Here is a 72089-nt window from a genome sequence, read left to right as displayed (position 1 = left end):
ACTTTTTCAAAAGGATCATGATGCTGAAACATTTATAAGGACGCTTTTTTCTCCTATCTTAAGTGCCACCAGTTTGACACGGTTTGCTCCCCTTCTCCATTTATATCCTGCACATAAGCAAAAAAAAAAAAAAAAAATGACAGTGGAGTCAGGAAAACTGTTCTCAGGTTGCTTCGGTGATGATGTTTCATTGAGTCTTTAAAGAGAATGGTAGGCACAAACTTGGAGACTTGAAGGTGGGGAAAGTAGGACAACTTTTAACAAGAGTTTTTTTTTAGGCAGAGGACAATAATTACCATACCCACAGACACACTACAGTCACATTCCATATGGTTAAAGAGGTTGTTCAGCCCCCTCCCCCCCCAAATAAATTAACTCAGCTACAAATACTGCCTCTGTTGACTTCTAATAAAAGGATACTTACCTGTTCAGAGATCCGCTGGCATCTTCACCTACGCCAGTTCTTTTCCGGTCTTACGGTCCCCGGCTGCACAATTCTAATTGTGGGAAGCCAGCTGTAGGAGGGTCCTTGCGGTTGGCTAATTTTGGCACCCAAGCACAAGGCACTACCCCTGCTCCAGCCTTGCTAGAACACAATACCATCTGCTGAGGCCAACCCTCTCTCCCTATTGTGCCCTGCTTCCTACCATAAGCCTCATCATGTCATTCCTGGCCATAGACTTTTATATCTGAAAAAAAGGAATGTCCGCACAATAAATAACTTCACTGCACTTTACTGGTGTTGTTCAGGGCAAGACAATCACATCACAAGGACATCCCTTCAGTCTCTTCTCTGCCCAAGGTCATTGGTATTCTCCGGACTGTGCTCCCTGTAGACAACTCCTACCTGGGTACAACCCTCCAGAGAAGCAGCCTCATACAGGGATCTTCAGCCTGGCCTAAAATACCCTTTGCAATCCACCCCAGCCTCCACCTCATTAAGGGACAGAATATCTACTGCTGTCTCCTATGTACAGGTCCATACCATTCGGCCTCCTGCCTTGTTCAGGCCCCATGTGTGTAGATTACATGCTCATCGGTTTGGGATATATGGCTCCCATGCCCCAAGACTTAGTGTGTACCTCCCCACCTAGCTTATATGTGGGTGCTGACTCGCCCCTGACATCACTGTGGGAGGGCTCTACCTAAAAGCGGCCTAAAACCTAGTGTCACTACCTCTTGCGGCTTCCCAGCTGGCTCCCCACTGCACATGTGCATCTGCAACCCCTATGAATGGTCCTGCAGCCTCCAGGGACCTGTGATGTGTCCCAAGAGGCAAGAGTGGCGGGTCGAACTTCTGATTAGATCACCTTAGTGATCTGGGCAGAGGTGGGAGTGGGTACCTGTAAAAACCAGGTACTCACTCACCCCCTTAAAAAAAAATTGTCCAAGAGGTGAAGAGGAGGAGAAAAATGAAACTTCCCTTTAGGGGTGAAATTTTTCTTTAAAGATAAATTCCAGGTATTAGAATTGTATACATGGTTACACTGGCCCAGCCACGCAATCGCTTTATATGACCCTGGAACTGTGGCACCCACCACCACAACTCCCCACCATGCTGACAGGGCTCCCCTGTAAAATCAGGTGTCACCATGTGGAGGAGAGGGAGACTAGCGAACAGCCATTCATTGATCTCCCCTAGCTGTAAAAGAACTCAGAAGCAATGTGTATAACATCACTTTGGGTGTCTGTTGTTACTTTTCTTGGTGATCTGCTCTCCATTGGCTTTAATGGAAGGCAGGTAAGACATCTGGGGTCCTTTAGACACCTTATGACTTTATATAGGGAACCTGTCAGAAAAAGTTCATGTTTCATAGGGGGCGTTGTGTTCCCTAAGTGATAAACATCAAGTTGTATTGAAAAAAAAAGTGTAAAAAATAAAGTTGCACCTAAGCACTTGGAAACCCCCAAGGAATACTTTGAGTCCTCTCTCTCCCCACGTATGTGCACACAATGAAGTAAATACATCCTTCAGGGATCATTATTCAAGCTTAACTCTAAACTCATACCCTGTAGGGGCCTTTAAAGCATAGCCTATGGAAAAAATAGGGTACCAAATTCATTGTCATTTTCGAGGCACGCGTTGCGTTATGCCCTGTACACACGGTTCCAACGGAAACGGTCCGATTGGATTACGTTGTTGGAAAATCTGATCGTGTGTGGGCTCTATCAGACTTTTTCCGTCAGAAATTCAGATGGAAAAAGTTTGAGAGCTGGATCTAAAATTTTTCGACAACAAAATCCGATCTGACTTTTTCCAACCGTTTGTAGAGAATTCCGACGGAAAAAGTGCCACGCATGCTCAGAAAAAATTACGAGACGAAAGCTATTGGCTACAGGCCTCTACGTAGTCCCGTTGTACGCAACGATCGTCATCGCGTTCAGAACGATCGGATTTTCCGACAACTTTGTATGTAACACAAGTTTCGGCCAAAATCCGTCGGAAAAGATCCGACGGATTTTGTGGTCAGAATGTCCGACTGTGTGTACAGGGCTTACGAGTCTTACATGTTGGGTATCTATTTACTCAGCACAACCGCATCTTTTGTATTTTACCAAAATGTGGTAATATAGTGTGTTCATGTACCCTAAAATTAACTTGTGTATTTTTTACTGAAGTTTTCCGTTTGATAAACCATTGCGCAAATATTGCATGAAAAAAGTGTTGCATAAAACATCTCATTGTAATGTAGCATTGCAACATCAGCCTCTTGGTTTTATCTCATCGTGTTTTTGTGAAACAATTTTGTACAATAAAATCTGTAACATATTTTTATAGTGTATCTTATGAGTGCATGTTTGCTTATTGTTTGTGTCTATAAAGTCCCTCCCACAAGTGGTTTTACAGCATTGAGTATTTTGGGGGTGTGGCACTGCAATGAATATTTTGCTATTAGCCACTTCAATACCGGACACTTTTACCCCCTCATGTCCAGGCCAATGTTCAGCTTTCAGCTCTGTCGCAATTTGAATTGCGTGGTCATGCAACGCCATATGAAATTGTTATAATTTTTTTGAGACAGATAGCGCTTTCTTTTGGTGGTATTTAATCACCACTGATTTTTTGCTAAATAAATGAAAAAAAAATACCAAAAATGTGGAAAATAAATTGTTTTTCTTATGTTCTCTTATAAAATTTAGCAAATAAGTAATTTTTCTTCTTTACGGATGTGCGCTGAAGAGGCTTCACTTATGTGCACTAATGAGGCTGCACTGATGTGCACTAATGGGGCTGCACTGATGGGCACTGATGAGACTGCACTGGTGTACAATGATGATGATAAAATGATGTGCATTGATGGGCACTGATGAGGCTGCACTGAAGTGCACTGATGAGGCTGCACTGGTGTATACTGATGGGGCTGCACTGATGTGCACTGATAAGGCTTATCTGATGTGCACTGATGAGGCTGCACTGGTGTATACTGATGGGGCTGCACTGATGTGCACTGATAAGGCTTATCTGATGTGCACTGATGAGGCTGCACTGGTGTGCACTGATGAGGCTGATCTGATGGGCAGTGATGAGGCTGCACTGGTGTACACTGATGAGGCTGCACTGGTGTACACTGATGAGGCTGAACTGATGTGCACTGATAAGGCTTATCTGATGTGCACTGATGAGGTTGCACTGGTGTATACTGATGGGGCTGCACTAATAAGCACTGATAATGTGTATCTGATGTGCACTGATGAGGCTGCACTGGTGTACACTGATGAGGCTAATCTGATGGGCACCGATGAGGCTGCTCTGATGTGCACTGATGAGGCTGCCCTGGTGTACACTGATGAGGCTGAACTGATGTGCACTGATGGGCACTGATGAGGTTGCACTAATAAGGCTGCACTGATGAGCACTGGTGAGGTAGCACTGATGAGCATTGATGAGGCTGCACTAATGAGCACTGGTGAGGTGGCACTGAGGAGGAGGCACCAATGGGCAATAATAGGTGGTGCTGATGGGCACTGATAGTTGGCACTGATAACCTGCACGGATGGGCACTGATAAGCTGCTCAGTGCCCTGATTATCAGTGTAAACAATGTACTCACTGTGCCCTGCAAGACTTGCCGGTTATGAGCTCTCCTTTCCTCACGCAGAGAGCACGTGAGAAAAGGAGAGCCGATAACCGGCAAGTCTGTTTACATGTGACCAGCTGTGATTGGACACAGCTGGTCATATGGTAAAGGGCCGCTGTGATTAGCCCTTTACCCCGATCACGACGAGTTATGTCCAAACAACACAGGTGTCACAGAGCGTGCCTAATATGTACCCCAGGGGGGCACGTGGAAGGCACACACGAGGGAGGAAGCCCATGGCCGTCCTCCCAGAACTGGAGGCCTGCACTGTAGCCATGTGTTGGCTATAGCACAGGCAGAAACTGGTTAATATGTATCAGAAAAAAAATGAATCTATCGCTATTTTATTCTCCAGGGTGTCAGCTTTCAGAAAATATATAATATTTGGGGAAGTTAACTAATCTTCAGGCCTAAAATGATTTTGGATTTTAACGTGTGCAGAAAAATGCAAAAACGACTCTGGCAGTCAATAATCTGATGATCTGAGCCAAGTCATGACAGGTTCTCTTTAAAACTGGCGTTTGCATCTCTAGAAAGACTCCTCAGCCAAAGGCCAAGAGGGCAATAGAAAAAAAAAAAATATTAAAAATTAACATGGTGTGTTCATTGCGAAAATGTACTTTCAGGGGATGATTCGGAGGTCTCTATATCAATGTAAATGATTTAACAGTAATTTGTGAATCTTGCCGCACAAAATGGGATCGACGGCGTCACGCCGGGATATCAGAGTTGACAGCAAAGGGCATTTTCATTCATATTTGGAAAAATAGCAATTTCTGGAGCCTGATACAATACGTAGCTGATAATTACATTTTCAGAGGGCTAACGCTTATTTAACAAAAAGATTTCTACAAGTTTATGACAAGTTTTTTTTTCTTCTATAACAGCAAATAATCTACAATTTGTATCACTTTTAAAGATTTCCTATTAAGAGGGTGGACTGTGGCCAGTGGGAGTAGAAAAATGACACAGTGGCTCCAGGAGGAGGAATAGTGCTCCATAAAGGATATAAGTGCTAGGAATACTCATCGGTGTCAGTGGGAGGAATAGTGCCCCATTGTTGGTGTCAGTGGATGGAATAGTGCTCTATTGTTGGTGTCAGTGGAAGAAATAGTGCCCCATTGTTGGTGTCAGTGGAAGGATTAGTGCCCCATTTTTTGTGTCAGTGGAAGGAATAGGGCCTGATTGTTGGTTTCATAGTTTCATAGTTAGTAAGGTTGAATAAAGACACCAGTCCATCCAGTTCAACCTGAGTGAGTGTCTACAATTGTCCCTATCCCTGTACATTGCACACTCATGTCGATCCCTACCCTCAAGGAGCCCACAATCCAAGTCCCCATTCATATACTAGGGCCAATTTTGGGCTGAAGTGAATTAACCTACCGGCATGTCTTTGGATTGTGGGAGGAAACCCACACAGGCACAGGGAGAACATGCAAACTGCAGGCAGGTAGTGTCGTGGTTGGGTTTTGAACCAGTGACCCTTCTTACTGCTAGGTGAGAGTGCTAACCACTACACCACTGTGCTGCCTAAATCAGTGGGAGGAATAGTGCCCCATTTTTTGTGTCAGTGGAAGGAATAGTGGCCAATTGTTGGTGTCAGTGGGAGGAATAGTGCCCCATCATTGGTGTCAGTGGGAGGAACAGTGCCCTATTGTTGGCATCAGTGGGAGGTATAGTGCCCCATCATTGGCATCAGTGGAAGGAACAGTTCTCCACTGTTGGTGTCAGTGGAAGGAATAGTGCCCCATGTTTTGTGTCAGTGGAAGGAATAGTGCCCCATTGATGGTGTCAGTGGGAGAAGTGGCAGCACCTGCTATACTGGTCCAAGGGTCACCAATGGCCGTGTGGAGCAGGGGAAACATGATGGGGGAACCAGCAGTTATAGGGATATATGGAAACAGCCGCTGGATCACTTCCATCTGACCGTCAACTGTCGGTTGGTCAGATTTACACGCATGCTGCAGTTTCCAGAAGTGTGTGTGAAGTCTCCAGCCACCATCAACATATGGCATACCACAGTGGTGGTAAATGGGTAAATGTAGGCAGTGCCAGTACCTGAATTTGTCCTTGTACAGCAGAGCTCAGACTTGGAGAGAGAGAAGCAGTACAAGGAAACAATCAGTTGTGTTGAAGTGCAAGAATCATGCTGGCAGGAGGAGAGAGCAGCGTGACAAAGAGATAAGTCCATCAGCATGTCACTTCTTCTTTTACTGCCCAGGCACAGGCTGGGGGAAGGGCAAAACCTGTAAGTATTACTTATCTACAGCAGAGAAAAATCAGCTCACTTTCCCTGCCAGATAGAGCTGTGCTGTGTGGCAGAGCAGTGTAAATCTCAGGACTGGATTGGCAAAAAACAGATATCTTTTGGTGTATTTACTTATTTGTGCAGAGTTCTGCTTTAAGCCTGCAAAGCAATAGATGAGGATTTTGCCATTTGCTACATATATGCATAAATAAATCCATACCGTACCTCTCCGGGGAAATGACAGATTTCAGATTGTGCACGCACACATTTATCGGCTCTGACAAGCAGTCATCTAAGGTGTTGGTTATTTTTCCATTGTGTTTGTGAAATAAATTATGCTGCATTTTGAGGAGTAATAAAATAAATATGTGTTGTGCTGTGTCAAGCTCATTTTTCCTGCGCACGCAATAGCGGTGATCGCTAATTACTTACTTTGCATTTTTATTATGTATTAAAGCAGCATAATGCTGAAAAAAAAATGCTTACCGATACAGACGGAAACATAGAAAAAAATATTCCTGCAGTTCAGATTCCTTATTAGAGTTCTCAAGCCTTCTAGTAAACGGTTGCATATAAAGCAACGGTGTTGACTTATCCAGCACTACTCCGCAGGAGCCGCCTGGTAATTTGGGTTCTCTGTTCTTCACCTTGACTCCAAGAACAACCTTAACCCTTCTGACACACCAGGTTGAGTGGAAGTTACAGGAACACCAGTGTAGATACCGTTAATTGGTTGTGGATTAGTAAAATGAAATTCTGTAGAAGCAAGACCCTTTAGTAGGAAATGAAATCAATGTATTGGTACAAGTTCGAAAGAATGGTGGTTTGAGCATAAATGAACACACAGAAGGTAGGTTCAAACACAGTCCGCTAGACAGTATAATCGCAATACTAAGGTAACTGTCAAGACCTGGGACACCTGTTGGTGGCACTGTGCTTTACAGAGTGGAAGGTTGTAGTTTTGGTGTCCACCAGCTAGGGTTGCCACCTGTCCAGGATTCACCTGGACAGTTCGGGTTTGGAATCATGTGTCCGGGTTTCAGACAGCCTGAAACCCGGACACATTATTTAGACTGGACTATGGCCTCCAAGCAGGGTTGCTGGCTGCAGTTGTCTAAGCTGAGAGTGTCTGTTACACATTTTCACTATGCCCAAAGCCAGCCCTGCCACCCCCCCCCCCCAAACACACACAGAAGGGAGAGGAGAGAGGGCTAGATCTGCACATCTTTCCCCCACCCCCACCCCTCTGCATCTGCCCACACTCCAATCCCTGGCGCTATGCCTCAGAAAAGGAAAGTTGGGGCCTGAAAGTCCAGCAGCCTCAAATACATCTGGATGAGAAGAGCTGACTGCCAAGGGGTGAGTGAGCTCACCATCCATCCATGTCTGTAACTGAAGTCTCCCCCCTTCTCTCTCCTGCCTCTAAGTGAGTACACTAAGGTAAATCAGAGTTCTCAGAGCACCCCTTACATCAGAGTTCCCCTTTACACCAGAGGCCACAGTGTTCCCCTACATCAAAGTCCTCTCCGTACATTAGAGTTCTCAGTGTTCCCCCATAAATCAGGGTTCCCAGAGCATCCCTGATGTTAGAGGCCCCAGAGTTCTCCCTTACATCAGAGTCTGCAGTAACCCCCTTACAGTGAAAGGGAACTCTGCAAGTTCAAATGTAAAAGGGGAACTCTGTGGACCCTGATGTAAAGGGGGACTCTTGTTATTAACGTCATATGATTATGATTCAATAGCAAAATATATGTATCGTTTATACTATTAAAAAAAATTGCTGTGCGCCGCTAAAGTGTTCGGGTTTGATTTGAAGAAAAGGTGGCAACCCTACCACCAGCAGGTGTCTCCAGTAGTGAGCTGGTCCTAGTAACCAGTTTCCACCTGATGCTGGCTACTGGGAGGGTATTTAGGTCCTTCCCTCTGGCTGCAGTGTTTTGCTGCTGCCAGATTCTGTTTGTCATTGCTCCTGCCCTGTACCCATTAGACTACTGCCTTGTACCTGCTCTCCCTTGTTCCTGATCCTGGATTTGGTTCCCCCATCCCATATGCTCCCTGTACCTCCAGTTTCCCCCTGCTTTTCTGTGTTCCCCATTTTGTATACCGTATTTATCGGTGTATAACACGTGCCGGCGTATAACACGCACCCCAGATTTAGGAGGAAACTTTAAGGACAAAAATGTTTAGGAGGGAAGTTTAAGGAAAAAAACTTACATTTAAATGCCCATCAATGCAGCCTTGTCAGTGTCCATCTGTAGCCTTGTTAGTGTCATTTGTAGCCTTGTTATTCAGCTTTGTCAGTGTCATTTTCGGCTTAAGATTTTAAAAATGGTGCTGCCGAGATACAGAGCCGGATGTCCTGTGTATTTTGGCGGCGCTCGGTAGCTCTCGGCTGTTCTCTGCGGCTTTCGGCAGCTCTTGGGCGTTCTCGGCAGCTTTCGGCCACTCTCGGCAAGTTTTGGCCGTTTTTGGCCGCACTTGGCTGCCGAAAACAGGCGAAAGCAACCGAGAATGGCCGAAAGCAGCCGGAAGCCGCCGAGAAAGGCAGAAAGCCGCAGAGAACAGCCGAAAACCACAGAGAACAGCCAAAAGCTGCAGAGAACGGCTGAAAGCGGTCTATATTGTATATTTTTAGTCTTTATTTTTGTTAGGTTTCTAGTTAGGTTGCTAGTTATATCTTTGGGGCATGGTTCACTCAAATATTTATGTTTGCTCTGTGCTGGTGTTTGGCTGGTTTTTGTTTCACTGTAAATAAATCTCACTTAAATCATAAACAGTCTGTTCCATTTTTCCTAATGCCCCGTATACACAAGCGGAATTTCCGTCGGAATAATCTTGGGTGGTTTCCCGACGGAATTCCACTCAAGCTTGTCTTACATACACACGGTCACACAAAAGTTCTCGGAACTTTCGACCGTCAAGACTGCAGTGACTTACAACACTACGATGAGCCGAGAAAATGAAGTTCAATGCTTCCGAGCATGCACCGAATTGTTTCCGAGCATGCGCAGGAATTTTGCTTGTCGGAATTGCTACAGACGATCAGGACTTTTTAAAAATAGAGAACCTGCTCTCAGTCTTTTGCTGGCAGAAATTCCGCCAGCAAAAGTCCAATGGAGCATACACACGGTCGGAATTTCCGACCAAAAGCTCACATCGCCCTTTTGTTGACGGAATTTCCGATCGTGTGTACAGGGCATTAGTGTTGCCACGCAGATCTGGCCATACCTGCTTCTGATTCCTGACAGTAACTTAGAATAGAGTACTTGATGACTAAGGCACTTCAGATGTAACCGTCACCCTTGTAAAAATAACTGCTTACCAACCCCAACCCTTTTATCCAAATTAAACTGTAAAAAATACGCGACACAATTGTTGGAGTAAAATTGGCCATCAAGGCCGTTTATTAAACCAATAGTAAAACATAACAAACATTCCTTAAAACAGAAAACATAAATAATTAATACAATAACCCAAAAAAAGTTACAGATCTTTGGAGGCACCAAGTATCAATAATCCACTTTGTATCTGCGTAACTACTTACACGGACCCCAGCTGCACCACACCGGCTGGAGGACTACCTTCACATACAGCAGATACCTCACAATTTTAACTTACGAGTTAACCCACCATTAAATGGCATTCCACCGGGGTCTCCATACCTTAGCATGCAGAATCCGCTGGTAATGGCACACTAGCTGAAGCTAGTTGCTTCAGTGTGCATGTGCCAATGATGTCAGCACATACTGATACAAGGGATATCTCTTAAACCGTGCAGGTTAAGGAGATATCCGGGGTAGCTACAGGTAAGCCTTATTATAGGCTTACCTCTAGGGAAAAGTGTTTGTAAAGGGTTTACAACCTCTTTAATTCAGGAATCAGCAAAGTCAGCAATAAACAGTACATATAAGCATTAACTACAATGTGACAAATAATACTATAACTTGTCTAGAGTGCACTCTAAGAGGATGGTTAGGATGTGGTGCAATGTCCCCTGGAAGGTAACACTTAGCATAAGCAATAGGTAAAGGTCTCAGTGTACCAGCTGTAATGGGGCAGACTTTAGTCCTAACTCTTTATTTGGCTAGTGTTGGGGCCAAATTGTACTGTTGGTGTATCTGAGAATAGTCCCAGTCAAGCCTGTAGGCAGCAATAAGGCTACTAGATGGCTGTATGGTTAATTTCTAAAGGGATTAGTCTATTTTGCAGAAGATAGTAAATACCTACAGCAGCAGCTCACCAGTCCCAGCAATATTGCAGCTCGCCATCTGGTCACACAAAACAATTAGTCCACTCTCCGAGTCCAGATTTGCCTCTGGCTGTCAGCACATCTGGACTCAGCACTCTAGATCCTGGTGAGGCCACTGATATGAAAAACTGTTTCCCCTCCTCCTGGCAACCTTCCTCTGGGAAGAGCAGTTCATAGGCTCTTGATTACAGTAGAGTATATCTTCTGGACTACAGTTCCCACAGTGCAGTGCTGCCTTACTCTACCTGCTCAGCAGTTCCCTCTTCTTGCTGGTATAGCTATTAACCATCTCAGCACTACAGGGCAGCAGCTACAGAAAGCAGCTGCAGCCAGTGTTTCTCTCACTCTCGATTCTTAGCCAAGCACCTGGCTACACATATAATAGGAATTACCGTATTTATCGGGGTATAACACGCACCGGCGTATAACACGCACCCCAAGTTTAGGAGGGCATTTTAAGGAAAAAAGTTTTAGGAGGGAAGTTTAATGGGAAAAAAACTTATATTTAAATGCCCATCAATGCAGCCTTATCAGTGTGTATCTGCAGCCTTGTCCATCATTGCAGAATGATCAGCGTAATTTGCAGCTTGCCCCACGCTGTTTGAAGCTTTGCAGTGTCATTTGCAGCTTTGCAGTGTCATTTGCAGCTTGGCCATGTTTAAATTTCCCGCCGCCGAGACAGACCGAGCGAGCGCCGCCAAAAAAGACCGAGCCGACTTGCTCGGCTCCGCTCGTAGTCCCGCCTCCCTGCTGTTTCTCTAGCGAGCGCTGCCGAAAAAGACCGAGCCGTCTGTACTATGTATTCGGCTGGACTCCGCTCGCAGTCCCGCCCAGTATGGGCGGGACTGCAAGCCGAGTCGAGCCGAGTACACAGTACAGACGTCTCGGTCTTTTTCAGCAGCGCTCTCTATCGAAACAGCAGGGAGGCAGGACTACGAGCGGAGCCGAGCAATCGGCTCAGTATTTTCCGGCCGTGCTCTGTATTTTTTGGCGGCGCTCAGTATTTTTTTGGCGGCGCTCGGTATTTTTCGGCGGCGCTCTGTATTTTTGACTCGCAGACAGTGGGGATCGGCGTATAACACGCACCCACGACTTTCCCCCGATTTTAAGGGGGAAAAAGTGCGTGTTATACGCCGATAAATACGGTACTCTTAATTGTACACTTTCAGCAATGGAAATTCAGCAATTAGGGTTCCTTAAATTCAGATTTCTGACTCTTTGATGGTATGGCAATGTTTACATAATTTCACTGGTCCAGCTTGGCCCAATATAAGTATATATGTGCCATATCTGTGGTATGCATGTAGAAGGAACTGCTACTAGAACATGGTTTCTCAAACAGGGTTCCTCCAGAGTTTTCTAGAGGTTCATTGAGCAATGAGCAATTTCTGTCTCTTAGATAAGGTCCCACTGACACCATTGATCTTTTTAGGTATCTGTAAAGGGGTCATTTTTTCCAATGACCACAAATGTAAACAGCATTCTTCCCACTAACCATCACACTAATGTATCATGAGTTTTAGATATAGTCATTTATAGCAGGGTTCACTGAAACAGTTAAGAAAAGCTGTACTAGAGTGACTGCCACTTGCTTCTGGGTCATGTGCCAATCAACTGCCCTGCTGCTCATTGAATACCGGAGATCACTCGGCAACATTCAGGGAACACTTTGCATTAACTTAATGAATGGAAAGCATTCTCTAAATGCATATGGTGACGATTGTGACATCACCACTCTGACTCTCCACTTCCCAATCAGGGGGCACTTTGCATTCATAGAAAAAATGCAATGCTGTCAATGCTGATTGGTCTGCAGGATGTTCCTTGCTTCCTGACTTGTGTTCTGCATGTCTTTTCTGTTATCAACCAGGCTTCCACCTGGCCTGACTTTTGGATTCTGCTCTGTACATTTGGCTCAACCCGCTTCTGACCTTGGCTTCACCTCTTACCATGATCCAACTTCTGATTTGGTACTGCACTCATTACTGACCTCAGCTTGAACTGTGACTTCCCTTCTGCCTCATATTCTGCCACATGCAACTGTCAAGTGCCTGCTTGCCTTATGCGCTGATGCAGTTGCTTTTTTCTAGGGATCATCCTGCTACATTCCTGCTAGCACCATCAATGAGCTCTGCCAACTTGAACTTTCAAACAAGTCAGAGTTCCTCCTTAGATTTTGCTGGTTCTCCTGTTGACGTCTTGCCTGACACGTCTGCTTGCACGTCCTGCTGGATCTTAGAGGTCAGCATCTCCAGTTCAGAGTTCTGCAAGCTACATCCTTTGGCAGTTGTGTTATTCCTGTCCCCTTGCACCCTCAATCTCATCCTCATGGGTGCTTGGCAGGAGATACAAGTGAGGCTGCCCTTGTCATCTCAGTCTCCTATCAGATACGTGATAAGCGTCCGTGGCAACCTCCCATGTTCACAATTCAACAGGACAACCACTTAGCACGTGACCTAGAAGCTAGTGGTTATCACAGGAGTAGGGGTATCTACTACAGTGATTTCTACAGAGATTCCACAGGTATGATATATACATACATTGGTCCAAGTTAGAACAATGCAACTATGTAAAAATATCCATACCTGGAATTCAGCTTCAAAGCCAAGAATTACTTTTAATTAGTGGATTCATCCAGCCTATGGATCCCCAACCTAACTGCAGAAAATGCCAAAACTATAATGCCGCATACACACGATTGGAATTTTGGTCAGAAAAAGCTCTGACGGTTTTCCCAACGGAATTCCGATGGAATTTCGCTCAAGCTGTCTTGCATACACACGGTCACACCAAATTCCGACTGCCAAGAACGCGGTGACGTACAACACGACTAGAAAAAGGAAGTTCAATACCCAGTAGCCAATAGCTTCCATCTCGTAGTTGAATCTGAGCATGCGTGAGTTTTTGCACATCGGAAATTGCATACATATGATCGGAATTTCTGATAGAAAGTTTTTCCATCAGAAAAATTGAGAACAAGCTATCAATTTTTTGCTGGCGGGAATTCAGCCAGCTAAATTCCGATGGAGCATACACACGGTCACATTTTCCGATGAAAACCTCTCATCGGTCTGTGGCTGGCCGAAATTTCGGCCGCGTGTATAGTAATATAATAGTTTTGGCATTTTACAAAGCTGCAACAGACATTGCAATGCCCCTTCCCTCACTGTTACACGAAGGATGAGTACAATTGTTGGGCTGATTTACAAAAGAAATTGAGAATCAAATTCCAAATAAATGAAAAAGCTGGAGTCCGAATGCAATCCTTATCAAAGCTGTCTTAGTTTAAAAGCCAAGGGTGACCAACATCAACAAGAACACTAATGCATTTCAGCTATACAGCCTTGGATTAAAGCTGTATAGCCGAAACATGTTAGAGTTTTTGTAGATGTACATATGGATGATGGCAGACAGGGGTGCTCTGGTGTGTTTGAGGGATGTGAACCCACGTGGGCATGCCCATCAGTAACCTATCACCTGAATAGGTAATTTATCTGCAGCCGGGTCTAAACCTGCTGATACTTTCATGAATTGGACAGAAAAATCGTTTTGTCTAGATTTCCACTTTACAGAAAACTTTCTGTTCTATGACTGAGTGATTGGAGGGAGGTGAAATAAAAAAAAAAATGACTGCAAAACCTGGAGAGAGAGTATTGCCACTTTTATCCTGATAACAAACTATGGCATTTTAGCCTATTGATCCCATGGCTCCCCCAAAACTCCGGATGAAGGGGGAATCCCTATATATTTATTTATTTATGCTATATTACCAAAAGTATTGGGACACCTGACTTTACACGCACATGAACTTTAATGACATCCCAGTCTTAGTCCGTAGGGTTCAATATTGCATTGGCCCACCTTTTGCAGCTACTGTATAACAGCTTCAATTCTTCAAATTTTCTTCTGGAAGAATGGTCAAACCAGGGCTGGTGCAAGGATTTTTGACACCGTAGGCGAAAGCTCATTTTGCCGTCCCCCCCTTGGCTCCACCCCTGACTTCACCCCCTTTGTCCTGTCCATGTATACCCCACCTTTTTAATGAAGCACCCATCAATTGCAGCCCACCAGCATCCATCAAATGCAGCCTCATCAGCGGCCATCAAATGCACCCTGCCGATGAATGTTTGCTTGCTTCCATTCATTCAGGAGTTGGGACAAAGACACAGTCCTCCGCTGCCCCTCTGACACTATGTGCGAATGGAGCAGGTGAGACTTAGTTGCTTGCTGCAGAGAGAGACGAGTAGGAACATCAGTGACCGGGTAAACCTAGGCAACATTGCGCCCTAGGCGGCTGCCTAGTTTGCCTAGTGGTAGCACCGGCCCTGGGTCAAACATTACCATAGACACACTCCTAAACCTTGTGTACAGCCTTCCCAGAAGAGTTGAAGCTATTATAGCTGCAAATGGTGGGCCAACTCAATATTGAACCCTACAGACTAAGGCCGCGTACACATGGGGGGATTGTCTGTCCAACTTAGTCCGCTGAACCGTGTTTCAGCGGACAATCCGCTCGTGTGTGGGCTTCAGCGGACTTTTTCAGCGGACTGTCTGACGAACAAAGTCTTACGGAATTTCCGAAATTTTGTCCGTTCAAACTTGGTTTTGTCCGTCCAAACTTGGTTTCAGCGGACAGTCTGCTCGTGTGTAGGCAAGTTGGACGGACTAAGTATGGCGCATGCTCAGAAAGGATTTACACGGCCGAAGGTTGCATTGCAGTGTATAGGACGTCGTTTTTCTAGTCCCGTCGTACGTGCTGTACACGTCATCGTGCACGCTTTCAGCGGACTGTCTGCTCATCGTGTGTGGTCAAGTCCGTTCATGCAAATTTTGAACGGACTGTCTGTCGGAATTGTCTGACGAACTTAGTTGGCCAGACAATCCGCCCGTGTGTACGCGGCCTAAGTCTTTTGGAATTTCCGTAATTTTGTCCGTCCAAACTTGGTTTTGTCCGTCCAAACTTGGTTTCAGCGGACAGTCCGCTCGTGTGTAGGCAAGTTGGACGGACTAAGTATGGCGCATGCTCAGAAAGGATTTACACGGCCGAAGGTTGCATTGCAGTGTATTGGACGTCGTTTTTCTAGTCCCGTCGTACGTGCTGTACACGTCATCGCGCAAGCTTTCAGCGGACTGTCTGTTCATCGTGTGTGGTCAAGTCCGTTCATTCAAATGTTGGACGGACTGTCTGTCGGATTGTCTGACGAACTTAGTTGGGCAGACAATCCGCCCGTGTGTACGCGGCCTAAGACATCATCCATTCATCCACATAAACAACAACTCTAATGAGTTTTGGCTATACAGCCTTAATTCAAGGCTGTACAGCTGAAATGCATTAGTGTTCTTGTTAATGTTGGATGCCCTTGGCTTTTACACAAATAGTATTTTGATAAGAACTACATTTGATATGCACAAATGTTTTGCTTTGCATTTCCATTTTTAAATGAATGGGTTGTTTTCCAAGGTAAGGGTTCACATATAGTTTAACATATAACAATTCTCAATAGAGAATGTTCTCTCTCTCTTCACCCAAAGAACTACACACAATGCTATTTTGCATATTGTGGCTTGAGTTCTACAAGGCAAAATAAAAAGGGAACTGTTGTGAAAAATGCAAAGGTAATTTCAAGTCAACTATTTTGACTTTAGGTAATACTAGTGAATAACACAGAACATATAAATATAATATAATATATATATATATATATATATATATATATATATATATATATATATATATATATATATATATATATATATATATATATATATATATATATATATATATATATATAAATAAATATATACACATACACACACAGTAAGGGTCCGTTCACACAGGGGCAACACGACTTTCAACACGACTTTGGACGCAACTTGGACACGACCTGAACACGACTTGGGGCGACTTGCAACGCGACTTTAAGTCGCCCCAGGCCAGGCGAATGAGAATGAGCTCTCAAGAGGGAACTCCACGCCAAATTATGAAAAAAAATTGGCGTGGGTTCCCCCTCCGAAAGCATACCAGGCCCTTAGGTCTGGTATGAATATTAAAGGGAACCCCCTACGCCGAAAAAACGGTGTGGGGGTCCCCCCCAGATTCATACCAGACCCTTATCCGAGCACGCTACCCGGCTGGCCAGGAAAGGGGGTGGGGAAGAGCGTGCGCCCCCCCTCCTGAGCCGTACCAGGCCGCGTGCCCTCAACATGGCCGCGCGGCCCCCCCACCCCAAAGCACCTTGTCCCCATGTTGATGAGGACAAGGGCCTCTTCCCTTCTTGGCCCGGTCTTCTGTCGCCACCGCCGCCTTCCGTTCTTCTTCTTCACCTTCTTCTCCTGGAGATGTTGACTCAACGCTCTCTCCAGCCGCAATGCCAGGGACGAGCTGCGCGGTGACTTATATAGGGACACGGGGCGGAGTCATCGGTTGATGTCACATGGGTTGATGTCACAAGGGGCGGGGTCACCATGTGACATCAACCCATGTGATATTAACCGATGACCCCGCCCCTTGTCCCTATATAAGTCGCCGCGCAGCGTGTCCCTGGCATTGCGGCCAGGGAGAGCGTCGAGTCAACATCTCCAGGAGAAGAAGGAGAAGAAGAAGAACGGAAGGCGGCGGCGGCGGCGGCAGAAGACCGGGCCGCCGCCTGTAAAAGAGCTATAAGAAGGCGCGGTGGCCCGGCAGAAGAACCGAAGAGGGGACAAGACCCCCGAAGTCGGAAGAAGAGGGCGGCGGCGAGGAAGAAAGCCGGGCTCCTCCGCTAGTAAAAGAGCTACAAGAAGATAGCGGAGGAGTCCGGCGAGAAGACCCCCGAAGACGGAAGACCCCCGGAGCTGTGCAATAAACTATTTTATCTTGTGTGTTGTGTTTTTTTTTGTACTTTTTTTCACAGGTGAATGGGTAGGGGTACATTGTACCCCATACTCATTCACATAGGGTGGGGGGCCGGTATCCGGGGGGGCCCCCTTATTAAAGGGGGCTCCCGGATTCCGATAAGCCCCTCGCCCGCAGATACCGACAACCAACGGCCAGGGTTGTCGGGAAGAGGCCCTTGTCCTCATCAACATGGGGACAAGGTGCTTTGGGGTGGGGGGCCGCGTGGCCCCCCCTTCCCCAAGGCACCCCCCATGTTGAGGGCACGCGGCCTGGTACGGCTCAGGAGGGGGGGCGCACGCTTGTCCCCACCTCCTTTCGGCCGGGTAGCGTGCTCGGATAAGGGTCTGGTATGAATCTGGGGGGGACCCCCACGCCGTTTTTTCGGCGTAGGGAGTTCCCCTTGGAATCCATACCAGACCTAAGGGCCTGGTATGCTCTCGGAGGGGGAACCCACGCCAATTTTTTTTCATAAATTTGACGTGGAGTGCCCTCTTGAGAGCTGATAATTCTGTCAGAGTCGCCGCCGTATAAACGGAGATCCGACTTGGAGGCGACCTCCATTGAAATCAATGGGTACCGGTCGCCTACAAGTCGGATTCAAGTAGTACAGGAACCTTTTCTGAAGTCTAAGGGCCGGTTCACACTGCGGGCGACTGCGATCTGACTTCAGGTCGGTCTAGGTCGCCTCAAGTCGCCTCCAGGTCGCGCTGCAGAAATAACAATGAGAGTCAATGGAGCTGTCTTAATAGACGCTACTGCAGTAGCTCCGACTTTTAAAAAAGGTTCCTGTACTACTTTGAAACGACTTCTAGGCGACTTGTACCCATTCATTTCAATGTAAGTCGCCTCCCCTGTTCATCTGCAGGCTACTTGCAGGCTACTTGACAGGAAGTCACCCAGCCCCCACTGCAGGCAGCCCCTCCTTCCCATACACATTTTAGTTTCGTTTTCCTCCTGATCTTCAACACACAGAACAAGAGCTCTCTCCTCAAAAATGTCTGCTGTTCACAGAAGAGAACCTGTAGACAATGAGTCCCTGATACGATTTGTTAGGGAGAGAAGGTGCCTCTATGCCAAGACCGACAAATCATATCAGTTGATCCAAAAAAGAGAGAGTGCCTGGCTGGAGATCTGCCGACTCTCTTTTGAAGACTGGGATGTCTTGTCGCAGGCCGACCGCTCTGCAAAAAGTAAGTTTATATGTCTTTTCTCCTTCACTATGCATGATTCTTGTAGTTCAATATAGGTCTTGTAGGTCTTCTTTTGCACAGAGAATCGGTGCATAAATGCCCCCTTTCACAACAGTCCTTGGTTCCTCCCCCTAGATCCCCCTGTCATCAAAAATATAACACCCGAGCAACAAAAGCTCCAATTACATGAACATTAGATGAACTGACTGTTCTAATGGTGTCTGAACTGTATTCCCCACGTTTTTGCTTCAAAAAAGCATTGTTTCAATACCAACTTGATGTGCCACGTGACCTGCCACGGCTGCCACGGGTGCCACGGGACGTGCCACGGGACCTGCCATGGGTGCCACGGGTGCCACATAACCTGCCACGGGTGCCACGGGACCTGCCACGGGTGCCGCGGGACCTGCCACGGGTGCCACCTAACCTGCCACGGGTGCCACGGGACGTGCCACGGGTGCCACGGGACCTGCCACGGGACCTGCCACGGGTGCCACGGGACCTGCCACGGGTACCACGGGACCTGCCACGGGTGCCACGTAACCTGCCACGGGTGCCACGTAACCTGCCACGGGTGCCACGTAACCTGCCACGGGTGCCACGGGACGTGCCACGGGTGCCACGTAACCTGCCACGGGTGCCACGGGACCTGCCACGGGTGCCACAGGACCTGCCACAGGTGCCACGGGACTTGGCACAGATGGCACATGACATACCAGAAGTAGTGTGTTTGCTAGCAGTAAGTGTTCCCAAATATGTGGCCTTAAAGTCATGTTGCAAACACCGGCAGGTTACGTGGCACCCGTGGCACGTCCCGTGGCACCCGTGGCAGGTCCCGTAGCAGGTCACGTGGCACCCGTGGCACGTCCCGTGGCACCTGTGGCAGGTCCCGTGGCAGGTCTCGTGGCACGTCTTGTGCCAAGCGCGGCACATCGCGTGGCATGTGACATGGCACATGTGGCAAGGGACTTGGCAGGTCAACAATCCACAACTTGTGGCAAGTGACGTGGAAAGTGGACAATGACATACAGCATATGTACTTGCCTTGTGATCGACATCCGTGTATACTTGAAAAACTTGTCATCAAAACTACGCAAGTTCTCATACATAGCCCAGAACTGCCCTCTGTTATGTCGATTGGCAATGATTGGATGGATCCAGTAGCGACGTCTTCTTCCCATCCTCCTCCTCCGCTTCATTTCTTCTTCTTCCTCTTCCATCAGTACTGCCAAACCAGCTGTTAGGACAGCTGACATAAGGTAACGCACAGAGAGCATTTTGGACACAGAACAACAGGCAAGAACAGGAACAAGGAAGAAGACAGGAACAGGAATGATGTCACAAGGGGTGAAAGCTCACTTGTACAGTTCCCTGTCCTGGAGGCGACTTGTAAGTCGCCCCAAGTCGCGCTGTTAAGTCGGATACAAGTCGTATCCGACTTGCCTTCCCAAGTCGTGTCGCCTCGTGTCGCCCCCTGTGTGAACCGGCCCTAAGCGACTTCAGTAGTGTGCATTAAGACGGCTCTCATTCACTTACATTGCTTTTTAAATGTTGTCCGACCTGAGGCGACTAGGGGCGACCTGAAGTCGGATCAGAGTTGCCCCTGTGTGAACGGACCCTAACAGAGAGAGACAGAATAACAACAAAAATATCCAGAAAAACAGATTTAAAAAAGTTATAAATTGATTTGCATTTTAATGAGTGAAATAAGTATTTGACCGCAAAAAAAAAAAAAGGGGTAGAGGGGAAAAAAAAAGAGGAGAAGCAACTGTATTGGCTGGGAGCAGAAGCAGGGGTAAAAAGCCGAGTAGGAGACGTGGGGGGAGGCCGACGAAGCTGCCCACGACCTGGATAGGGTAAGTGAGGGGCTGGTGGGCAGACAGGCAATTGACGGATGGACGGGTGGTTGGGTTGTTCACCTATCGACTGAGTGATGGGGGGTTTGATCGATCAATCAACCGGAAAGGGGGGGTCAGGTCGTTTGTTTGCCACCTCCCAAAAAATGGAGCACCAGCCTCCATTGACCAAGTTCCTTCTGAAAAAAAGCCCTGCCTTTAGGGACCCTTTCAGGTTCTACCCCATCACTTATTGCATTTTCACAGTAACAAAGTGCTTCTGTCTCATTTTGCTTGTACTTTAACCGCTTCAGCCCCGGAAGATTTTACCCCCTTTCCTGACCAGAGCACTTTTTGCGATTTGGCACTGCGTTGCTTTAACCACTTGCTTACTGGGCACTTAAACACCCTTCTGCCCAGACCAATTTTCAGCTTTCGGTGCTCTCACACTTTGAATGATAATTGCTCAGTCATGCAACACTGTACCCAAATGAATTTTTTGTCCTTTTTTTCCCACAAATAGAGCTTTCTTTTGGTGGTATTTGATCACCTCTGGGGTTTTTATTTTTTGCGCTATAAATGAAAAAAGACCGAATTTTTTTTAAAAAAACGCATATTTCTTTGTTTCTGTGACAGAATTATGCAAATTATTAATTTTTCTTCATAAATTTTGGCCACAATTTATACTGCTACATATCTTTGATAAAAATAACCCAAATTAGTGGATATTATTTGGTCTTTGTGAAAGTTAGAGAGTCTACAAGCTGTGGTGCGAATCGCACACAATTGATCACATCTGATGTACTGGTGGCCTATCTCGCTTCTTGTGACCCGAACAAGTCAGGAAAGTACAAATACCCCCCAAATGACCCCTTTTTGGAAAGTAGACATTCCAAGGTATTTAGTAAGAGGCATAGTGAGCTTTTTGATGTTGTCATATTTTTCCCACAATTCTTTGCAAAATTAAGATTTTTCATTTTTTTTTTCTCCACAAAATTGTCATTGTAATAGGTTATTTCTCTCACATGGCATGTGTATACCACAAATGACACCCCCCAAAAAATTCTGCTACTCCTCCTGAGTATTACAATACCACATGTGTGGGACTTTTTCACAGCCTGGCCACATAGAGAGGCCCAACATGCAGGTAGCGCCATCATGTGTTCTAGGAACATAAATTACACATCTAACTTGTTGACTATTTATTACACTTTTGAAGCACCAGGACAATGACATGTGACACTGATGACAGATGGCACTAATACGTGGCAATGATGACACTTATACGTGGCACTGATGACACGTGGCACTAATGACAGATGGCACTAATATGTGGCACTGATGACAGATGGCACTAATATGTGGCACTGATGACACGTGGCACTTATACGTGGCACTGATGACACGTGGCACTAATACGTGGCACTGAAGACACGTAGCACTAATACGTGGTACTGATGACAGATGGCACTAATACGTGGCACTAATACGTGCCACCGATGACAGATGGCACTAATACATGGCACCGATGACGCGTGACACTGATGACAGATGGCACTGATAAGTGGCATTGATGACACGTGACACTGACAACAGATGGCACGTGACACTGACAGGTGGCACTGATACCTGGCACTGATGACAGATGGCACTAATACGTGGCACTGATGACAGATGGCACAATGTGGCACTGATGACACGTGGCACTGATGACAGATGGCACTTATACGTGGCACTGATGACAGATGGCACTGGCGACAAATGGCACTGACAACAGGTGGCACTGGGGGCACGTGGCACTGGGGGCAGGTAGCACTGGGGTGGATGGCACTGGGAGAAGGTAGCACTGGGGTGGATGGCACTGGGGTGGATGGCACTGGGATGGATGGCACTGGGGCAGGATGGCACTGCTGGGGGAGGATGGATGGCACTGCTGGGGGAGGATGGATGGCACTGCTGGGGGAGGATGGCACATTTTCTTTTACTTTTTTTTTTTTTTTTTTTTTACAAAGCGAACAGAACGGCTTTATAAAATAATTCCTCAGTTTAGGCCAATATATATTCTTCTACATATTTTTGATAAAAAAAAATTGCAATAAATGTAAAAAAAAAAAAAAAAAAAAAGTGTGTCAATTAAAAAAAAAAACATTATTTTTTACTTTTTGCTATAATGCATATCCCCCAAAAATATATAAAAAAATGTTTTCCCTCAGTTTAGGCCGATATGTATTCTACATATTCTTGGTAAAAAAAAAAATAGCAATAAGCGATTTGCGCAAAAGTTATAGCATCTACAAAATAGGGGATAGTTTTATGGCATTTTTATTTGTATTTATTTTATTATTATTATTAATGGCGGTGATCTGCAATTTTTATCGGGACTGTGACATTATGGCGGACACATCGGACACTATTTTTGGACCATTGTCATTTATACAGCAATTAGTGCTTCAAAAATGCACTGATTGCTGTATAAATGACATTAGTAAATTACACTGGCAGTGAAGGGGTTAACCACTAGGGGGTGATGAAGGGGTTATGTGTGATCCAGGGAGTGGGGGGGGGGGATGGGCTACTAGTCACATGACAGCGATCACCACTCCCGATGACAGGGAGCAGTGATCTCTGTCATGACACAAGCCAGAACAGGGAAATGCCTTGTTTACATAGGCATTTCTCCATTCTAAGGCTCTGTGACACGATCACCGGTCCCATGGGCACGATCACGTTGTATGCAGCGGGCATGCACGTGCCTGCTATCCCTGGATTTTAAAGGGGACATACAGGTACGTCCATTTGCCCACCGCTGCCATTGTGCCGATGTCTATCGGTGTGCAGCTGTCGGCAAGTGGTTAAATTGCATGTCTAGCAGAAATGGATACAGTATTTTTATGTCAAGTAGAAGGGCAAAAACTACTTTTTGCACTAAAAGCCTATTCTGCCGTTCATCTGCATCTCACTGTCGGGTTGATTTGCGTTCTACTTAGGTGAGTTGGGACATCTTGTGAGTATTGCTACTTTATAATTGGGAAGAGAATAATGCAGCTGCTTGGTATTAATATGTAACCGCAGACTTGTTAGTGGCTGTTACGCTGTAATCCATAGGCTCTCAGGAAGTACTTCTGCTTCAGACTATTATCAGGGATAAACTACCTTGATAAAGCAGATGCACCTCTCAGGAGAGGAAAACATTTCACTTAATACTGCATGCGATTAATCTCGACAAGACTCCGCAGGTAAACATCACTGAGCACAATAAATACTTGTGCAATTATTGGAGAGATTGAATTTTGTTCCGAGAATCTAGCGAGCGGTTCAGCTTGGAGAGATAACATTAGCCCAATAAAGATGATTTTAATACTTTCAAGTATTTATTTTTATTTTTTTTTACATTTGGGAGAAAGGCTTTAGCTGACAACAGGATTGCTCAACGTTTCTATTGCATGAACTTAATGACGAAAAAAAAATGACATATTTTTTGCCAATGCTCTTTTTCAATTTAGGATTTTTTTTACATTTTTTTATTTTTTATTCATCAGTAGTTAGATCAGTCTTGTGAGTTCTTTTTTATTTAATTACTTTTTATTGCCATTTCAAACACCAATACAAAAAGAACAAAAAAATATAATCAGGCATTTTAGGAAATAAGGAAATAAAAAAAAAAATAGAACAATTCAAACAAACAACAAATATGTTATTTGAATATTACTATCTCTGCATATAGGGCAATTTTAAATTTTTCCCAAAACAACAAAAACAAGGGGAAAAAGGGAAAAGAATAAAGCCTCGTACACGATCAGATTTTCCACAGACAAAACCGCAGCATACAAACAGCAAGGAATTGTTGGCCAACAAACACGAGCCGATAATGAGAAAGTTCAATCGTCAGGCACCACCCTTTGTGCTTCTTCTGCTAATTTGATGTTCTGAACGGCTGTTCGTCAACCAGCCATGTTGCGGAATCGGAGGAGATAACGTGTTTTTTATTATTGGCCTTGGAGTTATTGCTTTGACCCAAGTCCAGTCCAGGAACAGGAGGATGAGGATTTTTGGACCAAAAATTGGTTGCTTTATTAATCGTGACCAATTATGTCATATGCCTTTGCTGTGGGAGCTCCAGGAGAATAATCCGGATGATTTTTGGAAATATCTCCGGTTGATGGTGGACCCCTGCTTTCACCAACTCTTGCCATTGTTGACCACTTATATTAACCACTTGCTGCCCGCCCTATAGGCAATTGACGGCGGCAAAGTGGTTTCATAATCCTGACCGGACGTCATATGACGTGATCAGGATTATGAGCCGCTGCGCGCCCCCGGGGGCGCGCATCGCGGCAATCGTTGTTGCGGGGTGTCAGTCTGACACCCGGCAACTACGATCTCGGTAAAGAGTCTCCGACGGAGACTCTTTACCACGTGATCAGCCGTGTCCAATCACAGCTGATCACATTGTAAATGGGAAGAGCCGGTGATCGGCTTTCCCTCACTCGCGTCTGTCAGACGCGAGTAGAGGAGAGCCGATCGACTGCTCCTCTGACAGGGGGGGTCTGTGCTGATCGATTATCAGCACAGCCCCCCCGAGGATGCCCACACTGGACCACCAGGGATGCCACCAGACCCCCAGGGAAAAGGTAATCCTCCCTAGACCACCAGGGATGCCAGTCAGCACAATGGATGCCAATCAGTGCCCATAATGGATGCCAATCAGTGCCCACAATGGGCATCACTGATTGGCATGCATTATTGTTTGGCACTGATTGGCATCCATTACTATAGTAAAACACCAATGCCGCCTATGAGTGCCCACCTGTGCCGCCTATGAGTGCCCACCTGTGCCGCCTATGAGTGCCCACCTGTGCCACCTATCAGTGCCCACCTGTGCCGCCTATCAGTGCCCACCTGTGCCGCCTATCAGTGCCCACCTGTGCCACCTATCCATGCCCATCCATGCCCATCTGTGCTGCCTATCCATGCCCATCTGTGCCGCCTATCCATGCCCATCTGTGCCACCCATCTGTGCCGCCCATCCGTGCCGCCCATCCGTGCCACCCATCCGTGCCAGCTATCAGTGCCAATTTGTGCCACCTATCAGTGTCCGTCCGTGTCGCCTATCCGTGTCGCCCATCAGTGCCGCCTATCAGTGTTACTTCATTGGTGCCACATTGGTGCCCATCAGTGCCGCCTTATCAGTGCCCATCAGTGTAGCCCCATCAGTGCCCATCAGTGAAGGAGAAAACGTACTTATTTACAAAGTTTTGAAACTGAAACAAAAAAAAAACATTTTTTTTTTCAAAATTTTCGGTATTTTTTTATTTGTAGCGCAAAAAATAAAAACCGTAGAGGTGATCTAATACCACCAAAAGAAAGCTCTATTTGTGGGAAAAAAATGATAAAAATTTAATTTGGGTACAGTGTAGCATGACTGCGCAATTGTCATTCAAAGTGCAACAGCGCTGAAAGCTCAAAATTGGTCTGGGCAGGAAGGTGTTTAAGTGCCCGGTATTGAAGTGGTTAAGAAGCAATACACAGGCATGAGGATTTTATTTTACTTTTTGGTTGAATAATAATGATTTGATTAGGTATATATTGGATGCATAGAATGCACTTTTTGGTTAAGTTCTATGGGCAGATAGCATGTCTAATTTTTTCATTTTTTTTTATTTTTTTAATGCACAATAAAACAATTATGTAGAATAATACTTGGCTATGTGGTTTACTTCAAATGACAGTTTGGGAGTAGGCAGTTAAAAAAAATACAATGTAAAATTGACAAAGGACACCAACATAGTTCTATCTTTGATGTTAAAAACTACGGGATAATGGTGTTGTGGTAACTTGCCCAAATAAAAAAAAAAAAAAAAAAAAGCATAATATTATTATTCTTGATATCACTAGAAAAAAAAAGGCCTTTGAATTTTTTTTCTCCATAACTCCATCAGTATCACCAGCAAAGCAGCTTCATTATTATCCCGTTAAAGAAGAAGAGAATTGTGCGCTGCATTTCAAGATTTCATAATTTGCCGCGTCACCAATGTTAATTCTCCATTAAGAACGCTAGTTTACAAGACCGACTGTTTCCGGCTCGTCCTTGCTTCCGAGCACGCGTGTTTGTACTTTGGACTTTTGTCCGACGGACTTGTGTACACACGCTCGGAAAATCCGACAACACACATTTGTCCGTGAAAATTTTTAAACCTGCCATCCAACATTTGTCCATGGAAAATCCGACAACAATTGCCTGATGGAGGGTACAAACGGTCGGATTTTGCGCCAACAGCCTGTCATCACACAATTCCTGTGGGAAAATCCGATCGTGTGTACGAGGCTTAAGACTAAGGCGGCGTACACACAGGCGGACTGTCTGCCGAAACTAAGTTTGTCAAACAGTCCGCTCAAACTTTTGAATGAACAAACTTGCCCACACACGGCACTTTTTGAGCGGACAAATACGGCAAACTAAGTTCGTCGTACTAAGTCCGCGCAACTTTTGAAATGAAGGGACTCGCCCACACACGAGGCAACAGTCCGCTCATTTCGAGCGCGTGTCAAGGTAGGCGGGGCCCGCGACGGAGACTTCGCGGGCTCCGCCGCCTGGAATGAACTTAAAGGGGAAACCCAACGCCGAAAAAATTTGGCGTGGGGGTCCCCCCAAAGTCCACAACAGACCCTTGTTCGAGCACGCTACCCGGCCGGCCAGGAAAGGGGGGCGAGCGAGCGCGCCCCCCCTCCTGAGCCGTACCAGGCCGCGTGCCCTCAACATGGGGGGTGCCTTGGGGAAGGGGGGGCCGCGCGGCCCCCCCACCCCAAAGCACCTTGTCCCCATGTTGATGAGGACAAGGGCCTCTTCCCGACAACCCTGGCCGTTGGTTGTCGGGGTCTGCGGGCGGGGGGCTTATCGGAATCCGGGAGCCCCCTTTAATAAGGGGGCCCCCGGATACCGGCCCCCCACCCTATGTGAATGAGTATGGGGTACAATGTACCCCTACCCATTCACCTGTAAAATAAAAGTACCCAAAAAAAACACAACACACAAGATAAAATATTTTATTGCACAGCTCTGGGGGTCTTCCGTCTTCGGGGGTCTTCTCGCCGGACTCCTCCGCTATCTTCTTGTAGCTCTTTTGCTAGCGGAGGAGTCCGGCTTTCTTCCTCCCCGCCGCCGGCCTCTTCTCCCGACTTCGGGGGTCTTGTCCCCCTCTTCGGTTCTTCTGCCGGGCCACCGCGCCTTCTTATAGCTCTTTTAGAGGCGGTGGCCCGGTCTTCTGTCGCCGCTGTCGCCGCCGCCGCCGCCTTCCGTTCTTCTTCTTCTTCTTCTTCTTCTTCTTCTTCTTCTTCTTCTTCTCCAGGAGATGTTGACACGTCGCTCTCTCCGGCCGGAATGCCAGAGCCGCGCTGCGCGGCCACTTATATAGTGACAATGGGGCGGTGTCACATGGTATATGTCACATGGGTTGGTCACATGGGTTGATGTCACATGGGGACTATGACATCGTAAGGGGGCGGGGTCACCATGTGACCAACCCATGTGACATATACCATGTGACACCGCCCCATTGTCACTATATAAGTGGCCGCGCAGCGCGGCTCTGGCATTCCGGCCGGAGAGAGCGACGTGTCAACATCTCCTGAAGAAGAAGAAGAAGAAGAAGAAGAAGAAGAAGAACGGAAGGCGGCGGCGGCGACAGCGGCGAAAGAAGACCGGGCCACCGCCTCTAAAAGAGCTATAAGAAGGCGCTGTGGCCCGGCAGAAGAACCGAAGAGGGGGACAAGACCCCCGAAGTCGGGAGAAGAGGCCGGCGGCGGGGAGGAAGAAAGCCGGACTCCTCCGCTAGCAAAAGAGCTACAAGAAGATAGCGGAGGAGTCCGGCGAGAAGACCCCCGAAGACGGAAGACCCCCGGAGCTGTGCATCTCGTGTGTTGTGTTTTTTTTTGGGTACTTTTATTTTACAGGTGAATGGTTAGGGGTACATTGTACCCCATACTCATTCACATAGGGTGGGGGGCCGGTATCCGGGGGCCCCCTTATTAAAGGGGGCTCCCGGATTCCGATAAGCCCCCCGCCCGCAGACCCCGACAACCAACGGCCAGGGTTGTCAGGAAGAGGCCCTTGTCCACCAAGGTGCTTTGGGGTGGGGGGGCCGTGCGGCCCCCCCTTCCCCAAGGCACCCCCCATGTTGAGGGCACGCGGCCTGGTACGGCTCAGGAGGGGGGGGGCGCGCTCGCTCGCCCCCCTTTCCTGGCCGGCCGGGTAGCGTGCTCGAACAAGGGTCTGTTGTGGACTTTGGGGGGACCCCCACGCCGATTTTTTTCGGCGTTGGGGTTCCCCTTTAAGTCCATTCCAGGCGGCGGAGCCCGCGACGTCTCCGTCGCGGGCCCCGCCTACCTGGAGACGCGCTCGAAATGAGCAGACTTTTCTCCGGGGCGGGAACAGTCCGCTCATTTCGAAAGTACAGAGGACTGGCCCACACACGGGTGGACTGTCCGCTCAAACCAAGTTTCAGCGGACAGTTTTTCGGGATTTCCGAAAAACTTTGTTTGTCAAACTGTCCGCTGAAACTGTCCGCTGAAAGCCCACACACGAGCGGACTGTCCGCTGAAACACTGTTCAGCGGACAAAGTTGAGCGAACAGTCCCCGCGTGTGTACACGGCCTAAGAAAGAAGGAAGGAAAAGAAAAAAAAAGGGGGGGCAAATGGCAATGCACTGCGACTAATTTCAGACCTGGGTAAATTATGGAATTTACCTTAAAGGAAGTTTTCTATGAATCAGTTTTGGCAACAAAAAAACAGAGATGATTCTTATGTAGGGAGGGAGGCGTTTGGAATACAAATCCTGAACTACGAGACACACTGATATAAAGGAATTCATTTAATGTAAGGGGCTGGGTTAAGGTTAGGGTTAAAGCGAAAGTAAACCCATCCATAAAACTGGTTAATTTCCAGCACGTGCCGGAAATGTAACACTCCCATTGGTTGTGCTCTCAACCAAACTGTCAAACCATCCAATGGCTGGTATCATAACTGATCACATGTGTAGCATCATAGCTTTTGTAGGTTAAACAGAGGCAAAGATGGCAGCTTCCTTGTCTCCAAACGATAGGGGGGTTTGCTTACACTTTAAACCTGATTCATGAAATTTGACCTAAGCACATCTATCTGCAGTGTTTTCTTATCTCTCTCTAAAGCTCTAAGTCCCCTGTCTTTCTGTTGTTCCCTTCCTCTGTTATCAGCATGATAACTTCTGGCAAGTTCTCTTACAGTCGAGACAAAACCAGCCTGAAATTTGTGTCGGGGTGGGTGCTATAAATAGATTAGCAAAGAGTTTGTCTATTCGCAGTACAGTAGACATGTGCACTGCCGACAAATTTGTCCATTTTGGTTTCATTCGACTTTTTTTTTGGGTCATTCGTTATGATTGCAGTTCGTAAATTAGAAAATTCTTAATTCTCAAATTCAAATTTCGTATATTTGAAAATATGAAAGAAAATTCAAAAATTTGAAAGAACTAACTAATAATTAAATAACTATTCAATTATAGGTATTGGAATTTTCTTTCAAATTTGGCTGTTAGTGAACGAATACAACCTTACAACAATACAATAAAAAAATGTATTTTTATTGTTATTTATTATTATTAATTTGTTACATTCCATTTCTTTAGATATGGCATTCGTTATTTGTGATAATTCGTAACTTCGGATAAACTTGTATTCGTAAAGCCTCATGTACACGATCGGACTTTGTACAAATTTTTCCGTGGATTTTTGTACAAAGGGCGTCAGCCCATGAACTTGTATTGCATACACACAGCAGGACTTTTTCAGCCAACTTTCACCAAATCATGTGTTTTTTCTGCTCTTTACCGCCACCTTTGGTCAACTTCTGTATTGTTGTCTAATCTTTTGCATTGGTTCTGAGCATGCTTTTTTTTTTTTTTACTTTGTACAAAAGTCCTACGGTTTTCTGTACATACGATTGGTCTTTGCTCCATCTGACTTTTGTTGCTGGAAAGTTTGTCCGTTCGCACAGCCAACAAAAGTCCAATGATAACCGAAAAAGTTTGTCCGATGGAGCGTACACACGGTCAGATGTTGCCTTCAAACAGCTAATTTGCATTTGCATATTTGCATTTGCATAGTTTGTTGTCAAAAAGTCAGATCGTGTGTACGGGTCTTTACTTCACTAACAGCCAAATTTGAAAGGAAATTCCAATACCTATAAGTTAATAGTTAGTAATAGTTAAGTTATTATTAGTTCGTTCCACAGAAAAAAAAAAAAAACAGTCCAGTGGGCAAATAGCCAGTCCGTATATTTGTGTACTGTCGGTGTGAAGGGGTTAACAAACATAAACTGCTTAATACCTTTTCTCATCAGCAGTATATAGCAGTCTTGTGACTTCTATCAGTGTCTGGTTAAAGCTTGTAGGAGGAATTGTCACGGCTGGCTTAGCCCTTCTTTCTTTGGGCTGGCTGCTCAGCTGTCAGCTAATTGCCAGCTCCCATCTCTCTCCACAGTTACCAGTTGTTCCCTATCCAGCTCGTCTGACCTGCCTACTTAAAGCTGTCAAGCTCACTTCATATCTGCCTTCGCCTTGGTCACATCACAAGAAACCATCTCCTGCGGTTCTGTTCTAAGACTGGCTTGCTGACATCCCTTCTGGCCCCTTATTCTGCTTGCTGTTGCTCTACTTGGATCCCTGACTTCTGGCCTGGCTGATTACCCAATCTGGTTATTGAACTCTGGACTGGCTGACTACTCAATCCGGTTACTGGACTCTGGCTATGCTTTGACTACGATTTCTCTATTTACCTTTTTATTTTTATTTAATAAACAAGTGTGATTTAATTGTACTTCTGTCTCGGCCTGACCCTCTGTCTGGACAGTGCTGATTGGTCCTGTGCTGATCACATGCACCCTCCCAAAAAAAAAAAGAAAACTGTCTAGCAATGCAGACCAAGCTGAGCATGTGCAGACTGCCTCCAAGTGGATTGGGGGCAGTGGACGAAGGGGAGGACCAGAGAAGACAGGATCAAACAGCCTTTTTACACAATGCAGAGGATTAACCCCTTGGGTTCCACTGTGAGTATAACATGTTTTACTGCATATACAGACTGATTTTACTGTTGTGGGTTTAGTAACACTTTGGAAAATCCATTTTGCACTGCAAGTCCACTTGGAAGTAAAGTCACTGTAGATCTGAGGGGGACATGCAAGGAAAATGAAAAACAGCATTTTAGCTTGCACATGATTGGATGATAAAATCAGCAGAGCTTCCCTCATTTTAGAGCTACCCCTTAGATTTAGAGTGACTGCACTTCCAAGTGCACTTGAAGTGCAAAGTGGATTTGCTTTTCATAAATAACCCCCTTTATGTTATTATTGGGTACATTATATTAACACTATTTTCGTTATAGAGTCTTCAGTGTCAAGTTTTCATTTCTTTGAGTTGATTCATTTTTTTTCTGCCTTTTTTGTAAACAATTTAAGAAAACTTCATTGTAATTTTCTTTCAAGATCAAATCAATTTTATTTTGATCCCTTGTCATGGGGTCCCTTAACCACTTCAATACCGGGCACTTTCACCCCCTTCCTGCCAAAGCCAATGTTCAGCTTTCAGCGCTGTCACACTTTAAATGACAATTGCGCAGTCATGCTACAGTGCACCTATATTCATTTTTTTAAATATTTTTTTGAGACAGATAGAGCTTTTCTTTGGTCACATTTAATCACCACTGGGATTTGTTTTTTTTTGCCAAACAAACGAAAAAAGACTAAAAATTCAAATAAAAAAAAAAGTTTCTTAGTTTCTATTATATAATATTGCAAATAAGTATTTTTTTTTTCCACTGATGTGAGCTGATGAGGCTGCACTGATGAGGCTACACTGTTGGGCAATATTGAGGCTGCACTGATGAGGTAGCACTAATGAGGCACTGATAAGCTGCACTAATGGGCACTGATGAGGTGGCACTGATGGGCACTGATGAGGCAGCCCTGGTGGGCACTGGTAGACGACACTGATGGGCACTGAGGCTGCATTGATCTGCACTGATGTGCACTGAGGAGGCAGCACTGATAAGGTGGCACTAATAATCTGCACTGATGGGCACTGATAAGCTGCACTGATGGGCACTGATGAGGTGGCACTGATGGGCACTGATGGGCACTGATAACTTGCACTGATGGGCACTGATCCACACTGATGGGCACTGATGATCTGTACTGATAACCTGCATTGATCTGCACTGATGTGCACTGACGGGGCTGCATTGATAGTCAGTGCCCTGATTATCAATGTAAACAATGTACTGTCAGCCTTGATGGTTATTGGCTCTTCTTTCTTCCCACAGAGACATCATGTCAAGAAAGGAATGGCAATAACGACTGTTTACATGTGATTGGACACATCTGATCACATGGTAAAGGGTCGCTGCGATTGGCCCTCCAAAGGACACAGTGGCCACCAAGAGCCCCTGATGGGGGGGGCGCTCAGTTCTGGGAGGACGTCTAAGGACACTCCCCCAGAATTGGAGAGCCGCACTGTAGCTGTCCTTCGACTATAGCGTGGGTACGAAGGGGTTAAACAGCATGAGGCCCAAAGGCCAATACCTACTCTGCCTATTTCATAATCCGCCACCGTGGGAAGACCATTTCTCACTTCCTGTCAGGACAGGAAGTGATGGGAAATCTCTCCAATAGGCACACGGCACACACTGACAAAACAAAAAAACCTTTTAGTAGGGAGGAAAATAACTTCTAACAATGTTTTATTAATGCCAACACTTTCTTGCCTCAATAAACACCATATGAAGGGATCACTAGGCAAGGAAGGGAAAATCTTCCCAATGGGGATGCAAATATAAAGAAAAATACAGAACTTGTATCTCTTTCTCAATCTAAACCTTAAAAAACAAAAAAACAAACAAAAAAAAACACATTACATTTACATGTAGAATAATAAATAACAAATTTTGGAAGTACGTAAACTTTCACACAGAACTGTGGAGGTCACACGTATAGTTGCAATGATGCAATGCCAGCAAAGCCCAGTAGAGGGCTCCCAGTGCCTACAGATAATCACATTCCATTTCGTATCTTCTGGCCTACATCGTGGGAAACCTCGGCTGGATAATTTATTTAAAATACTTGGTTAGTTATGGAGGCTTGAAAGAAACTGATGCAATATTGATGCCTATGATACATGAACGTTAATGAGCTAGAAGCGTTAAAGTGTCAATGTTTACAATGCAATATGAATGTACCTATATATATATTTTATAGCTGTCTACAACGATACTATAAGTAGTCTGACCATCCATAAACAATTTCCCGCATGGACTAATGACTTCAGGTGGTGCTTTAAAAATGCATCATAAAGCATTACTTGTTTGTTATTTTTTACAACATGGACAAATGTTCTATGTTATAATATTTAAATGCAATCTCCACAAAAAAATAAAAACAAATTAAAATTGAACTGCAGGCAAAGAGTTAACTACACCAATTATATACATATGTTATCCTTTTTTTTTCAGGGAGTCTTGTGACCCCCCTCCCCCAGGTCACGGCTTGATGACTGCGACAGCTCCACCACAAAGTGGAAGGGATGACCTCCACTGAGAAGTCCAAACTAAAAGTGCTAGAAGGTCTTCTTAAGGGTCCAGATTAATTTATTCCTAAAAAAAAAAAATATTGTCACATAAAAGATAAAGGGTAGTCGACGCGTTTCAAGGGCCAAACAATCTTTCCCTTTATCAGGGATTAATTGTGTAGTGACAGAGAGAGAGAGCAAATACATCTGTGAAAGGTTATCATTGGCGCTCTTCTGTGAACACAGGGCTTTTTAATTAGATAATTTCATCATTGTTCATTTACAGTGGGTATAGAAAAGAATCACCCACCTTTAAAATAATTATAATTTGTTGCTTTGCAGCCTGAAATGAAGACTGACACAGTTTTTGTTTTATCCAGCCGTATGTAAGAGGGTTGCACTGACACTAGTATCGGTATTGGTGTGATGCAGAGTATTTGCACAAATATCAGTACTCGTGCAAATGTACCGATACCTGAAACTAATGCTTTCAATGCTCGGTTCTTTGAGCTGTCAGTGGGTCTCCCCTGTTGACAGCTGAAGTATTGAAGAAGTCCATTAATTGTTGCTGTCAAAAAAAATTATAATAAAAAAAAAAAATATATATATATATATATATATATATATATATTAATAACATTGCTCAGCCACTGAACTACGAAAATAAAAAGAAACAGTATTTCTTATTGTATCTTTCTGTTTCTTCATCTGCAGATCAAAGGGATGAACAAATGTTCCTCTGTTTAACTCCTTATTAACCCTTTATTTACTCTAATCAGCCTTAATTAACTCCCTATTCTCCTCCATTTAATTATTATTTTCCTACTTTTTTTTTGTTTGTTTATGTCTATTTTATAAATGATAAACAATTAAAACTTTTTTTTTTTGTTTGCTTTGTTAGTGAATATTTTCACACATATATACTAACATATATTTACACATTTCACATTGAAAAAGCACAAAAAAAAAAAATCTATTTATTTCATTTGTAAATAACTTTTCAATGCTTTGTACCATAGCTGACAGCTGAAGTGAAAACAAAACATTTGCAGAAGGTATCGGTAATTGGTATCGGCGAGTACTGAAAAAAAAGTATTGGTACTTGTGCTCATTGTAAAAAAAAAATGCTATTGGTGCATCCCTAGTATGTACTAGTGCAGCTTATAACATTCAAGTGATTGATATAATGCCAACATTAAAAGAAGAAAAAAAATCAAAACGGAATTTGCAAATCTGCGTTGGAAAAAGGACCCCCCCACCATGTCAGTTTTTTATTGGACCACATTTCCTTTCATTCTGATTCGGTGTTTAGGCCAAATAATTAAATTTTAGTCTCATCTGACCACCTTAAACACACCTTGAAGATTCTGAGGCAGCATAGAAAAAGGTGTTCTGGTCAGAACAAAATCCAATACAGCTCACCATCCAAATAACACCATTCTTACAGTAAAGCATGGAGGGGGTAATATCCTGTTATGGAGGGGGTAATATTCTGTTATTGGGGGTAATATTCTGGTATGGAGGTGTTTCCCTGCAGCAGGGACTGGAGCACTTGTCAGGATAGAAGGAAAAATAGATGGGGCAAAATACCATCAAATTCTTGAGAAAAATCTGCTGCCCTGTGCCAGAAAGTTGTCAATGGGAAGAAGGTTTACCTTCCAACATGACAATGACCCAAAGCATACAGCAACAATGACCAGACAGTGGTCGAAGGGGAAACAAGGTGAATGTCCTTGCATGGCCTAGTCAGAGCTCAGACTTAAACCCCATTGAAAATCCGTGGAATGACTTGAAGACTGAAGTCCACAAACGGTCACCATCAAATGTAACTGAACTTGAGGAGTTCTGCAAAGAAGAGTGGGCAAATATTGCAAATTGTAGATGTGCAAAGTTAGTAGAGACATATCCCAACAGACTAAAGGCTGGAATTAAAGAAAAAGGTGGTTTAACAAAATACTGACATAAGGGAGTGATCCTTTTTCCAACTCAGTGATTCTGTTTTTGCAATTAAACAAAACAAAAATTCGGACATGTTTTTAATTGGATGTTATAAGTTGCACTAGTAAACACAGCTGGGTAAAACACAAACTGTGTCTGTCTTCATTTCAGGCTGCAAAGCAACAAAATGTGATTATTTTAAAGGGGGGGGGGTGATTCTTTTGATTCTTTTCTATACCCACTTTAAGCCCTGAAGAAGGGGGGATGTTTGGCCTCCAAAACACACTGGACACCCTTTTATCTCTCAGTTGACTATATCATTGGTAAATTAGAACGGACTCTTAGGCTGCGTACACACGGGCGGACTGTTCGCCCAACTTTGTCCGCTGAACAGTGTTTCAGCGGACAGTCCGCTCGTGTGTGGGCTTCAGCAGACAGTTTCAGCGGACAGTCTGACGAACAAAGTTTTTCGGAATTTCCGTAAGACAGTCCGCTGAAACTTGGTTTCAGCGGACAGTCCGCTCGTGTGTAGGCTTGTTCGACAAACTAAGTTTCGCGCATGCTCAGAAAGGATTTACACGGCGAAGGTTGCATTGCAGTGTATTGGACGTCGAATTTCTCGTCCCGTCGTACGTGCTGTTCACGTCATCACGCACGCTTTCAGCGGACTGTTCGTTCATCGTGTGTGGTCAAGTCCGTTCATGCAAATTTTGAGCGGACTGTTTGTCGGATTGTTTGACGAACAAAGTTGGGCGAACAGTCCGCCCGTGTGTACGCGGCCTTAGGATGACCTTTTTTGGCAACTTTAACTGGATTTCTCAGTTGGGCCATTGCCCCAATTCCAGATGAAGGTCTAGACATCAAGTCTAAGCATTGCTCCTTGATGGAAGGTCCCACTTAGATTGATATCACTGTGACATGCAGTATACACTGCATTGGGACACCTGCCTTTATATTCATATGACATTTAATGGTATCCCAGTCTTAGTCCGTAGGGTTCAGTATTAAGTTGGCCCACCCTTTGCAGCTATAACAGCTTCAACTCTTCTGGGAAGGCCGTCCACAAGGTTTAGGAGTGTGTCTATGGGAATGTTTGACCAATTTTCCAGAAGAGCATTTATGAGGTTGCGCATGTGGATGAGAAGGCCTGGCTCATAGTCTCCGCTCTAATTCATCCATATGCTTATGGACCGTGCTTTTGGTGGAGGGGAGATTATGGGGTGGGGTTGTTTTACAGGGGTTGGATTTGGCCCCTTAGTTCCAGTGAAGGGAAATATTAAGGCGTCAGCATTCCAAGACATGTTGGACAATTTCATGATCCCAACTTTGTGGCAAAAGTTTGGGGACGGCCCTTCCTGTTCCAACATGACTGCACAACAGTGCACAAAGCAAGGTCCATAAAGGCATGGATGAACGGGTTTGGGGTGCAGGAACCTGACTGGCCTGAAGAGAGTCCTGACAACAACCCGTTGGAACACCTTAGGGATGAATTAGAGAGGAGGCCTTCTCATCCAAATCTGTGCCTCACCTCACAAATGCAATGGAAGAATGGTCAGACATTCCCATAGACACACTCCTAAACCTTGTGGACGGCCTTCCCAGAAGAGTTGAAGCTGTTATAGCTGCAAAGGGTGGACCAACTCAATATTGAACCCTACGGACTACGACTGGAATGCAATAGTTTTGGCAATATGGTGTAGCTTTATTGGCTGACAGCCTTTTTCCAGTCCTAGGGTTCAGGGTATTAAAGTGAAGCTAAAAAAATAGAACATTCAGGTGCTTATACTGGTTACAAATATGTAATATAAATAATGGGATTAAATATAGATATCTCCATATCTACCTAGAGATCAAATTTAATAATAATAATAAATAGGTGTTTTCCAGTGTTTGCTTTTTGATTTGTACTCACAAATGCAGGTAATGCCGCGTACACGCGATCAAATTGTCCGGCGTACTTAGTCTGCCGAAACGCATTTCACCGGACAATTAGATCGTGTGCGGGCTTTAGCGGACTTTCTCAGCGTAAAGTCCGGCGGACTTAGAAAGTATTTTTGCAGTCCAATCTTTCCGCCAGACTTGGGTTTCAGCGGACAATACGTTCGTCAGTATGCTAGTCCGGCGGACTAAGAATGACGCATGCTCAGAAGCAAGTACGAAAAGGAAGCTATTGGCTACTGGCTATTGAACTTCCTTTTTCTAGTCCCGTCGTACGTGCTGTACGTCATCGCGCTAGCAAACGCCGGACTTTCTGTGTGTCCATGTGTGGCCAAGTCCGTTCGGTAGAAAGTCTGCCGGACTATCCGCCGGATTGTTTGCCGGACTAAGTACGCCGGACAATTCGTGTGTACGCGGCATTAGAAGGTTAGAATGGTGTTAAAGGTTTGGCATTAACAAAAACAAAACAAAAAACAAAGATATAATACTTACCTGCTCTTTGTAATGGTTTTTCACAGAGCAGCCCCAATCCTCCTCTTCCCGGGTCCCCTGTCGGCAGTCCTAGCTCCTCCTCCTTGACCAATGTACCCAATAGCAAGGCGCTATTGGGAGCAAGCAACTATATTGGGTTGCTTGCTCCCAAACAGTATTGACAACCCCTCGAAGTGAAATTTACTGGCAGAACACCAACTTTTGTAAATGGCACCGATGTTTTACTGGCAAAAAAAACATGAAATTTACTGACAGATACACATTCTTTACTGGCACTGCAAAAAAGTACCTAAAATGACTGTTTTTAGTGCTAAACGGTGCAAATATCAATATTTGAACTATAAACATATAGCTAGTGCTATTAGAAATGTGTTTAAGTTAAACAAAAGTCAAAAAACATATTTCTCCATTTACATGAAGGTCAGGATACTATAACCCAGCCAGCACAGAGTTCTCCCTTACATCAGAGTCTGCAGGATGGTGACCAGAGACCACCTTCCGCAGAGTGAATACACTAAGGTAATGGGGGATTACTAATATAGGAGGGACCTTTATATCAGTGCCCCCTTATATTATTGTATTTACTCCCCCTTACATCAATGACCCCCCTCAGACTGGGCTGGCGGCGCTGTCACTGACCTCCTCTCAGGTGCACCGTGCAGGGCTCAGTCAGACAGCTCCAGCTTGGCAGCTCTGGTTTTATTCTCTAGTCTCCTCTCCACAGTCCACACATGTCTGTCTCTTCTCGTAACCCCCATTCCGGTGGTGTTCACACTCTTTAATCCTTTTTAGGATCCCCTAAGAGACTGCAGACATGATAAAAGACAAGAGGTGGACCGAGGCTGCGGACATGATACAGGAGGTGGACAGAGGCTGTGGACATGATACGGAAATTGGACAGAGGCTGCAGACTTACTACAGAAGGTGGACAGAGGCTGCGGACCCATACTACAGAAGGTGGACAGAGGATGCAAAATACTACAGGAGGTGGACAGAGGCTGCGGACATACTACAGGAGGTTGACAAAGGCTGCGGACATACTACTGGAGGTGGACAGAGGCTGTGGACATGATACAGCTAGTGGACAGAGGCTGCAGACATGATACAGAAGGTGGACAGAGGGTGCAGACATACTATAGAAGGTGGACAGAGGCTGCGGACATACTACAGAAGGTGGACAGAGGATGCAAAATAATACAGGAGGTGGACAGAGGCTATGGACATGATACAGGAGGTGGACAGAGGCTGCGTGCATGATACAGGAGGTGGACAGGGCCTGCGGACATACAACAGGAGGTGGACAGAGGCTGCGGATATACTACAGGAGGTGGACAGAGGCTGCGGACATACTACAGGAGGTGGACAGAGGCTGTGGACATACAACAGGAGGTGGACAGAGGCTTCGGACATACTACAGGAGGTGGACAGAGGATGCGGACATACTACAGGTTGTAGACAGAGGCTGCGGCCATGATAGTGTCCTGCTCACCCCCTCATAGTAGCCTCCTCCTCTGCCCACCATCATATTACTTCTCCACATTATCAGTGTGCTGTGTCCTCCTCCTGTGCCCCTTTCACCTCTCCACAGGTCAGGGCAGCACTGTGCTGCCTTGACCTGTGGAGAGGTGAAATGGGCACAAGAGGAAGACACAGCACAATGATGATGTGGACTGGAGAAGTAATATGATGGATGGTGGACAGAGCACATCCGTCTTTGTCCCTTGCATGGCATTCCATGGCTTCAGCCTCCCGACTCCCAGTAACATCCTCCTCTCCCTCTGTCTCCTTTTTACTATGGATATCCCCCCAGCTTCACTCTCCTCCTCCTCCTCAGTGTCCTCACCACCACTGGCTGCTCGGCTCCTCCGCGGCTTTGCCTATGAGGAGTGCACAGTCGCCGGCTGCTGTGGTCTCTCTTGATCTTTTCAAAAATGGCGCCGGGCGTCAAGAGCATATGAGATTTTCCAAGCCCGGCATACGCAGTTGCGTGGTCAGCTTACGGCCATATTTTTACGGGCACTGGTGCCCCTAACGGACTTTAACGGGCAGCCCGAAAAAGGGTTTAAATTTAAACAGGCTGCCTGTAAATCTATGGGTGGTTGGCAACACTGCTCTTTTCTCCATAAGACACGACTCTGCCCCACCCCTGCTCTCTCCTCATTGGCTTACTAGCTCTGATTGACAGCAGTGGGAACCAATGGCTGCCACTGGCTGTCTCAGCCAAGGAGGAGATGTAGCCTGGGACAGCCGAGGCTTCTGTATACATCACTAGATCGAGAGGGAGCTCAGGTGAGAATTAAGAGGGGGGGGGGAGGAGCAGCACACAGAAGGTTTTCACCTAGAATGCTAAAGACATGGATGAGTGAGTTTGGGGTGAAGGAACTTGACTGGCCTGCACAATTTGGACAATTTCATGCTGCCAACTTTGTGGGAACAGTTTGGGGATGACCCCTTCCTGTTCAAACATGACTGCGCACCAGTGCACAAAGCAAGATCCATGAAGACATGACTGAGCGAGTTTGAGGTAGAGGAACTTAACTGGCCTGCAAAGAGTCCTGACCCCCAACCCGATAGAACATCTATGACGATGACGAGTAGATACCCCAGTAGACGACTTTGCGGTCAAAACGCGTAGGGAAAAGCATATTTCTGCTCCCCACATTGCTTTTCTTTCTTATTTATGTATCACGTGATTTTTATGTATTTTGTGCTTTTTATATTTAAATTTTTTTTACCTTCAGTGGTTGAATTTCACTATGAGAAGCGCCTTTTTGTGCTTTCCCCTTTTATGGTGAGCCTCCATGGAGCCATTCCAGATCAAGCTCTGTAGACGTCCGAGCCCCGGATAGCCGATCCACCTTTCTGAATTGGGGATTGTGGAGGACCGGGGATTGGGACGATCAATAGTGATCGTTTTTTCTTTTAAACCAAGAAAAACACTGCGCTATCCAAATGTGAAAATAAAGCTGCTACCACACTAAAATGGATATTTTAGCAAAAAATGTGCAAATATTAAAGAAGTGTAGCACTAAACCAATATGTTGAAAGGAAATTATGAGCAATTAAACATCTACGTATATCATCACATAGATCTTACATAAATCTATAGTGGATAAAAGAAATAGGTGAACACCAAAACATTGTGCTCATAGATAAATAAAAAAAGAAAATAAAGAAGTGCAAATATAAAGTCTCTTTGTGTCCAGAAGAGTATGCAAGTCACACATGTAGATGACACTTCAAATATACTGTCCAGGCCCCAAAAAGGTAGACATGCGAACACCCATGTGATGACACCGCCACCTTAACAGATGCAGGCTTACCAGATGGTTATGACCCAAGAGAATGTATATTCCATCCAAAAAGTCTTCACAACCACAGTAGGCTCTCTCCTCGGGGCCAAACGATGTCTATGAGGACGAAACCCGTCGGGAGAACTCCACTGCCTCCTGTTTTATGAGAAGCGCTTGTTTAAACTACAGAAATGTGAGTTTGTTACTGTTACTATTTTTTTAATAAATGTAGATTTTACCGGAATTACACTATATGGCCCTATGTTTTCCTTCTATATGTTCATTATCTTGAATCGGGCCTTTATATGCGAGGAGAGAGCCTACTGTGGTTGTGAAGACTTTTTGGATGGTTGTCTGGCATTTTAGCCCTTGCCAGTTCGTGCTGTTGGGTATTCCAATACCGGTTAATTCAAGTGTCTACGATCAATAGAAAGCTTGCAGGACCCTTAGAATATATATTCTCTTGGGTCATAACCATCTGGTAAGCCTGCATCTGTTAAGGTGGCGGTGTCATCACATGGGTGTTCGCATGTCTACCTTTTTGGGGACCGGACGGTATATTTGAAGTGTCATCTACACGTGGGACTTGAATACTCTTCTGGACACAAAGAGACTTTATATTTGCACTTCTTTATTTTCTTTTTTTATTTATCTATGAGCACAATGTTTTGGTGTTCACCTATTTCTTTTATCCGCTATAGATTTATTTACCTATCCGGTAAGAGTATCTACCTCTTACAGTGATTATCCAGTAGGCGATTGCAAGATCTGCTGTATTCTGGACTGTTCGAAAACTTAAATCTCAAGAGTTCAATTGATATCAGTGGACATTTATGCAACCATCAGTATTGGGACTCTGGTCACTGTTGTTTATATATTTGGATTGATTTTCTTTTATACATTTTTTGTTTTCACATACACGAATTTTCATATATACAGTAGGTGTACTTTTTGATATATTCAACTCAAAATTGAACCCTACGGACTAAGGGAATCCATTAGCCCTTGTACACACGGTCGGAGATTCCGACAACCAAATCCGTTGGAGTAATTCCGTTGGATTAATTCCGGAAGAGGTCCGGAAGTGATGTTGCATACACACGGTCGGACTAAGTTGTCGGAAAATCCAATTGTACATAACGTGATGACGTTATTTCGTTACGACGGGACTACGTTCTGGCTAGTAGCCAATAGCTTTGGTCTCTAAATTTGATCTGAGCATGCGTGGCACTTTGTCCGTCGGAGTAGGCTACACATGATCGGAGTATGTCCAATAGGAGCATTTTGTCAGAAAATTTTACCGGCAAGTTGGAAAACTTGGTCCGTCGGATGTTCCGACGGAAACAGTCCGATGGAGACCACACACAGTTGGAATATCCGACAAAACGGTCCGATAGGACACATTCCATCAGAATCTTCGTCCATGTGTAGAAGGGCTTAAAGTTCATGTGCGTGTAAAGGCAGCAGTCCCAATAATTTTGACAATATAGTGTATATATCTGTAGAACAATACCCTTCACTGGACCTCTCTGAACTAAGGGGGGGTCCACAGATTTTTACCAATATATTCTACATTTTTGCTTGATATTTTTTTGGCCTGCAAACTTATTTCAGTTTTGAGCAAAGTTGACCTCAAACTTTTTTTCTTTTGTCGTTTCAGTTTTCAGAGAGGGTTCAAGGATTTAGAAATCCCATTGCAACCTAGGTAGGAGGTCATTTCAGGTACCGGCAGGGCCGCTTAGGGAAACGTGAAAGCATGTGGAAATAAAGCCTTTTCTAACGCTCGCCGTCCAACACTGAAGGGGTTACCAGCATGGTACCTGTGCTGTTCAATCACGTATTAACAATGTACTCAGGAAACACGCGTAAGGCTGATTGATTTATTGCTGTTGATACAGGAACAGGCAAAGTCTGCAGGCGGGTGGTCATCACAGCTAGTCCCTTTAAATGAGCTCCCATTGATTATCTTTAATTTTTAAAATAAAATTTGCATAGAACAAAGAGCAGATGAACGGCTGCTGTAAAGTCAGGCGTCTAATTGTTAAACAGACGGCCATGGCGGACTCCAGAATACTACGCAGCATGGGTGTAAGAAAGACCTAAGGCCTTATAAATTATTTGTCGAAAAACAATGGAGGGAATCAGTGGGCCGCTCTAATGTCTAATGTCTTAAAGGAGGACTCAAGGCAGAAACGCTAAAACCATTTGGACAGAAAAGTGTAAAAGAGCAGCAGGTTTGTGAAAATTTGCTATACTTTATTATGTACATTATATATTATAATTTGAGTGACTGTAGACCCAAACTCGATGACGTTTAATTTTGTAAATCGCTAAGTACCAAAAAATAACCGATTTTTCTATTTTTTACATACCTGTATAATACAGTATTCCCCTTAAATCGATATCTGTGCTGCTGATCTTCTCCAGATTTTTTATTTTTTTTGCCATTTCCTGTCTATATGCGCTCGCTCTGCTGCACATCATTGCTCTGAACCAGTTAAGTCGTCTCCAATTTTTTTTTTACAAAATTTAGATTTACATACAGTTTTTATGACCAGAGATTTTTAACTCTTTCACCGCTAAGAACTGTATTTTACATTTTTTCGCCACAAATTTCAAAAAAAACATTTTAGGCCCGTAGATTACGTAAATTATTTTATATTTTGTGAAAGAAGATGCCTTGGAGATCAACATAGTGGTAGTTCCAGTTTTTATATGTTACACGATATTAGTGCAATGGTTTACGGTATGCCCTTTGCTTGCTTTTTTCTGGTCCTTGGAGCAGTATTCCTTTCACCGATACCAACAATGGAGCATAATCCCCCCCCCCCCCATTGAGATCAGTGAAAGCACAACTCCTCCCAATGACAATGATGGGGCACAATTCCTCCCAATAACACCAACAATTGGGCCCAATGACACCAATGATGAGGCATAATTCCTCCCACTGACACCAACGATGGGGAACTATTCTGACACCAAGGATGAGGCACAAACTGCACCCACTGAAACCAACGATAGGGAACATTTCCTCCCAATAACACCAATGATGGGGCACAATTCCCCCAAATGACAAAAATGATAGGGCGCAATTCCTCTCACTGGCACCAAAAATGGGGCCCGACTCTTCAAACTGACCAAAGATGGGGCACAATGACTGCCAACAACATTAGTGATGGAGCACAATTCCATCTAATAACACTAACGAAGGGGAACTATTCCTCCCACTGACACCAACGATGGGGAACTATTCCTCCTACTGACACCAAGGATGGGGGACAACTGCTCCCATGAAAACCAATGATGGGGCACATTTCCTCCAAATGACACCAATGATGGGGCACAATTCCCCCAAATTACAAAAATGATGGGGCACAATTCCTCTCACTGACACCAACAATGGGCACAACTTCTCCCACTGACACCAACAAAGGGGCACAATTCCTCCCAACGACACCAGTAATGGGGCACAATTCCTCCCAACGACACCAGTGAAGGGGAAAAATTCCTTCCACCAATGCCAAAGATGGGGCAATGTTTTTCCTGTGGACGTCAAGACATTTTCTACTCCCATTGGCCACAGCCCGGCCCCCCTAAAGTCTGAAGGACAGTAAACTGGTCTCCTGTTTAGAAAGTTTGGAAACCCCTGGTTTATAAAAATCAAATAGTCAGTAAAAAATACAGTAAGGTTACTTTTAGGGCACATAAATACATAAATACAATATATTACCCAATTTGTGGGGTAAAATATAAAAGATGAGGTTGCACCAAGTAAATAGATACTCAACATGTCAAGCCTTAAAACTGCGTACGCCCATGAAACAGTGGCAAACTTCAGTACCCAATACATTACAATGCTTTAAAAGCCCCTACAGTTTAGAGTTAGCCATGAATAAAGGACCTCGAATTATTGATCTCACTCTGGTGTGCGTGGCGATATATGGCATGTGTAGTGCAATCAACATTTTCATTTCTAGGCGCCTGCTGGTGCATACATTTACGTTTGTATCTATATGTGGGAGATTTTCAGTGCTTGAGTGTAACTTTACATTTTTACACTTTTTTTTTATTTTATTTTTTAATAACCTTTTTTTTTGTCATCACATAGGGAACAAAAAGTCCCCATTTGGATACATTGTTTGGTGCCTCTTTGATGTCGATCCGCTACCATTGCTCTCCCTCCCCTTTCCCAGGATTGGCATCCCCCATGCTAAACCTGGGTTTGCTGATGGGTGCGTGGAGCCTGGGAAACATGGCTCTGGCACGCAGAGGGGACCGGCACTCACAGAGGTGTGTGTAAGCAATCCAGTTTATACGCAGCCACTAAATCGCTTTCATCTGACAGCCCACAGTCAAAATTTCAGATCTACCCTGTGTGTAATGGGTTGAGTTAATGCTCATATAAGTGTCAGGGTGAAAGGGGCCTTGTAAATTGGGTCAAGGGAGTAAAACACCCTAAATCTTGCCAGATGTTATCAGCTTATAGGCAGCACATGTCTGTCTACTTTCTCAGCTGCAGGTGGCGCTCCTCCGAAGTGGCACCGCAGCAGGATAGAAAGTCAGGAGGAACACAGTTCCTCTATGGTTTCCTGGGTCACTGGAGAAGCACACTGTTTGAATCTATCATCACATGTGACTCTGGCAGCCATCTTAGGTCAGGCAGAGCTTATTTAAGGTCCTGGCTCCTAGGTTTGGTGTGCTTTATGCGAGTCAGCAGTGTAGGGAAAGTACCATGCCTGTTAGGCACAGTTCTTATGAGAAGGAAAGGGTCCTGAAGAGTAGGGAAAGCATAGAGTCACAAATCCTTTGGACCCCATCTAGATTTAGTAGGAGATGGCCGGGCCATATTCTGCTCTCTTAGCAGATGCTGTTAACCTGGCTAATAGATTTTCTCATTACATTGTTGGAAACCGTGAGTGCACCCAGTTGGGCAGGTGTAACTCTGGGTTTGTTGTGAACTGTTGCTTCATTACTCTAATACAAGTTTTTTTATTGGACCCGACCTGGGTGAATTATTACTGCCACACCACACTGCACCCCACCTACAAGCTACTGTCAAAGGGCCCTTAACAGGGCTGAAATCTCAGGTGAGGTAGTTCAAAGCTTAGTAGGAATGGTTGTAGTCTCCCTGACTCTTTACAATGTTCTGCGGGTCATGATTAGGGTGGAAAAGGCCTTTTAGGCTAGGCCAGAGTCCTCTAATATGAGTACTAGTACAACTGGGGATAAGTGTCCCATCTGGGAGTGTGCCCGGCTAGGCAGAGCTATGAAAGGGACATCAGGAGAGACTGGTATACTAAGGGTATACTAAGGGCACCTTGATTACACTCGATGATGGAATCTAAATGCTGTGTATACATGGGGTAAGTGGTTCCAACTCAGAGGAGATGCAAAGGGAGGATGACTTACAAAAGTATGTGCTGGCACTCTGCACCTAAAGTACAACAGAATATCTACTCTTGTGTATGGCATTCTGTGCTGAAGAATTCAATGTCAATCTATTGTCATATGTCATGGAAATCTTGGAAAGTTGCAGTAAAGTGTGAAAAATACATTTTGTGTGTGGGCATTCCTTTATTCTCAAATATTGGGGGCCAGCAGCCAGGAATGTTATCAGCACGCCAATGGCCAGGAGTGTGAAACCATATGATGGAGGTTCCGTCTACAGCAAGTAAGGTAGCTGTCCCATCAAAGAAAAAGCGGGGTGGGACTTACACTTTTTGAGACCAACACCTAGCCAGTCATGAGCCCCCTTTCCAGCTATGTAAAGCACCCAGCAAGCCCCTGCAGGCCCAGGCGATCCGAGTGGAAGTGGGAACGGGTACCGTCTAAACTTGGTACCCACCCCCCCTAAATACGGAAAGGGGGGGAGGAAGAGCTGAGCTTCTGCTTTTGGTTAGAGGAGGGGGAATGAGGGGGAAGGAGGGGGAAGGAGGGGTCAGGGAAGGTAATATATCTTCAGATTCAATTTCAGCTTTAACCACATCCTTATCACGGTGTAGCTGAAAGATGGCTGCAGCGTGACTCTTTTGTTCTGGGAGGGTGTCCATAGAACCATGCCCCTTGTGCCCCCCCCATGGTACTTCAGACACAGCCGCTCACAGATCATGGTAAAGGAACATTTACAGCGGCCCTTTATCTTGTGAAGAGCTGTGTCCAATGACAGCTATTCAGTGTATACAGACTTGCCAGTTATCGGCTGTACTTTCCTCATGCGCTGTCACAGCTGAAGGAGAGGAGAGCCGGTAACCGGCGATCCTGATGGGGACATGTACAAAGATAATCATGGCACCTATTATCAGTGCCCTGATTATCAGTGCAGCCTCATCAGTGCCAATCAGTGCCATTTATGAGTGCCCACCAGTGATGCCTATCAGTTCCCATCAGTGTTACCTATCAGTGCCCATTAGTAGACATGAGCACACTGAAATATTTTGTTTAAGAATTTCGTATTCGTCCGAAAAATACATTTATTTAGTCACTCCCGAAATTTGTTTTTATTTAATTTGTTTCATAAAAAAATGCATTCGTCCGAAAATCCGAAATAATTAAGGTTGAATCTGTCATTGAAAGCTCATGGTGTCTGTCGAATGTTCTAAGAAGATTCGACGGAGCAGCTAAACTGTACGACGCCGCAATCGTACATTTCCGGTCGAATGTTCCTCCTACAAGCTATAGTAGAGTTCTAATGTTGTATGACACTAGTAATACTTATATTTATTCATTATTATTACTAGTCAACCAACATTAGAATTCTTTTATAGGCTATGGGTGGAGCATTTGACCATAAATGTCCGCTCGCAGCGACTTCTTCGTCGAATATTCATGTCAAATCTTTTCTCTCTATGTCGAATAATCTTGGACTAATAGAGTTAGTTTAGGCACATTCGACCTTTTTTGCTTTTGTCGCTATAATGTTGAATCTTTTCTCTCTATGTCGAATCTTTTCTCTCTACGTTGAATCTTTTCTCTTAGCTCTTGGACTAATAGAGCTAAGGTTAGTCACATTCGATGGACACAGATCGCTATTGTCAGCATCATGTTGAATCTCCTATCTATATCGAACTGTTGTCACAACAAAAATGAAAATAAAGCATTTGTTTGTGTCGGATCTTTTGGTTTTTGGATTCTGCACGTTCGTTATCGTTGGTTAAAACTATAATGAAAAAACCCGAAATTTGGACGAAAATTCATTCGGACGAAAATGAATGCACATGTCTACCCCCTCTCAGTGACCATCAATGCCACCTATCAGTGCCACCTCATCAGTGCCAATCAGTGAAGAAGAAAAATTACTTATTTGCAAAATTTTATAACAGAAGCTAAAGAGTTTTTTTTTGTTTATTTGTTTTCAAAAATGTCCATCTTTTTTTGTTTGTTCAGCACAAACTAAAACCCCCAGTGGTGATTAAATATCTCCAAAAGAAAGCTCTGTCTCGAAAAAATGATACAAATGTCATATGAGTACAGTGTTGCATGACCGCGCAATTGTCATTCAAAGCGCGAGAGCGCTGAAGGCTGAAGATCGGAATAGGCAGGAAGGAGGTATAAGCGCCCAGTAAGCAAGTGGTTAATTTAATCCAGAGAAAATTTGGCCTGAGGATCTAGGAATTAATGACCTCTGGTCATAAAAGGGATAACTTTTAAAACGTTTTTTTTTTCAATAATTGGAAGCTTCATGGACATTCAGCAGAAGGGGGGCGAAGACAAGCGAGATAACTGACATTTTATTAGCGATGTTGTCGGCTCACGGACAAGACCTTCATGTTATGATAAAGATGAAGGAGAAGGTCTACCAGGAAATACTTGGCCTATTTATCAAGACACCAGAGCCATCTTCCAGAACAGCTGATAGATAGTGATGGCCGAACGGTTCGCCCGGCGGTCGTTTCGCGGCGAATTTCCGACTTTCGCCGTCCGCGGGTTCGAACGCCTTTTTCCGTCGTTCGCCCCGGCGGACTTACGTGTTTAATGTATACAAGAACTTTAACCTTTCGTGACACGTTTATCATGTGTTACAGGACAACCAATTGAGACATGACAGCTCATGGACACTTGGACATTCCCCCTAACCTATAAATACACCCGATCCGGTGGCCATTTTACATTCTTTCTTCTGTCACTGTAGGGAAAGGATCCTGTGTGGAGTAGGGACAGAGAAAACGCTAGCTATTTGGTACACAAAAGTTCTTTTCAGGACTGGTATAGGTGTTAGGTCAGCAGCCTGAGTTTCTTTTGTCAGTTTAGATAAAGGGACAGAGCGCTGTATGCTGCTATTTTAGGGACAGCTCAGCCAGATTAGTCTTTCTTCATCATCATCATCATCATCATCATTAGCTGTTACTATCAGGTCCACAAAAGAGCTGTTCCAGCTAATCGTTCCAGCCTACTCTTTTTTGCCAATTTGTATAGGGACAGGCAGGAAGCAGTGTGTCAGGCAGTGAGGATAATTTTAAAGACTTGCTGTTACTATTAGTTCCACAAAGGTTCTTTTCAGGACTGGTATCAGTGGTACGGTAATAGGCTTGTACACGTATAATATTCTTTCTTCCAAATATAGAAAGAATATTATACTTGACTGCTGCCCTTCTGCTGCAGTCTGCTAATCATTCACAACTCACTTGTTCCACAAAGCTCTTTATCAGGACTGGTAACTTGGTCTGTCTAGGGTGCTACGGTACATAGGCTTGGGTGCGGTACAGTCTGCTGTTCTGTAAGGACCGCTATCGGTCCACAATACATAGGGTTGCCGTGCACTACTGCTGACCGCTGCCCTATACTGCAGCAGTCCTTCATTGGTATAGGGACTGACGTACAGTCTGCTAATCACTAACACACAACCTGCTTGGTCCACAAAAGTTCTTATAAGGACTGGTAACTTGGTATAGGGTGCTACGGTACATAGGCCTGAGTGCGTTACAGTCTGCTGTTCTGTAAGGACCGCTATCGGTCCACAATACATAGGGTTGCCGTGCACTACTGCTGACCGCTGCCCTATACTGCAGCAGTCCTTCAGCGGTATAGGGACTGACGCACAGTCTGCTAAACACTAACACACAACCTGCTTGGTCCACAAAAGTTTTTATAAGGACTGGTAACTTGGTATAGGGTGCTACGGTACATAGGCCTGAGTGCAGTACAGTCTGCTGTTCTGTAAGGACCGCTATCGGTCCACAATACATAGGGTTGCCGTGCACTACTGCTGACCGCTGCCCTATACTGCAGCAGTCCTTCATTGGTATAGGGACTGACGTACAGTCTGCTAATCACTAACACACAACCTGCTTGGTCCACAAAAGTTCTTATAAGGACTGGTAACTTGGTATAGGGTGCTACGGTACATAGGCCTGAGTGCGTTACAGTCTGCTGTTCTGTAAGGACCGCTATCGGTCCACAATACATAGGGTTGCCGTGCACTACTGCTGACCGCTGCCCTATACTGCAGCAGTCCTTCATTGGTATAGGGACTGACGTACAGTCTGCTAATCACTAACACACAACCTGCTTGTTCCACAAAAGTTCTTATAAGGACTGGTAACTTGGTATAGGGTGCTACGGTACATAGGCTTGAGTGCGGTACAGTCTGCTGTTCTGTAAGGACCGCTATCGGTCCACAATAGATAGGGTTGACGTGCACCACTGCTGACCGCTGCCCTATACTGCAGCAGTCCTTCAGCGGTATAGGGACTGACGTACAGTCTGCTAAACACTAATACACAACCTGCTTGGTCCACAAAAGTTCTTATAAGGACTGGTAACTTGGTATAGGGTGCTACGGTACATAGGCTTGAGTGCGGTACAGTCTGCTGTTCTGTAAGGACCGCTATCGGTCCACAATAGATAGGGTTGACGTGCACCACTGCTGACCGCTGCCCTATACTGCAGCAGTCCTTCAGCGGTATAGGGACTGACGCACAGTCTGCTAAACACTAACACACAACCTGCTTGGTCCACAAAAGTTTTTATAAGGACTGGTAACTTGGTATAGGGTGCTACGGTACATAGGCCTGAGTGCGTTACAGTCTGCTGTTCTGTAAGGACCGCTATCGGTCCACAATACATAGGGTTGCCGTGCACTACTGCTGACCGCTGCCCTATACTGCAGCAGTCCTTCATTGGTATAGGGACTGACGTACAGTCTGCTAATCACTAACACACAACCTGCTTGGTCCACAAAAGTTCTTATAAGGACTGGTAACTTGGTATAGGGTGCTACGGTACATAGGCCTGAGTGCGTTACAGTCTGCTGTTCTGTAAGGACCGCTATCGGTCCACAATACATAGGGTTGCCGTGCACTACTGCTGACCGCTGCCCTATACTGCAGCAGTCCTTCAGCGGTATAGGGACTGACGCACAGTCTGCTAAACACTAACACACAACCTGCTTGGTCCACAAAAGTTCTTATAAGGACTGGTAACTTGGTATAGGGTGCTACGGTACATAGGCCTGAGTGCAGTACAGTCTGCTGTTCTGTAAGGACCGCTATCGGTCCACAATACATAGGGTTGCCGTGCACTACTGCTGACCGCTGCCCTATACTGCAGCAGTCCTTCATTGGTATAGGGACTGACGTACAGTCTGCTAATCACTAACACACAACCTGCTTGTTCCACAAAAGTTCTTATAAGGACTGGTAACTTGGTATAGGGTGCTACGGTACATAGGCTTGAGTGCGGTACAGTCTGCTGTTCTGTAAGGACCGCTATCGGTCCACAATAGATAGGGTTGACGTGCACCACTGCTGACCGCTGCCCTATACTGCAGCAGTCCTTCAGCGGTATAGGGACTGACGTACAGTCTGCTAAACACTAATACACAACCTGCTTGGTCCACAAAAGTTCTTATAAGGACTGGTAACTTGGTATAGGGTGCTACGGTACATAGGCTTGAGTGCGGTACAGTCTGCTGTTCTGTAAGGACCGCTATCGGTCCACAATAGATAGGGTTGACGTGCACCACTGCTGACCGCTGCCCTATACTGCAGCAGTCCTTCAGCGGTATAGGGACTGACGCACAGTCTGCTAAACACTAACACACAACCTGCTTGGTCCACAAAAGTTTTTATAAGGACTGGTAACTTGGTATAGGGTGCTACGGTACATAGGCCTGAGTGCGTTACAGTCTGCTGTTCTGTAAGGACCGCTATCGGTCCACAATACATAGGGTTGCCGTGCACTACTGCTGACCGCTGCCCTATACTGCAGCAGTCCTTCATTGGTATAGGGACTGACGTACAGTCTGCTAATCACTAACACACAACCTGCTTGGTCCACAAAAGTTCTTATAAGGACTGGTAACTTGGTATAGGGTGCTACGGTACATAGGCCTGAGTGCGTTACAGTCTGCTGTTCTGTAAGGACCGCTATCGGTCCACAATACATAGGGTTGCCGTGCACTACTGCTGACCGCTGCCCTATACTGCAGCAGTCCTTCAGCGGTATAGGGACTGACGCACAGTCTGCTAAACACTAACACACAACCTGCTTGGTCCACAAAAGTTCTTATAAGGACTGGTAACTTGGTATAGGGTGCTACGGTACATAGGCTTGAGTGCGGTACAGTCTGCTGTTCTGTAAGGACCGCTATCGGTCCACAATAGATAGGGTTGACGTGCACCACTGCTGACCGCTGCCCTATACTGCAGCAGTCCTTCAGCGGTATAGGGACTGACGTACAGTCTGCTAAACACTAATACACAACCTGCTTGGTCCACAAAAGTTCTTATAAGGACTGGTAACTTGGTATAGGGTGCTACGGTACATAGGCTTGAGTGCGGTACAGTCTGCTGTTCTGTAAGGACCGCTATAGGTCCACAATAGATAGGGTTGACGTGCACCACTGCTGACCGCTCACCTATACTGCAGCAGTCCTTCAGCGGTATAGGGACTAAGAGTTTTGTCACAGGGTCATTTAAAAAATGACATGCAGAGGAAGAGGCAGGCCCTTCCGCAGGGGTGGTAGGGGTAGGGCAGGAGCAACAGGCTTGAGCCAAAGTGGGAAGTTGCAGAAGGTGCGTTCAATTACTTTAAAGGATGCACCAGACTTGGTTGAGTGGCTCGCTCAGCCTTACTCTTCTGCACCCTCCTCATCCTCTCGATCTGCACCCTCTTCTTCACTCTCTGCTATGTGCACCCCCAAAGACACTACCACCAACAACACGACCACCACCACCACCACCACATACCTTCCGCTTGAGTCACTGGAATTATTTTCCGATCCATATCAAGAGGACATTTCTGATGCGCAGCCACTCTTGGTATTGGATCAGGAAGAGGAGGTAGCAACAAGCGCTACTCAGCAGTCTGACGCCAGTACCCAGATCAGCCCAAGGAGGAGGTTGGTCCCCGGTGTTGCTGCCTACTCTACTTATAGCGGTGGGGAAGGTGACGTTGATGATGACGTGTCTAGTGATGTCACGTGGGTGCCCACAAGAGAGGAAGAGGAGGGGAGTTCAGAGGGAGATATGGACCAGCAGATAGGGAGGAGAAGCAGCAATGACTTACATTGCACAGCAGGGACAAAGCAGACTGCAAATGTATCAGGAGCGAGTCATCGACCATGTACGGTCACATCTGGCGCTCCCAGGACACCGGCACATGGCTCCGCAGTGTGGGCTTTTTTTAACGTGTCCGCTGCTGACAATAGCGTTGCCATCTGCAATCTTTGCAGTCAACGCGTTAGTCGCGGTAAGCCCAATACTCACCTAGGGACGACCGCCTTAAGAAGGCACATGAGCAGCCATCACCGAGCCCAGTGGGAGCAACGGAACACACAAAGCCACACTGCAGGCTCTCACCGTCCAGCCTCGTCTTCTACTTCTCCTTCTCCTCTCTCCTCACAATTGTCCTCCACTCCACCTTCCATCACGCCAAGCTCACATTTTTCTGCAAAAAGGCAGGCTTCCGTGGGCCTAATGTTTGAGCGTAAAAAAATGATGACGCCGGATAACCCTCTTGCCCAACGGTTGGCGGCTGGCTTGTCAGAACTCATAGCCCGCCAACTACTGCCATATAAACTGGTGGACTCGGAGGCCTTTCGCAAATTTGTGGCCATTGGAACACCACAATGGAAGGTCCCAGGAAGGAAGTATTTCTCAGAGAAGGGCATCCCAGAGCTATATGGCCATGTTCAGCGGCAAGTGAATGTATCTCTGGCACACAGTGTCGGTGCCAAGATACATCTGACCACAGACACGTGGTCTAGCAAACACGGGCAGGGAAGGTATATCAGTTTTACTGCCCACTGGGTGAACCTTCTGACGGCCGTCAAGCATGTAACCCGTGGCACCCGTGTAGATTTGGTTTTACCGCCACGGATTGCATGCAGGCCTGACTCTTCTTCTCCTCCTCCTACTCCATCCTCCTCCCTCTCCTCCTCAGCTGCCTCCTCCTTTTCCGCTGCTAGCGTCTCTTCCACTGCACCGCCCAAGCTCCCCAGAACCTATTCCACATGCCAGGTGAGACGTTGCCATGCCGTGCTGCGTCTGTTGTGCCTGGAAGCAAAGAGCCACACTGGCCCGGCACTCCTTTCAGCTTTGCGTTCACAGGCAGATGAGTGGCTAACACCGCTCAATTTGACAGTTGGTAAAGTGGTGTGTGACAACGGTGCCAATCTGCTTAGCGCATTGAAACAGGGCAAAATCACGCACGTGCCGTGCATGGCACACGTCTTAAACTTGGTCGTGCAGCGATTCCTTGTCAAATACCCTGGGGTCCAGGACATCTTGCGGCAGGCAAGGAAAATCTCGGCCCATTTCAGAAGATCTTACACGGCCATGGCTCGCCTTGCTGACATTCAGCGGCGACACCATCTGCCGGTCAGACGTCTTATTTGCGATTGCCCGACGCGATGGAACTCAACCTTCTATATGCTTGATAGGCTGCTCCAGCAGAAACGTGCAGTTAACGTCTACCTGTATGAACTCTGCGAAAGAAACGGTTCTGGGGAGCTGGGTTTTTTTTCACCGCGCCAGTGGCTGCTCATGCGCGACACATGCAGACTTCTGCGGCCATTTGAGGAGATCACCAAACTGGTCAGTCGCAGCCATGGCGCCATCAGTGACATGGTACCTTATGCCTTCTTTCTGGAGCGTGCATTGCGTCGTGTCATTGATCAGGCTGTGGAGGAGCAGGAGCGGGAAGATGAGGAAGTCGCAATGCTGGATGAATTCCCAGGGGGGGCTACTCTATCTGAGACAAGTCAACAACAGGAGTCTGATGAGGAGTCAGAGGAGGATGGTGCCGGGGCGGATGAGCAGGAGCAAGAAGAGCATGCTTTAAACCTTTCTGGGATCCCTGTTGTGCGAGGATGGGGAGAGGAGAATGAAGAGGACGACATTATCCTGGATGATGAGCAGGAGCCAGGCCACCACACCGCTTCCACTTTAGTGCAAATGGGGGCCTTCATGCTCCAGTGTTTTAATAGGGACCCCCGTATAAAAAGCATGAGGGTCAAGGACCAGTACTGGGTGGCAACGTACTTAGACCCCCGGTACAAACACAAAATGGCGGAAATGTTACCGCCGTCGCAGAGGGCTGTCAGAATGCAGCACTTCCAGGCCTTGCTTCGAGAAATGCTGCATTCTGCTTTTGCGTGCGCTGGCAGAGGAGCAATTCCCACTCCCAGAGAAGGATTTGCGGGTACCAATCCAACAGCGCCTGCAAGAAGAGGCCGGTTTGAAGATGTGTTGGTGACTTCGGATATGAGGTCATTCTTTCAGCCGACCCATCGACAGGTGTCATCCGGATCCAGCATCAGGGAACGCCTAGACCGTCAGGTGTCCGACTACATTGGGTTAACGGCCGATGTGGACGCTCTGAGGAGTGATGAACCCCTAGACTACTGGGTGGGCAGGCTTGACCTCTGGCCAGAGCTTGCCCAATTTGCAATCGAACTGTTGGCTTGCCCCTCATCCAGTGTCCTGTCCGAAAGGACGTTCAGCGCAGCAGGGGGGATTGTGACCGATAAGCGTACTCGCCTAGCTCACCACAGTGTTAACTACCTCACATTTCTAAAAATGAATGAGGCATGGATCTCGGAGGAATTCAACACATGTGATCAGTAGACCATGTATATGTCTATAAACAATTTTTGGAATCAAGCACACAGACCTTCTTAATTCATTTGGCTCACTTCCCTGACCCAAAAAAGCACACCGTACTATATGCCCCTACCCTCCTCTTTGAAGAGGTTGAGCGGTGTCATATTTCTACTGGGGCTGCTTATTATGAGGGGTTCCCACCATCCCTGTGCTGTGCTGACTTCCTCCTGGGTGTTCTTATTATGAGGGGCTCCCACCATCCCTGTGCTGTGCTGACTTCCTCCTGGGGGTTCTTATTATGAGGGGATCACACCATCCCTGTGCTGTGCTGACTTCCTCCTGGGGCTGCTTACGGTGCTGCTGTCAGCGCTGTATGTCACGGAGCTGCTGTCAGCGCTGTATGTCACGGAGCTGCTGTCAGCGCTGTATGTCACGGAGCTGCTGTCAGCGCTGTATGTCACGGAGCTGCTGTCAGCGCTGTATGTCACGGAGCTGCTGTCAGCGCTGTATGTCACGGAGCTGCTGTCAGCGCTGTATGTCACGGAGCTGCTGTCAGCGCTGTATGTCACGGAGCTGCTGTCAGCGCTGTATGTCACGGAGCTGCTGTCAGCGCTGTATGTCACGGAGCTGCTGTCAGCGCTGTATGTCACGGTGCTGCTGTCAGCGCTGTATGTCACGGAGCTGCTGTCAGCGCTGTATGTCACGGAGCTGCTGTCAGTGCTGTATGTCACGGAGCTGCTGTCAGCGCTGTATGTCACGGAGCTGCTGTCAGCGCTGTATGTCACGGAGCTGCTGTCAGCGCTGTATGTCACGGTGCTGCTGTCAGCGCTGTATGTCACGGAGCTGCTGTCAGCGCTGTATGTCACGGAGCTGCTGTCAGCGCTGTATGTCACGGAGCTGCTGTCAGCGCTGTATGTCACGGAGCTGCTGTCAGCGCTGTATGTCACGGAGCTGCTGTCAGCGCTGTATGTCACGGAGCTGCTGTCAGCGCTGTATGTCACGGAGCTGCTGTCAGCGCTGTATGTCACGGAGCTGCTGTCAGCGCTGTATGTCACGGTGCTGCTGTCAGCGCTGTATGTCACGGAGCTGCTGTCAGCGCTGTATGTCACGGAGCTGCTGTCAGCGCTGTATGTCACGGAGCTGCTGTCAGCGCTGTATGTCACGGAGCTGCTGTCAGCGCTGTATGTCACGGAGCTGCTGTCAGCGCTGTATGTCACGGAGCTGCTGTCAGCGCTGTATGTCACGGAGCTGCTGTCAGCGCTGTATGTCACGGAGCTGCTGTCAGCGCTGTATGTCACGGAGCTGCTGTCAGCGCTGTATGTCACGGAGCTGCTGTCAGCGCTGTATGTCACGGAGCTGCTGTCAGCGCTGTATGTCACGGAGCTGCTGTCAGCGCTGTATGTCACGGTGCTGCTGTCAGCGCTGTATGTCACGGAGCTGCTGTCAGCGCTGTATGTCACGGAGCTGCTGTCAGTGCTGTATGTCACGGAGCTGCTGTCAGCGCTGTATGTCACGGAGCTGCTGTCAGCGCTGTATGTCACGGAGCTGCTGTCAGCGCTGTATGTCACGGTGCTGCTGTCAGCGCTGTATGTCACGGAGCTGCTGTCAGCGCTGTATGTCACGGAGCTGCTGTCAGCGCTGTATGTCACGGAGCTGCTGTCAGCGCTGTATGTCACGGAGCTGCTGTCAGCGCTGTATGTCACGGAGCTGCTGTCAGCGCTGTATGTCACGGTGCTGATGTCAGTGCTCTGTATTACGGTGCTGCTGTCAGTGCTCTGTATCTCCTGCACCCTCTTGTTTGCCTACCCTGGTCCCTGACCTTCCCTCTCCTCCATTGCCTTCATTAGCTCCATAGTCCTGAATTGTCAGAACAATTTCCCAAATAAAAAAAAAATGCTTGTAGTTATCGATCCCAAATTCACCTCATACATGTATTATGCTATTGTCCAGGTGGTGGGACTACGTGCTACCCCCTAATAATTACCCCGTGGCCGCAAATTCGACCTAAAGGTTTGCGAAATTCGCCTCCCATTGAAGTCAATGGAGCCCGCGGCGAACGGTCGTTTTCGCGAACGTTTGTGTCCGTTCGCGTTTCGCGTTCGCGAAACGTCCCGTCGGAAGTTCGTCCATCACTACTGATAGATGCGTACTCTGAATTTCAACAGCAGGACACATTGCCTGGTTACATTGCCTGTGACATACGGCTGCAGACCGATCATGAAGAAAAAGACAGACGGCTTGGCTGCAGCAGGGGCAAGCGCGAGAGGCTGCACAAAACCTTCACTGTAATATTTCTGATCCTAATTAGCGAAGCCCTCTCTGTGTCTCCGTAAAATGCATCACACGAGATTGCTTCTGAATCGCTCCGGAGAGAGAGCGGCTTTGAGATGTTTTTCTGCCTTCAATTGTTTGTGTACATTCTGAGTGACCCCTGATCTCATGTTTTTTTTTTTTTTTTTCCTGCTGGAACATGGTTTGCAATTAATTCAGTGCAACAGAATACCGAAGAGAAGAATGTCTAAAAGTCTCAAGTTTTGTTCTCAAGGCAAGCAAGCTTCTCATCAGCGAATTACACTTGATTTAATTATTTAAAAGAAAATTTTCACAAACCTGGATAATACAAACTGATCATATGATGGAAAAATGCATGAGTAGGCCTCACCATCTCTGAAAACCCATTGTTCTCAGAGAATAGGTGCACCGCCACTTCCAGCTCCAAGCACTGTCCCTTGGTTCCACCCCCTACCCACCTCCGAGCACTGTCCCTTGGTTCTACCCCCTACCCACCTCTGAGCATTGTCCCTTGGTTCTACCCCCTACCCATCTCTGAGCACTGTGCCATGGTTTTACCCCCTTCCCACCTCCGAGCACTGTCCCTTGGTCCCACCACAACCCCCCTCCAAGCACTGTCCCTTGGTTCCACCCCCTACCCATCTCTGAGCACTGTACCTAAGCTCCTCCCCCTACCCACCTCCGAGCACTGTCTCTTGGTTCCACCCCGTACCCACCTCTGAGCACTTTCCCTTGGTTCTACCCCCCCCACCCACCTCTGAGCACTGTCCCTTGGTTCTACCCCCTACCCACCTCCGAGCACTGTCCCTTGGTTCCACCCCCTACCCATCTCTGAGCACTGTACCTTGGTTCTACCCCTTACCCACCTTCGAGCACTGTCTCTTGGTTCCACCCTGTACCCACCTCTGAGCACTTTACCTTGGTTCTACCCCCTACCCACCTCCGAGCACTGTCCCTTGGTTCTACCCCCTACCCACCTCCGAGCACTGTCCATTGGTTACACCCCTACCCATCTCTGAGCACTGTGCCTTGGTTTTACCCCCTACCCACCTCCGAGCACTGTCCCTTGGTTCTACCCTCTACCCACCTCTGAGCACTTTACCTTGGTTCCACCCTGTACCCACCTCCGAGCACTGTCCCTTGGTTCCACCCCCTACCCACCTCTGAGCACTGTACCTTGGTTCCACCCTGTACCCACCTCTGAGCACTTTCCCTTGGTTCTACCCCCTACACACCTCCGAGCACTGTCCCTTGGTTCCACCCCCTACCCATCTCTGAGCACTGTGCCTTGTTTCCACCCCCTACACACCTCCCAGTTCTGCTGCTTCTAGGGAATACAGAACCAACTGTTATTTTGTAGTGCTAAGTAATTTGTATGAAATTTGTTAATGATAACAAGAAAAGCAGTAAATTAGATCCCCTGCAGCAAGCAACAATACACCCCCCAGCAACAATAGAGCCCCCAACAACAATACAGCTTCCAGCAACAATAGATCACAGCCAACAACAATAGACCCCGTATTAACATATCCTCCCAGCAACAATAGATCAACCCCAACAGCAATGGACCCCTGTCAGCAACAATAGCTCTCCCAGCAGCCAGCATCAAGATGGCCACAAGTAGTCAGTAACAATAGACTTCTCCCTCAACAGTAGATTTTTCCTGGAAATAATTGACCCCCCAAGCAACAATAGTCCACCCCTCCGTACAAAAAAAACCCCCAGTAACAGAATAACTCCAGTAACAATAGACCCACCCAACAACAGTAAATAACAATCAGCAACAATATACCCCCCCATAACAAAATACCCACAACAACAATAGATCGACCCCAGCAACCATAGACCCCTGGCAGCAACAATATATCTCCCAGCAACAAGCATCAATATGCTCACAAGCAGCCAGCAACAACAGACTCCACTATCAACAGTAGATCCCTCCCAGCAATAATTGAGCCCCAGCAACAATAGATCCACCCCAGCAACAACAGACCCCTGCCAGCAACAACAGATCTTCCAGTAGTCAACATCAATATGCCCACAAGCAGAAAGCAACAATAGCCCTGGTCACAATGATCAGTATATGTAGAAATTTAGACAACATACATTAGCTCCCAACTGTCTCTGATTTAGAGCACCGGCCCCCAACCTTTTTGGCACCAGGGACCGATTTTGGGGCAGCCGATTTTCCCAGGTACTGGAGGGGCTATTCACAAAGTCTTTCCACAGCCTCACTTTACAGCACAGCCTCCCCTCCCCCCCCCCCCCTTTATATCAGTGTCCTCAGTTCCCCTTTACATTACAGTGCCCCTTTACAATGCAGTCCTCTTTTGTAATGGGAACTTCTCTGTAAAGGGGGCACTGTAATGTAAAGGGGGGGGGGGGCTGTGATGTAAAGATGACACTGTGATGTAAAGGGAGAATTGTAATGTAAAGAGGGGGGGGGCTGTGATGTAAACATGACACTGTGATGTAAAGGGGACTGCTCTGTAAAAGAGCATTGCATTGCCCCTTTACATAGTTACATAGTAGGTGAGGTTGAAAAAAGACACCAGTCCATCCAAAGTCCATCAAGTCCAACCTATATGTGTGATTATATGTAGGGAATTACATTGTATATCCCTGTATGTCGCGGTCGTTCAGGAGCTTATCTAATAGTTTCTTGAAACTATCAATGCCCCCCGCTGAGACCACCGCCTGTGGAAGGGAATTCCACATCCTTGCCACTCTTACAGTAAAGAACCCTCTTCCTAGTTTAAGGTTAAAGCGGCAGGAGAGGACAAACAGGCATCGTCATACAACAGGAGGGGAGCAACAACTGTGGTTTGTGATAGCCCTGTGCGGACCGTGGTCACCGCTCATCTGCTGCTGGGGGGGGGGGGGGGGGGGGGCAGTCATCTACAAGTCGTGAACTGGCAATGGTCCGCAGCTCGGGGGTTGGGGACCTCTGATTTAGAGAGATTGTTTCTATTGTTGGGACCAAATCCCTCAGTCCCTCTTTTCTCATTAGCAGGGTAAGGATTAGGTGTAGTAAAGAAAAGTGCCACGCTGAATATGATAATCATACAAACATATATACAAAGCATGTGATATATGTGACATCCATAATACTTCTATATGTACATATAAATGATATACTCAAAATAAATAAAAAAGTCCTTCTAATGTTATCTGTGAAAAGAATGAACAACTGCAAGTCCTTCTTTTCCTTTTTTACGTGAAAAGTGGATGAAAAGAGTCCATCAAGGAATTCAAAAACGTGCACAATACATCAATTGCGTGATTACCACCACCATGAAAAAAATTCAAGGCTTACCAGATGCCTTGGATCCAAACAGGCATATGCCTGAAGGATCAGCAAAGCTTTATTGTGAATGAATTAGATGATCCCCGGGAAATCGTGAGATATGGGCCAGGTTAAGGCAAAGACTTCTCCGAACCATACGCGATATCAAACTATCCTCCAAAGAGCAGATCACACTCCACCAAAAAACGATCATACGGGATGGAAGAAGGGAACCAACATATCGTAATTCCGTAAAATTGGTAATTTTATTATTCAAATGGTATCACACTTACATTCCTGTAGCAGGTATAGCGCTTTTGTCAAATGGTTACAGCAGTGAGGTTCTCCCTTGGGATTATTAATTATAGTCCAATTGAAGAGTCCAATAATGGAGTTGATATGCAGACTCAGCTAAACAACTCAAACCAAGAGAACCGTGGCTAAGTAACAAAAGCATTGTCCGATTCTGGTCTTTTATCATGTTTTGTAATAAAGTTGAATACTTACATTTTTGTACTGTTATGCTTTTGACTCTGTAAAAACCCTTTCCAAGACTAAAAAAGGTTCTGGAGCTACTTTGGGGTGATGTGTCACACATTGGACAGACCATTCAAGTGAATAGGCTGCCCCTAGGCATGACGTGCATTAACGCGTGAAAAACACGCAAACAAAGCAAACATCGGTGTGCGCAGCCTATTGCATTAAGGTGTGCACCCCAGAGCACAAACACATATACGTGTATATCAGCAGAGCAGTGGACAATGTCAGTAGAGCAGAGATTGGTGTCAGTAGGGCAGTGGACGGTGTTGATTTTTTATTTTTACTTTTTTTTGGTTTTTTTACAGTTTTATTTTTGTAATTGTTTTTTACTGGGTGCGTGTTTGCTGCTGTAATGGCAGCCAGCTTTTTCGGCGAGTGTCCATTTCACAGGGGTGCGATGGATGATTTTGGAGCACTGTACTGGATCACCTATTCACTTTTCAAGTCACCACCAATTTTTGGTGCACATCTTTGCACTGAACTATTGTGTTTTCAACATAAAGTTTCTATGCTGAGCCTTTCATGGGACTGTGAATTTAAATCTATATTTTTCACTATATTTTTTATTGTTGATTTCCATTCAAGATTGGACTTAAATACAGTATTTATCGGCGTATAACACACAGGCGTATAACACGCACCCCAAGTCCATCATTGTAGAATGATCTGTGTCCATCTGCAGCCTTGCCCAGTGTGATTGTAGCCTTGCCCAGTGTGATTGCAGCCATGCCCTGTCTCATTGCAGCCTCTCCCAGCCTTGCCCTGTCTCATTGCAGCCTGATCGTTTTTAAAATTAGCACCGCCAAGATACACATAGCCGAGTGTACTGTGTACTTTGCTAGGCTCGGCTCTGCTCACAGTCCCACCCAGTCCCACCCATTGGATCCTATGATGGACATAACACAGGTTCAATGGCGGGACTGGGCGTGACTGCGAGCAGAGGCAAGCCTAGCCAAATACACAATACACTCGGCTATGTGTGTACAGTGGTGTGAAAAAGTGTTTGCCCCCTTCCTCATTTCCTGTTCCTTTGCATGTTTGTCACACTTAAGTGTTTCGGAACATCAAACCAATTTAAACAATAGTCAAGGACAACACAAGTAAGCACAAAATGCAATTTGTAAATGAAGGTGTTTATTATTAAAGGTGAAAAAAAATCCAAACCATCATGGCCCTGTGTGAAAAAGTGATTGCCCCCTAAACCTAATAACTGGTTGGGCCACCCTTAGCAGCAACAACTGCAACCAAGCGTTTGCGATAACGTGCAATGAGGCTTTTACAGCGTCCTGGAGGAATTTTGGCCCACTCATCTTTGCAGAATTGTCCTAATTCAGTTACATTAGAGGGTTTTCGAGCATGAACGGCCTTTTTAAGGTCATACCACAACATCTCAATAGAATTCAGGTCAGGACTTTGGCTAGGCCACTCCAAAGTCTTCATTTTGTTTTTCTTCAGCCATTCGGTGGTGGACTTGCTGGTGTGTTTAGGATCATTGTCCTGCTGCAGAACCCAAGTTCGTTTCAGCTTGAGTACACGAACAGATGGTCGGACATTCTCCTTCAGGATCTCTTGGTAGACAGCAGAATTCATAGTTCCTTTTATCATGGCAAGTCTTCCAGGTCCTGAAACAGCAAAACAGCCCCAGACCATCACACTACCACCACCATATTTTACTGTTGGTATAATGTTCTTTTTATGAAATGCAGTGTTCCTTCTACGCCAGATATACTTGGACACACACCTTCCAAAGAGTTCCACTTTTGTCTCATCGGTCCACAGAATGTTGTCCCAAAAGTCTTGGGGATCATCAAGATGTGTTGTGGAGAAATTGAGATGAGCTTTGATGTTCTTTTTGCTCAGCAGTGGTTTTCTCCTTGGAACTCTGCCATGCAGGCCATTTTTGCCCAGTCTTTTCCTGATGGTGGAGGCATGAACGCTGACCTTAACTGAGGCAAGTGAGGCCTGCAGTTCCTTGGACGTTGTTGTGGGGTCTTTTGTGACCTCTTGGATGAGTCGTCGCTGCGCTCTTGGGGTAATTTTGGGCGGCCGGCCACTCCTGGGAAGGTTCACCACTGTTCCATGTCTTCGCCATTTGTGGATAATGGCTCTCACTGTGGTTCGCTGGATTCCCAAAGCTTTGGAAATGGCTTTATAACCCTTTCCAGACTGATAGATCTCAATTACTTTCTTTCTCAATTGTTCCTGAATTTCTTTGGGTCTCGGCATGATGTGTAGCTTTTAAGGATCTTCTGGTGGACCTTACTGTGTCAAGCAGCTCCTATTTAAGTGATGCCTTGATTGTGAACAGGTGTGGCAATAATCAGGCCTGGGTGTGGCTAGAGGAATTGAACTCAGGTGTGGACAACCACAGGTATAGTATGTTTTAACAAGGGGGCAATCACTTTTTCACACAGGGCCATGATGGTTTGGATTTTTTTTCACCTTTAATATTAAACACCTTCATTTACAAATTGCATTTTGTGTTTACTTGTGTTGTCCTTGACTATTGTTTAAATTGGTTTGATGTTCCGAAACACTTAAGTGTGACAAACATGCAAAGGAACAGGAAATGAGGAAGGGGGCAAACACTTTTTCACACCACTGTATCTGTCTGGGCTGGCTTAGCCTTTCCTTCTCTGGGCTGGCTGCTCAGCTGTCGGCTAATTGCCAGCTCTCAGCTCTCTCCACAGTTACCAGCTGTTCCTGATCATGCTCGTCTGAGCTGCCTACTGAGAGCCAGTTCGCACAGGGGTGACTCAGATCCGACTTCAGGTCGCCCCTAGTCGCCTTAAGTCGCACTACATGTAAAAATCAATGTAAGTGAATGAGAGCCGTCTTAATGCACACTACTGAAGTCGCTCCAACTTCAGAAAAGGTTCCTGTACTACTTCAATCCAACTTGTAGGCGACTGGTACCCATTGGTTTCAATGGAGGTCGCCTCCAAGACGGATCTCCGTCTATACGGAGGCGACTCTCACAGAATTATCAGCTCTCAAGAGGGAACTCCACGCCAAATTTATTTAAAAAATTTGGCATGGTTTCCCCCTCCGAGAGCATACCAGGCCCATAGGTCTGGTATGGATTTTAAGGGGAACCCCCTACGCCAAAAAAATGGTGTGGGGGTCCCCCCCAGATCCATACCAGACCCTTATCCGAGCACGCTACCCAGCCGGCCAGGAAAGTGGGTGGGGATGAGCGAGCGCCCCCCCTCCTGAGCCGTACCAGGCCGCGTGCCCGTGTTGATGAGGACAAGGGCCTCTTCTCGACAACCCTGGCCGTTGGTTGTCGGGGTCTGCGGGCGGGGGGCTTATCGGAATCCGTGAGCCCCCTTTAAAAAGGGGGCCCCCGGATCCCGGCCCCCCACCCTATGTGAATGAGTATGATGTCCCCGCCCATTATGATGTCACAATCCTCTGGGACTGTGACATAATAATGGGCGGGGACATCATCCGGTGATGTCCCTATATAAGACGCCGCACGCTGCGTGTTCTGTCATAGTGACCGGAGACAGCGACGAGGCATCATCTCCAGAAGAAAAGAACAGAAGACAGCGGCGGCGACGGCAGCAGCGGCGACAGAAGACCGGGCCACTGCTTGTAAAAGAGCTAGAAGAAGGCACGGTGGCCCAGCAAGAAGAACTGAAGAGGGGGACAAGACCACCAAAGTCAGAAGAAGAGGGCGGCGGCGGCGAAGAAGAATGCCGGGCTCCTCCGCTAGTAAAAGAGCTAGCAGAAGATAGCGGTGGAGTCTGGCGAGAAGACCCCCGAAGACGGAAGAAGACCCCCGGAGCTGTGCAATAAACTATTTTAACCCTTGTGTGTTGTGTTTTTTTTTTTCACAGGTGAATGGGTAGGGGTACATTGTACCCCATACTTATTCACATAGGGTGGGGGGCCGGGATCCGGGGGCTCCCTTATTAAAGGGGGCTCACTGATTCCGATAAGCCCCCCACCCGCAGACCCCGACAACCAACGGCCAGGGTTGTCGGGAAGAGGCCCTTGTCCTCATCAACATGGGGACAAGGTGTTTTGGGGTGGGGGAGCCGCACGGCCCCCCTTTCCCCAAGGCACCCCCCATGTTGAGGGCACACAGCCTGGTACGGCTCAGGAGGGGGGTTGGGCGCTCGCTCGTCCCCACCCCCTTTCCTGGCCGGCCGGGTAGCACGCTCGGATAAGGGTCTGGTGTGGATCTAGGGGGGACCCACACGCCATTTTTTTGCCGTAGGGGGTTCCCCTTAAAATCCATACCAGACCTAAGGGCCTGGTATGCTCTCGGAGGGGGAACCCATGCCGTTTTTTTTTTTTTTATTTGGCGTGGAGTTCCCCCTTCAGAGCTCATTCTCTGATTGGCCACAGCAAAAGTCACCTGGCCTGGGGCGACTTAAAGTCGCGTTGTAAGTCGCCCCAAGTCGTGTCCAAGTCGTGTTCAAGTCGTGTCCAAGTTGCCTCCAAAAGTCGTGTTGAAAGTCGTGTTGCCCCTGTGTGAACCGACCCTTAAAGCTGTCCAGCTCATTTCACCTCTGCCTCCGCCTTGGTTACATCACAAGAAACCATCTCCTGCGGTTCTGTTTGCCATTCAACGTGCCATTTTAGTCGTATCTTAGTCATCTGAATTGTTTTAGTTTTAGTCGTATTTTAGTTGACTAAAATTGAATGGGTTTAATTAAATTGTAATGCATTATTTATGCATTTCTCTAGAATTTACAAACTCATTATACATTCCGAGAGTAAAAATCGAATAACATGTTATTATTTATGGTACAGTATTGAGGTTTGGACATACCCTACAGACACAGATTTAGCTTTATATATAACATCTTTATAAATAAAAATGAATTTAATAAATAAACAACAACAATATGCTTGCATTGAATTGAATGTTTATTATCTCAGAAAACGAACCGGCACAAATTCTAATTTTTGAGGCACAAATCAGCACAAACACGGCACAAACAAATGGTATATTTTTATTCAGGTTTTACAAACATGGGGTGCCAACTTCAGACAGCTTTTTTCTTATTGTTTTTTTCTTTCAGCAGCCCTATTTATTATTATTTGATAGTGCAGTGTTATTTGTGATGTCAAATTTTGATTTAGTTTTAGTTATAATATTTTGACTGAAATGTCATTTTAGTTTGAGGGTCAGTTCACACCGTTTTCTCCATCAAAAACACATATAAAATAGGTTATATGGTTTCCAATGGCATAGTTCACACCAGCGAGGTCAGTTCCAGGCTTTTCCAGTTCCAGAAAAAATGGAACGCGGTAAATCGCATCAAAAACACAGCGGAATGCACTGGATTGCATTAAAAAAAAACACACCAAACACCAGTACAGTGGAAAAAAAAAGCAGGGATAAAAAGAAAAGAAGCATCTGGAATGCATCCAGAAACGCATACAAAACGCATAAAAAATGCACCATAATGCATTAAAAATGTGAATGCAGAATCTAGAGTGCGTTTTTGTGGTATGAACCAGCCCTCAGTCATATTTTAGACCCTTTTCACACTGTAGGCGTTTTTCAGGCATTTTAGCACTAAAAATAGCACCCGTAAAGCGCCTGAAAACTGCGTCCCATGCCACCCCAGTGTGAAACCCTGAGTGGTTTCACACTGGGGCGGTGAGCTTGCGGGACAGGAAAAAATGTCCTGCAAGCAGCATCTTTGGGAATCCCCTGCCTGCAACATGGGTGCTTTTAACCCTTTCTTTGGCCGCTATCGGGGGTTAAGAGCGCCCCGCTAATGGCCGAAAAGTGCCGCTAAAATGTCGGTAAAGCGCCGTTAACCAGCACTTTATCGCCAACGCGGCCGTGGCTCAACGTGAAAGCAGCCTTATGCCTTGTACACACAGTAGGATTTTCCGACAACAAAACCATGGATTTTTTTCCAAAGGATGTTGGCTCAAACTTGTCTTGCATACACACGGTCACACAAATGTTGGCCAAAAATTCAGACCGTGAGAACACGTTGACATACAAGACGTACGACTAGCCTAGAAAAAGGAAGTTCAATAGCCAGTGTGGCTCCTTCTGCTTGATTCTGAGCATGCGTGAACTTTTGTGCAATGGACTTGAGTACACACTTTCCGACTTTCCGACAAGTTTTTTTTATCGTAAAATTTGAGAACCTGCTCTCAAACATTTGTGTGGGGAAATTACCTGCTTTGACATAATAGATTTATTTATCCTACCATCTGGTAGTTTGTGACTAAATTGACCCTAGTATATGAATGGGGACCTTGGATTGTGGGCTCCTTGAGGGTAGGGACTGATGTGAGTGTGCAATGTACAGGGATAGGGACAATTGTAGACACTCACTCAGGTTCAACTGGATGGACTGGTGTCTTTATTCAACCTAACTAACTATATAACTATGTATTTAGACATCCCAACCTGCAAAAACTCATTTCAGAGAGGTGGCGCTTTGCCAACACCAAATTAACACAACTAGAGGATGATCAAATCCTCTAGTGGAATCAGTATACAGAAGTTTACTTCATCTGAGAGATACTAAAGGAACACTCTAACCACCATGACCACTTCAGTGATTTGAAGTGGTCATGGTGGTAGGAGCCAGTAGTTGAAATGCAGCCTGATCGGTGCCCATGAAAGGCAGCTTTACCAGAGCCCTTGAAATGCAGCCTTACCAGTGGCAATGAAATGCAGCCTGATCGGTACCAATGAAATTCAGCTTGATCAGCGCCAATAAAATGCAGTCTTACCAGTGACAATGAAATGCAGCCTTACCAGTGTCTATAAAATGCAGCCTTACCAGTGCCAATGAAATGCTGCCTGTTCAGTGCCAATGAAATGCAGCTTGATCAGTGCCAATAAAATGCGGTCTTACCAGTGCCAATTAAATGTAGCCTTACCAGTGCCAATGAAACACAGCCTTACCATTTCCAATTAAATGCAGCCTTACCAGTGCCAATTAAATGCAGCCTTACCAATGCCAATAAAATGCAGCCTTACCAATGCCAATAAAATGCAGCCCTACCAGTGCCAATGAAATGCAGCCTGATCGGTGCCAATAAAATGCAGCTTGATCAGTGCCAATAAAATGCAGCTTGATCAGCGCCAATAAAATGCAGTCTTACCAGTGCCAATGAAATACAGCCTTACCAGTGCCTATAAAATGCAGCCTTACCAGTGCCAATGAAATGCAGCCTGATCAGTGCCAATGAAATACAGCTTGATCAGTGCCAATAAAATGCAGCTTGATCAGCACCAATAAAATGCAGTCTTACCAGTGCCAATGAAATGCAGCCTTACCAGTGCCTATAAAAAGCAGCCTTACCAGTGCCAATGAAATGCAGCCTGTTCAGTGGCAATGAAATGTAGCTTGATCAGTGCCAATAAAATGCAGTTTTACCAGTGCCAATTAAATGCAGTCTTACCATTGTCAATGAAACACAGCCTTACCAGTCCCAATGAAATGCAGCCTTACCAGTGCCAAAGAAATGCAGCCTTACCAGTCCCAATGAAATGCAGCTTTACCAGTGGCAATTAAATGCAGCCTTACCAGTGCCAATGAAATGCAGCCTTACCAGTGCCAATGAAATGCAGCTTGATCAGTGCCAATAAAATACAGCCTGGTCCCACAGAGCTCTGTCATGGACCTTCGATTTGAATATCCCAGCAAGCACTGTAACAAAGATACATGTCACACTTATTCAATGTCCCGGCATTGGATCAGTGTTCTGTTTATCTAGGAGGCGGGATTTTGTTACAGTCCTCCTCCTCACACAGACTGGTCTTCCCCGGCTGGACATCAACACAACCACCTGTCACTTAGCCACAGACAGAACAGCCCGAGCGGGCACCGTGGCCATACTCCATTCGGTCGCTCGGGCTGCTCTTTCTTCTGTCTGTGGCTGAGTGACAGGCTCAGCCAGGATATCGCCCGCCACTCACAGGTGTCTGGGAGCCGCAGTCAAATGGGTGAGACTTGGGATGTCTTCTTAATTTCTGTGCATTAGTATTTTATGGTGAGTACACCCCTCACATTTTTGGAAATATTTTATTTTATCTTTTCATGTGACAACACTGAATAAATGACACTTTGCTACAATGTAAAGTAGTGAGTGTACAGCTTGTATAACAGTGTAAATTTGCCGTCCCCTCAAAATAACTCAACACACAGCCATTAATGTGTAAACTGCTGGCAACAAAAGTGAGTACACCCCTAAGTGAAAATGTCCAAATTGGGCCCAATTAGCCATTTCTCCTCCCTGGTGTCATGTGACTCGTTAGTGGTACAAGGTCTCAGGTGGGAATGGGGAGCAGGTGTGTTAAATTTGGTGTTATCGCTCTCACTCTCTCATACTGGTCACTGAAGTTCAACATGGCACCTCCTGGCAAAGAACTCTCTGAGGATCTGAAAAAAAGAATTGTTGCTCTACATAAAGATGCCCAATTTGGACATTTTCACTTAGGGGTGTACTCACTTTTGTTGCCAGCGGTTTAGACATTAATGGCTGTGTGTTGAGTTATTTTGAGGGGACAGCAAATTTACACTGTTATACAAGCTGTACACTCACTACTTTACATTGTAGACAAGTGTCATTTCTTCAGTGTTGTCACAAGAAAAGATATAATAAAATATTTACAAAAATGTGAGGGATGTACTCACTTTTTTGAGATACTGTAAGTTACCCAGATGTGAGTGGCCCTCTACCTCGAACTGCATGTATCAGTGGGAAAAGAGCAGACTTAAAGGGGTTAAAGTCAGAAGGTTTGTTATCTTAATGCATTCTATACATTAAGATAACAAACCTTCTATGTGCAGCACCCTCCCTCAGCCCCCCTAATATTTACCTGAGCCCACATTGATCCAGCAATGTTGCAGGAGTGTCTTGGCTGCCCAGGACTCCTCATTGGCTGAGATGGCAGTGAGGTGACATTGGCTCTCGCTGCTGTCAATCAAAACCAGTGAGCCAATGAGGATAGAGAGGGGGCAGGCCAAACCACCGACACACAAAGCAGTGGCTTGGCTTGGTTGCCCCCATAGCCACCCCCATAGCAAGCTGCTTGCTGAGGGAGACACTCTGCAGAAGGGAGGAGCCAGTAGAGCCGGTGATATGTTGAATACTGTCCCCTGTCGGATAGTGTTCGCCCTGTACTGCACTTGCGCAGTACAGAGGACAAGGAGAAGCCTAACATCTCCAAAGATAAATGGCGCCTGAGCTGTGAGTCCAGGTTCAAG

Source organism: Lithobates pipiens, unplaced genomic scaffold (genome assembly GCF_037356315.1).
Source record: "Lithobates pipiens isolate NorthernLeopardFrog02 unplaced genomic scaffold, aLitPip1_a1.2 Scaffold_10, whole genome shotgun sequence".
Lineage (NCBI taxonomy): Eukaryota > Metazoa > Chordata > Amphibia > Anura > Ranidae > Lithobates > Lithobates pipiens.
This window is presented reverse-complemented; position numbering follows the sequence as displayed.